The sequence below is a fragment of the Lolium perenne genome, chromosome 2 (assembly GCF_019359855.2).
Source record: "Lolium perenne isolate Kyuss_39 chromosome 2, Kyuss_2.0, whole genome shotgun sequence".
Taxonomy (NCBI): Eukaryota; Viridiplantae; Streptophyta; class Magnoliopsida; order Poales; family Poaceae; genus Lolium; species Lolium perenne.
Genome location: NC_067245.2, coordinates 3,867,283 through 3,939,371, shown reverse-complemented (window position 1 = coordinate 3,939,371; position 72,089 = coordinate 3,867,283). Strand labels below are relative to the sequence as shown.

Below are 72,089 nucleotides of genomic sequence, written 5' to 3'. Positions count from 1 at the left end.
AGTAGTAAACAACTTCCAAGACACAAAATAAAAACAAAGTGCTGTAGGTAAAAACATGGGTTGTCTCCCATAAGCGCTTTTCTTTAACGCCTTTCAGCTAGGCGCAGAAAGTGTGTATCAAGTATTATCAAGAGACGAAGTGTCAACATCATAATTTGTTCTCATAATAGAATCAAAAGGTAACTTCATTCTCTTTCTAGGGAAGTGTTCCATACCTTTCTTGAGAGGAAATTGATATTTTATATTACCTTCCTTCATATCAATGATAGCACCAACAGTTCGAAGAAAAGGTCTTCCCAATATAATGGGACAAGATGCATTGCATTCAATATCCAAGACAACAAAATCAACGGGGACAAGGTTATTGTTAACGGTAATGCGAACATTATCAACTTTCCCAAAGGTTTCTTTGTAGAATGATCAGCAAGATTAACATCCAAATAACAATTTTTCAGCGGTGGCAAGTCAAGCATATTATAAATTTTCTTAGGCATAACAGAAATACTTGCACCAAGATCACATAAAGCATTACAATCAAAATCTTTAACCTTCATCTTAATGATGGGCTCCCAACCATCCTCTAGCTTTCTAGGAATAGAGGCTTCGCGCTCTAGTTTCTCTTCTCTAGCTTTTATGAGAGCATTTGTAATATGTTGCGTGAAAGCCAAATTTATAGCACTAGCATTAGGACTTTTAGCAAGTTTTTGCAAGAACTTTATAACTTCAGAGATGTGGCAATCATCAAAATTCAAACCATTATAATCTAAAGCAATGGGATCATCATCCCCAATGTTGGAAAAAATTTCAGCAGCTTTATCACAGGCAGTTTCAGTAGTTTTAGCAGTTTCGGGCAGTTTCTCGCGCTTTGCATTAGAAGTGGAAACATTGCTAACACCAATTCTTTTATTATTAATAGTAGGAGGTGCAGCAACATGTGTAGCATTAGCATTACTAGTGGTGGTAATAGTCCAAACTTTAGCTACATTCTTTTCTTTAGCTAGTTTTTCATTTTCTTCTCTATCCCACCTAGCACGCAGTTCAGCCATTAATCTTATATTCTCATTAATTCTAACTTGGATGGCATTTGCTGTAGTAACAATTTTATTTTCAATATCCCTACTAGGCATAACTTTTGATTTCAAAAGATCAACATCAGAGGCAAGACTATCGACTTTAGAAGCAAGTATATCAATTTTCCCAAGCTTTTCTTCAACAGATTTGTTAAAAGCAGTTTGTGTACTAATAAATTCTTTAAGCATGGCTTCAAGTCCAGGGGGTGAACTCCTATTATTGTTGTAAGAATTCCCATAAGAATTACCATAGCCGTTGCCATTATTATAAGGATATGGCCTATAGTTGTTACTAGAATTGTTCCGGTAAGCATTGTTGTTGAAATTATTATTTTTAATGAAGTTTACATCAACATGTTCTTCTTGTGCAACCAATGAAGCTAACGGAACATTATTAGGATCAATATTAGTCCTATCATTCACAAGCATAGACATAATAGCATCAATCTTATCACTCAAGGAAGAGGTTTCTTCGACAGAATTTACCTTCTTACCTTGTGGAGCTCTTTCCGTGTGCCATTCAGAGTAGTTGATCATCATATTATCAAGAAGCTTTGTTGCTTCACCAAAAGTGATGGACATAAAGGTACCTCCAGCAGCTGAATCCAATAAATTCCGCGAAGAAAAATTTAGTCCTGCATAGAAGGTTTGGATGATCATCCAAGTAGTCAGTCCATGAGTTGGGAAATTTTTAACCAGAGATTTCATTCTTTCCCAAGCTTGAGTAACATGTTCAGTATCTAATTGTTTAAAATTCATTATGCTACTCCTCAAAGATATAATTTTAGCAGGGGGATAATATCTACCAATAAAAGCATCCTTGCATTTAGTCCATGAATCAATACTATTCTTAGGCAGAGATAGCAACCAATCTTTAGCTCTTCCTCTTAATGAGAAAGAGAACAATTTTAATTTTATAATGTCACCATCTACATCTTTATATTTTTGCATTTCACACAATTCAACAAAATTATTGAGATGGGCAGCAGCATCATCAGAACTAGCACCAGAAAATTGCTCTCGCATAACAAGATTTAGTAAAGCAGGTTTAATTTCAAAGAATTCTGCTGTAGTAGCAGGTGGAGCAATAGGTGTGCATAAGAAATCATTATTATTTGTGGTTGTGAAGTCACACAACTTAGTATTTTCAGGGTTGGCCATTTTAGCAACAGTAAATAAAGCAAACTAGATAAAGTAAATGCAAGTAACTAATTTTTTGTGTGTTTTTGATATAGCAAACAAGATAGCAAATAAAGTAAAACTAGCAACTAATTTTTTTGTATTTTAATTTAGTGCAGCAAACAAAGTAGTAAATAAAACTAAGCAAGACAAAAACAAAGTAAAGAGATTGAGAAGTGGAGACTCCCCTTGCAGCGTGTCTTGATCTCCCCGGCAACGGCGCCAGAAATTTGCTTGATGCGTGTGGTTAACACGTCCGTTGGGAACCCCAAGAGGAAGGTGTGATGCGCACAGCGGCAAGTTTCCTTCAGTAAGAAACCAAGGTTTAATTGAACCAGTAGGAGTCAAGAAGCACGTTGAAGGTTGATGGCGGCGGGATGTAGTGCGGCGCAACACCAGAGATTCCGGCACCAACGTGGAACCTGCACAACACAACCAAAGTACTTTGCCCCAACGAAACAGTGAGGTTGTCAATCTCACCGGCTTGCTGTAACAAAGGATTAACCATATTGTGTGGAAGATGATTGTTTGCAGAAAACAGTAGAACAGTATTGCAGTAGATTGTATTTCAGTATAGAGAATTGGACCGGGGTCCACAGTTCACTAGAGGTGTCTCTCCCATAAGATAAACAGCATGTTGGGTGAACAAATTACAGTTGAGCAAGTGACAAATAAAGAGGGCATGACCATGCACATACATATCATGATGAGTATAGTGAGATTTAATTGGGCATTACGACAAAGTACATAGACCGCCATCCAGCATGCATCTATGCCTAAAAAGTCCACCTTCAGGTTATCATCCGAACCCCCTCCAGTATTAAGTTGCTAACAACAGACAATTGCATTAAGTATTGCGCGTAATGTAACTAGTAACTACATCCTTGAACATAGCACTAATGTTTTATCCCTAGTGGCAACAGCACATCCACAACCTTAGAACTTTACATCCTTGTCCCGAGATATCAATGGAGGCATGAACCCACTATCGAGCATAAATACTCCCTCTTGGAGTTACAAGCATCTACTTGGCCAGAGCATCTACTAGTAACGGAGAGCATGCAAGATCATAAACAACACATAGACATAACTTTGATAATCAACATAACAAGTATTCTCTATTCATCGGATCCCAACAAACGCAACATATAGAATTACAGATAGATGATCTTGATCATGTTAGGCAGCTCACAAGATCCGACAATGAAGCACAATGGGGAGAAGACAACCATCTAGCTACTGCTATGGACCCATAGTCCAGGGGTAGACTACTCACACATCACTCCGGAGGCGACCATGGCGGCGTAGAGTCCTCCGGGAGATGATTCCCCTCTCCGGCAGGGTGCCGGAGGCGATCTCCTGGATCCCACGAGATGGGATCGGCGGCGGCGTCTCTGGAAGGTTTTCCGTATCGTTGCTCTCGGTACTGGGGGTTTCGCAACGGAGGCTTTAAGTAGGCGGAAGGGCAGGTCAGGAGGCGGCACGAGGGCCCCACACCACAGGGCCGCGCGGCCAAGGGGGGGGGCGGGCCGCCCTATGGTTTGGGCACCTCGTGGCCCCACTTCGTCTCCTCTTCGGACTTCTGGAAGCTTCGTGGCAAAATAGGCCCCTGGGCGTTGATTTCGTCCAATTCCGAGAATATTTCGTTACTAAGATTTTTGAAACCAAAAACAGCAGAAAACAGCAACTGGCACTTCGGCATCTTGTTAATAGGTTAGTTCCAGAAAATGCACGAATATGACATAAAGTGTGCATAAAACATGTAGATAACATCAATAATGTGGCATGGAACATAAGAAATTATCGATACGTCGGAGACGTATCAACCATAAAGTGGCATTTCTCCCAATTAAGAACAATGTTAGTTTCTTCACATCTCTGCAAAACTTTATCAAGGTTCCGCAAACAATTATCAAAAGAATTCCCATAGACAGAAAAATCATCCATGAATACCTCTACAATACTCTCGTAAAAACCATGAAAAATAGCAGACATGCATCTTTGAAAAGTAGCAGGAGCATTACATAAACCAAAAGGCATACGTCTATAAGCATAGGTTCCATAGGGACAAGTGAAAGTGGTTTTCTCTTGATCCTTAGTTTTAACAGAAATTTGTGAAAACCCAGAATAACCATCAAGAAAGCAAAAATGAGTATTTTGGATAACCTCTCTAACATTTGATCAATAAAAGGCAAAGGATAATGATCTTTCTTAGTAACTTTATTAACTTTACGAAAATCAATGCACATTCTATAACCTACAACTACTCTTTGAGGTATGAGCTCATCATTATCATTAGGCACAACAGTCATTCCTCCTTTCTTAGGAACACAATGCACGGGACTAACCCATCTACTATCAGCAATAGGATATATAATACCAGCTTCAAGAAGTCGTAATACCTCATTTCTTACCACATCCTTCATCTTAGGAATTAGACGACGCTGAGGTTCAACAACAGGCTTCGCATCATCTTCCATATTAATGGCGTGTTGGCAAATAGAGGGAGAAATCCCCTTCAAGTCATCAAGAGTGTAGCCAATAGCATCTCGGTGTTTCTTCAATATTTCCAATAACCTTTCTTCTTCAAACTCTATAAGCTTAGAACTAATAATAACAGGATATATTTTCTTATCATCAATATGAGCATATTTAAGATTATCAGGTAATGGTTTTAAATCAAAGACATGATCTTCCTTTGGTGGTGGTGTTGTACCCAGATCTTCCACCGGTAAATCATGCTTAAGAATAGGTTGGCGAAGAAAAATTTCCTCAAGCTCATCTCTTTCTTTCCTAAAAACTTCACTCTCGCTATTCTCCAAATGTTGCTGCAAAGGATTAGTAGGGACAAGAACAATAGATGCACACTGTTCCATTTTAAAATCATCATTAGGCGGATCAATTTTATAAGGAGTTTTGGTAAATTTAGAGAAGTTAAACTCATAAGATTCACCAGCAAATTTAGTCAAAATTTTCTCTTTCTTGCAATCTATAATAGCTCCACAAGTATTTAGAAAAGGTCTACCAAAAATGATAGGACAATAATCACTAGCAGCAGAACCAAGTACCAAAAAGTCAGCAGGATATTTAATCTTACCACATAGAACTTCCACATCTCGAACAATACCAATTGGAGAGATAGTTTCTCTATTAGCCAGCTGAATAACCACATCAATATCTTCAAGTTCACAAGAACCAATTTCGTGCATAATCTCCGTGTAAAGCTCATAAGGAATAGCACTAACACTTGCACCCATATCGCATAAACCATAATAGCAATGATCACCAATTCTAACAGATAGCATAGGAACACTAGCTTGCTTGGGTTTATTAGAATGTGAAACAATATTAGAAGCATCTTCACAGAAAATAATATGACCATACTCTACATTTTCAGTCACAAGATCTTTAACTATGGCAACAGCAGGTTCAACTTTTATTTGTTCTTCAGGTTCTATAGGTTTCTTTTCACTTTTATGAACCGCACTATTTATAACAGAGTACTCCTTCATTTTAGCAGGGAAAGGAGTTTTTTCAATATAAGCTTCAGGAATAACATGATCCACAGTTTCAACTACAACACATTTATTTATAGATGAATCAATTTTATCTTTATACGGTTCATGAAACTTATCAAAATTCTTCTTAGGCAATTCATAATGAGAGGCAAAAGCTTTATAAAGATTTGCAGCAACTTGAGAATCAAGACCATAAGTAGCACTCATATTACGAAATTTATCAGTATCCATAAAAGCTTCAATGCATTTGTAATCATAATTTATACCTGATTCTCTTTCTTTGTCGATTTCCCATCCTTCAGTATTTTCCTGGATCCGATTAAGAAGGTCCCTTTTAAACTCTTCCTTATTGCGCGTGAATGATCCAGAACAAGAAGTATCCAGCAAGGTCTTGTCTTCAAAAGAAAGTCTTGCATAGAAATTATCAATAATAACATTACCAGGAAGCTCATGAATGGGGCATTTGAGCATTAAAGACATCAATCTCCCCCACGCTTGGGCAATACTCTCTCCATCATGAGGCCAAAAATTATATATGCGGTTCCGATCCTTATGAATTTCACTTGGAGGATAGAACTTAGAATAAAACCGGGGCACAATGTCATTCCATTCAAGAGAATCCACATTATCCAGTAATTTATACCAATGCGCCGCTTTACCAGACAGCGATATAGAGAATAGTTTCTTCCTCACTTCATCCATAGCAATACCTGCACACTTGAATAAACCGCATAATTCATGTAAAAACAGTAAATGATCTCCAGGGTGGACAGTTCCATCCCCTGTATAACGGTTATCCACTACACGTTCAATAATTTTCATAGGTATTTTGTATGGTATCTCTTCCTCACCTGGCGCCTTATCCACTACCTTTGCAGTAGTAGTAGATTTTCCAAACAAACATTCGAGAGAAGATCTCTCCATAATGAATTATAGCAGCAGGCAGAAATAAAATCAGCACTAACAGTAAAAGTTTCCCTTACCAATTCCACTTACCAATAGCGCTTCACTCCCCGGCAACGGTGCCAGAAAATAGTCTTGATGACCCACAAGTATAGGGGGTGTATCGTAGTATCTTCGATAAGTAAGAATGTCGATCCCAACGAGGAGCAGAAGGTGTTGACAAGCAGTTTCGATGAAGGATTCACTGTAAATGCTCACAGACAAGTATTCAGGGGGTTTTGATGTAACAGATGAATAAAGTACGAGTAAGTAAAGTGCGAGAGTAACAATTGCAGCGAGTGGCCCAATCCTTTTTAGCACAAAGGACAAGCCGGTTTGTTTACTTATAATGACCAAACGTTCCTGAGGACACACGGGATTTTAGTCTAGTGCTTTCGCTACATATGGCTAATTAATCTTCATTGTTTTGATAAGTGTTGTGTGGGTGAACCTATGCTAATGTACCGCCCTTTCTAGGACTAATACATACTTGTGATTATACCCCTTGCAAGCATCCGTAACTACAATAAAGTAATTAAGAATAAATCTAACCACAGCCTTAAACTCTGAGATCCTGCTATCCCTCCTGCATCGATATACCAACGGGGGTTTAGGTTTTTGTCACTCCGGCAACCCCACAATTAGCAAACGAATACAAGATGCATTCCCCTAGGCCCATGAAGGTGAAGTGTCATGTAGTCGACGTTCACATGACACCACTAGAAGAATAACACCACAACTTAAATATCATAACATTGAATATTACTCAACCATGGTTCACTACTAACATTTAGACTTCACCCATGTCCTCAAGAACTAAACGAACTACTCACGAGACATCATATGGAACATGATCAGAGGTGATATGATGATGAATAACAATCTGAACATAAACCTTGGTTCAACGGTTTCACTCAATAGCATCAACAACAAGTAGAAATCAATACCGGGAGAGTTTCCCCTATCAAACAATCAAGATCAAACCCAAATTGCTACGGCGGTGACGATGTGCAGCGGTGGAGGCGGCGGTGATGATGGTGGAGATGGTGGTGATGATGATGGAGATGATGTCCAGCTCGATGACGGTGACGATGGCGTCGATTTCCCCCTCCGGGAGGGAATTTCCCCGGCGGATCTCAGCCGCCGGAGAGCTCTTTTCTCTCTGGTGTTCTCCGCCCTGCAGAGACGGCTGTAACTCTTCGCGAGGTATCCTCTGTGGCTTAGGTCTTCGGGACGAAGGCGTACGCGAAGAAAAGGAGGCGAAAGAGGCTGTGGGGCCCCCTCACCACCAGGTGGCGCGGCCAGGCCATGGGCCGCGCCGCCCTGTGGTGTGGGCCCACCTTGGGTCCACCTGGCTCCCCCTTCCGGCTTCCTTCGTCATCTGGGAAAATAGGATTTTTGGTATAATTTCCTTCCACAGTTGATCTTCCGAAATATTGCATTCTGACGGTGCTTTTTCCAGCAGAATCCTGGCTCCGGTGCTTGATCCTCCAATAATGATGAAACATGCAAAATAGATGAAATAACATAACTATTGTGTCCAAACATGAAATATATCAATGAATAACAGCAAATTATGATACAAAATAGTGATGCAAATTGGACGTATCATGAACCTATTCAGAGTACATAATCTAGGGGCATGCGTGGGTGCTTAGATTTTGGTGGTCCCTTTGAGCTTCGCGCCTCGGTTTCCAATGTGAAAACCCTAGGTCTCGTCTTCATTGACTTTACCTGTCGATGCAGGTTTTCTAGTTAGTTTCTTGATAGAGGCATTGTATGGAGATCGGACGCCCAAGATTTGAAGAGTGTGTATTCAAAATTTTGAAGTTTACAAAAAAAAAACGACAGTCCAAAATCTAGTTTTAGTGCATTTTTTGTTATATGAGCATCAATGATTACTATAAAGAAATGTAAAAGTTATAGCCCAGCCTGAGCATAGTATCACAGCTTCATAGAATATGCCAAAATGTTTTAACATATATAAGTGTCAATTGTTCAGCATATCAAATGGCAACATATAGAATATTCAGAGGACACAAAATAACAAAATGATAGGATACTAGAGAGCTTACAAATTAGTAGAGATTAAACTTTCCGATGCTTATTGGCTTGAATACCCTTGAATTGAAGTGGACCCGCCCCTGGATCGGACCTCTCCATGGGTGAGAACTCATGCTCTGACTTTTTTGGTTAGACCTGGTGATGACAGCGCTTATGCATTGTTACTTTCTTGAAGGTGTTGCTTTGGAGAACCCTTGCACGCAGTCTATGTGTCAGAATTTAAATGTATGTACACAAAAGAGTTTCTAGTAATGTAGGGTTAGAAGGGTTGAATTGCCGAGCCAGCGTAAAAAGGTGATCAAAGCAGTCTAATGCAATGATGTATTGCGTCGCTAGCTAATAGCACGTGACCGAGTAAAATATAGTAAATGTAGTTGAGTACTTTGTACATGGGAGGGTAAAAATTGAAACTTAATAATCTATCACACAGGTTTCGATCGAATTGCTCAGAGACATTGGCGAAACCGGGAGAGAAGATGCCACTTTGTGTAAGCATCGGATCCTTGGTATTGGACTTCCCTCACACGGTTTGTGGCGGCGGTTCACGGTACACCCCAACCGACGGCTAGAGCGTTGTGGCTCGCTGGAGTGCGGGCCATGTTCTTCACAAGGCCATGGTTCACGTGTACCCGGCCCAGGCGTGATTTGTCAGGAGCACAGGGCGGAGCGGGTATGAGTAGCCGCATTGGCGATTTTTACAAAAATAACCTTTTGACGAAACTATGCATGGAACAACTCTCCCGCCAAAATATTTCACATGCCTAACCCTTTTGTGTGGCGCTTGTGGGAGCGGCGCCACACATCAATGTGTGGCACATCCCATAAGCACCACACACCCACTTATGTGTGTCGTCCGAGCCACCCCAACCCGACCAGCCTTATTTCTTCTTCTCTATTTCTTCCTTCTCCTCTCCCCGACCAGACGCCCCACCTCTCCCCCCCACCCAAATCCCTCTCTGGTGGATTTCTTCAGATCTATGCTAGCAAGGTTACCCTTCCGGCTTGGCCTGAACTGGCGGAGGCTAGGCAAACGATTGCTTTTTTTGAGGAGTCAACGTTCGGCCATATAACACACAGAAAAGACCTTCGGTGTGCCATGGGGGGCTTAAAAGGAACAATCAATACTAATAAGAACATAAGGAGAAGTTTATGATTACAAAATGGAGAAGATAACGAAAACACGAGTCTTTAAATGCAGTCGCATTCGTCTGCTTAACTCCGGGTCCGATGGAGGGGAAATATTCGAATGCATGTACATGTAGGTGCTAGAGGTAGACTAAGATTTGAGACCATCTTGTACTACTCCAAGTCTATGTCCTACGTCCATGAACCTCTACACCAACATAAATTAGGAATTCATCTACTTTGACAAGAACAACAACTTGAGATAAGTCACAAACTCTAGAATTCTCTATGAATATACCTAAACTTAATAATCTCATTCTGTATGAGGTTGCGGAAAGTTCTTTGCTAGATTATACCCCGTAACTTAATCTGCCAAATTATCTAGACAAATAAATAGTAATGATACAATGAGCAAGCTCAGATAAATACCTAATGCATTAAGGACTATGAATTTAATTGTTTGTCAGTAGTACAATATTTATTGATCAAATATGTTGTGAAATTTCTTGCAAGAAAAGAATATTAAACATTGCAATAAATTTTCAGTGCAAAACATTTATGTGATAAACTAATTGTTCGTTTAGAATACTTATGTGATAAAAATGATATAGTAGAACTACATGAAAGTATGTTTTTTAATACACAATATAATGAATGTATATCAATAGGAAAATCATATTATTGCAATATTAGTCATGGCCAAATAAAAAAGTTCAATATAAATTGACATCGTGAAATACAAGTGGTCATTCAATAGAAATATGACCGAAAAAACAGAGACGAAGTGTTGCTAGGAAAGAACAATGACAAAATGTCGTGACCAAGACCAAGACCAAGACCCTCACCAGGGTCATTCCTTACCAGTTCAATATTCAGCGGCGATGCACCCATGACAGTTCTAAGAGAATTCCACCCGAGGTTCTGTGTGAGCTGGATAGAATTTACACATATGGTCTGAAGAGGCACAAGAAACTTCAAGGGACCATTCTTGTCGTCAAGAAGTTGGTCCTGACTTTGTCGGCAAGTACGAAGGCCAACAAAACTGAGGTAACTTGGCAAATGGGCAATGCCGCCTTTATCGTTTCGTCGGTCCTTGCGACAGCTGCCATATCAGGCTATGGTGTTCTCAAGCTGGTGAGGTTTGGAGGTCAAAAAGAGACTATAGATAATGTTGGTATTCTCATCAATGACAAAGTTGTTGGACATATGCCCAAGAGGCAATAATAAAATAGTTATTATTTATATCTTTGTGTTTATGATAAATGTTTACATCCCATGCTATAATAGTATTAACCGAAAACAATACTACTTGTGTGTTTTGTAAACTCAAAAGAGTCCCTAGTAAGCCTCTTGTTAAACCAGCTTGTTGATTAATAGATGATCATAGTTTCATGATCATGAACATCGGATGTTATTAATAACAAGATCATATCATTAAGAGAATGATGTGATGGACATACTCCCATAGTAAGCATAGCATATGATCAAGTCATTTAGTTCGTTTTGCTACAAGCTTTTAGTTGCATAGTAACCTATTCCTTCGACCATGAGATCATGTTAATCACCTACACCGGATGAAAACTTTGATGACATCAATCACTATTTCGTAAATGGGTAGTTATAAAAGTGGTATTACGTATTCAGAAAGTATAGGTTGAAACACATGGATCAATAGTGGGATTTGTTCGTCCAAATGACAGATAGATATACTATGGGCCTCTCGGTGGAATGCCATCCAATTAGCTTGCAAGCATGTGACTAGGTCACAAGGGATGTCATATCACGTTACGAGTAAAGAGTACTTATCGGAGACGAGGTTGAACTAGGTATAGAGATACCGACGATCAAAACCTCGGATAAGTAAAGTATCGCGCGACAAAGAGAATCGTTATTTTATGTGAATGGTTCTTTCAATCACGAAGTTATCGTTGAATATGTGGGAGTTATTATGGATCTCCAGGTCCCGCTATTAGTTATTGATCGGAGAAGTGTCTCAATCATGTCCACATAGTTCACGAACCGTAGGGTGACATACTTAAGGTTTTGATTTTGTTAATTAGATACGAATATGATATGGAGTTTGAATATTGTTCGGAGTCTCGAATGGGATCCAGGACATCACGAGGAGTTCCGGAATGGTTCGAAGAATAAGATTCATATATAAAAAGTCATATTCCAAGTTTGGGAATGATCCAGTGCATTTATGGAAGGTGCTAGAAGGTTCTAGAAACATCCGGAATAAATCACTATGGAAGGTGGAGTCTCGGATGGACTCCACCAACCCTAGCCGGCCACCAAGAGGGATGGACTCCACCACCTTGGCCGGCCATGTATCAAGGAAAGTGAGCAATCCCACTTGACCTAGGTTTCCCATTATGGTAAGTTTTGGAGTTGGACTTTAAAGTGCAGACTTGATGCCGGCCTTCTCACCGTCAACAGGGACATCTAATGGGTCACGGAGGGGGTCCAAGGAGAACATCATGTCTTTCGACCACCGGAGGGAGCAGGTGAGATTCAAGATTTCCAGTTCAAGTACTAGAATTTCTATCCCATCAGAAATCCCCAAGGTTATGTGATATGTACTATTGGATGGTACAAAAGACAGTTCAATCAACGACTCTCTGTCATTTGTATTCGGTGATGTACCAAGTGTGGATTCAAAAATATGAAATGTTGTCCATTTCATTTAATGCGGCACCGTAGCAACACATAGGCTCTATGGTAGTAGTAATAATTTTACTTTGAAAAAGGTAAAAGTTAGAGTGAAACCAAAACAAAAATGGTGCACATATTTCTAAAAACTCTAGCATTGCACTCGTTCCATATTTCCCAAGAAGATAGCAAGAGTAATGAAGATAGTCCCTCAGTGCCGCCTTCCATCGACTCCCACGATAGAGCAGCACCGATCTTTAACCGAGTCAAAGTTTGTCGTCTTACATCCGATCTTGTGTTTGTGCGTGAAATTAAAAGCTCATAACTACTAGTACTAGAAAAAAGCAGAAAAAAAAGGAGGAAAACGAACGAAAAACCTGAGGTAAGTAGAAACAACTGACGAGAAAAAGAAATCTCTGTATTCAGCATTGGTGTTGGTGTGTAGAGTGTGATTTCACATTTATTGGCTGCAATTATCAGTTGTTGGAGAAGGCAAGCAAACAAACATGAATCTACTTATACACACAAAAAGGTAGAAGTAAGAAATGAGTCATGTTATTGACAAAAATGGTGCTAGCATCGGTCTTATTGTGCCATCTTTTTGTTTGCCAGGTTCGGAAATGCATCCAGGATGTTGTGCGCCCTCAGGTCCTGCCTTGTCAAGATCCCCACAATTGGAGTTATCTGAAGCGGGAAAAAAACTCATGTGTCAATCAAATTTTGCATGTACATTTGGATGGAATGAAAACATTTTACTTCGCTGAGATTAACTGAGCTCACCTCAGGGCCTTGGTACTTGGGCACGATGAGCATGTGGCGGAGCGCGACGCTTCGGAAGAGCACGACGGCCTTGGCCACCGACATGGTCTCCACGACAGTGTAGGGCGTGGTGTTGGTGAATGGATGGAGGTCAACGTACATGTCCATCTCCTCCTGCGTGAGCTTGGCATCGTCGATCTTACAGCTCTTGTCAGCGAGCTCCACCGCCGAGAACCGCTCCCTGGCCTCCCACTCCTCTGTCTTCCTCTTCTCCGTGAGAAACCACCGCTTGTTTAGAACGGCGACGAGATGCGATCGGAGCACGAGCCCGTGCAACTCCGACAAGCCGGGTCTCGGCCGATCGACCACCGGGAACCCATTGTGGCCGGTGTTCCGAAGCACATGGACGATGGTGGACACCCTCTCGACGACCTGGAGGCTGATAGCGCGTGGCTTGGCGGCCGCGATCTCACCGACGGTGATGTCCTTCATCCATGGTTCCGGATTGGGCTCCAGGAAGTAGGCCTGGGCGTTCGGTTTTAACCGAAAATTCGGTTCGGTTTTTCGGTTTTTTTGATAATTCGGGTAATAAGAAATGAGAACCGAAATTATATCGGTTTTCTAATTAATTTCTAATTCGGTTATCTGAAAATTCGGTTCGGTGTTCGGTTTTTTACCGATTTAACCTAATTTTGACAAAAAATAATAAGTCAAGTACGTATGATGGCATGATGGCACGCATTAGCTTAGCAGTTGCCGTGACTATAAGCTAGGTCCACGTACGACCAGGACTATTAAGTACATATATATACTATCAGTGCTCCTCCTAACTCGAGGAACCATACGACCATGTAGTAGCAAACTACTCGTACATACCTAGATGAAGCAAAATGAAACTGGACATATGCTTATATACACGTACTATTTTATTGTGGGGAACTTGTATATATATAATACGTTCATGGGGCTGCCTTTACTTTTTTTTAGGTATCGTGGAGTTTGGGACTTTGGCCTGCTTGGAGTTCGGTTGTTGGGCAAAGAAATTATTTCAAACGATTGTGTATGAGACGATTATGCTATGTGTTAACGGTATATCGGTTTTTTAGGTTATTTCGGTTAACAGATGGTTAGAACCGAATTTGTTAATATAAATTCGGTTTTTCATATTTAAGCACCGAAATTGTTTTCGGTTAATTCGGTTTCGGTGTATTCGGTTTCGGTCCCGGTTAGTTCGGTTCGGTGTTCGGTGCTCGGTTTTTTATGCCCACCCCTACCAGGAAGGGCAGTCCCTTGAGATCCAGAATGATCTCATAGATGCTAGGGTTGAAAGCGTCGCCGACGGTCTTGGCGATGAGCAGCACGAACATGGTCATCGGGAGCAGGAGCAGGTTGTTGGTGAGCTCGAGGAAGATGACGCAGAGGGAGACGGTCATCCTCATGGAGCCCGACATGAGCGCCGCGGCGCCGAGCACGGCGTAAAGGCCGTGGTCGATACGGGCGACGTCCTGTAGCACAAGCGCGACGATGCGGCCGTAGGCAGAGCCCATGAGGATGATGGGGAGGAAGAGCCCCGACGGAACGGCAATGCCAAAGGTGAAGAGCCCCAGCACACAGTAGATGGCGAAGAAGATGAGGAGCGAGTCGAGGCGGAACTCGCCGGATGTGCCGGTGGAGAAGATGTTGCGCGTCGCGTCCATGTTGGTGGCGTGCAGGAGGCTGGCCAGGTCGTTGTAGTGGCCGGCAGGGCAGTTGAACTGCTTGAAGTTGCCGCTCATCCCGTTGGTCGGGCACGCGATGCCCAACGCCGGGTCGCACGGGGTGCACGGCACGGCGAAGGGGAGCACGTACAGCCCAGCCGACGTGAACACGCACACGGTTAGAGCCAGTGCTAGCTTCGCCATCCGGCCCTTCCCGTTGATGAGGTTGTAGAGGCGGAGCACCTTGTGGAGAAGGTAGTTGTAGAGGGCGCCGAGGAGTCCGCCGATGACGCCGACGAGAGTGACGATGATGAGGTCGTTGAGGTGGTAGTTGACGGTGACGTCGCCGACGTCGAAGATGATGAGCCCGCCCTCGCCAAACAGCGCGCACCGTCCGTTGCGGCATACCTCGATGAAGCCCCGCAAAACCACCACCACGGTGGCCGTGCTGAAGAAAGTGCGCCACAGCAGTGTGCTCCGCCACCAGGTGGCCACCTCTTCCAGCGCGAACAGGATGCCGCCGACCGGGGAGCGGAACGCCGCGCACACCCCAGACGAGGCGCCGCAGGTGATGAGGTCGCGCCTGTCACGGTCGTTGTTGAAGTAACGCAGCCACTTCCAGCGGAGGCGGAACCGGCCGGCGCCGCCCTTGCTGAGCAGGTTGGCGAGGCACGCGCCGATGTGCACAAGCGGGCCTTCCTTGCCGAGATCGAGCCCCGACGAGACCGCACAAATGCTGCCGATGATCTGAGCATGGAGCAACCTATTAGTTCAGTTGTTCATTTTCATTCACTTGAGCAGCTACGATCCAGTTGCATTTCGAGAGGTGGACGGACCTTGACAATAAGCTGTGGCGCACCAAACATGTTGGGCGTGTCGACGCCGTTGAGGTAGGCCTTGATCTCGGGGATGCCCGGGCCAGCGGCGGTGGGCGCAAAGACCACACAAAGCACGGCAGCCACGAAGGTGAGTGCCAAGTTGAAGCCGGAGAAGTAGAAGAAGCCGGTCCAGTATCTTTTATCTCGGACGAGCTGCACCATGTGGATCATCTTGATGCCGGAGATGTTCTCGATGGCGAGGTTGATGAGCGAGGCGATGACGCCGGTGAGGAGGCCGACGAGGAACGCCAAGGCCCACTTGAGGAAGATGTACTGCAGCACCTCCACGTTGGACCGGCTCCTCCAGTCGTGCTTGAACAGATCGTTCTCGATGATCCTGCCGCAATGGCAATCCACAATGAATGAAACTTGGCTGCAACAAAGAAATGGAATGCTCGCTCACTCACTCGTAGTCGAGGCTCTCAATGTGCGACACCTTGGCACCGACGATGGCGAGGTGGTTCGCTGTCAGGGTAGTGTTTCTCCTCAGCAGGGGTTGCTCCAGGGAGCTGATGCCATTGCTGGTGCTCCCTAGATCCTCCGGGTTGTCGTGGACACCATTATCGTGTTTGCCTAGACCAGACGTAGTAGCCGTAGCTCTGGCGCTCTGCTCGTCCTCCATGCCCGTTTCTTCCTTGGCACAGAGACAGTTTTTGATGCCTCTGTTTCTTCAAGTTTGGAAACAACAAGGGATGTCAAGGCTGGGATTGGCATGTCTATGCCTGTACATATAAATTGACGGGTGGCACTCGCAGGGCAGAACACTTTGGCCCCTCTTGCTCTTCTCCCATAGTTTTTTCAAGATTCATACTCCCCGCATGGATCTTATTTAGATGCAATTTTGCAGATCATTTGTCAATGCAAATAGCACAAGTATACTTTTCCTCTTTTATTTATTTATTTGATTTCATATTCCGTTGACATTACACATATAGTTGCCACTCCATATGGGCCAATTATCTTCCTTACGAACTCTTCTCTGGAAAGGGAAATAATATTAATCTGAATAACCGATTTATCGCAGCTCTGAAGAATTGATCCTGGTCTTGCCTTTTCGGCCGCTAGTACCGTTGTTTTTCTGGATGCATACAGCTCATGATGAAACAGTTCTTTTACTAAGGACAAATAGAATCATGTGGAGTGTCCCATGTACGGAATCATCTCATGTCTCATGGGTGCAAACAAAAGGCATAGCTCTTGTCCGTACATACGGAGAGATGAACTTCCTGTTGTTTTCTCGACGACACATTCAGGACAGAGGAGTCTCTCGGAATTTTATTAATTAGCTGGTTCATATATACAAGCAATTGCCCAATTAGTTGGCTATATGTTCTCTCTGTGCGCAAGAGATTTCTATAATACACGAAATATCTAAAGAAAACTGCTAGTTGTTGAATGGCAACAGTTTGTGAGGCCAAAAGACATTAGCTTTTCCCTAAGATCTGAAAGGATATGAGCTAAAAGGATAGCTCCTACTCGAATTCACTCTTCCGTGGTCGATCCCTCCACGCAGTCACTCTCATGCGAAGCGTTACCCATCAAGGAAACAAAGTCACCAGGAGTCCAAATCTAACTGTCAAGAAATTGTAATTATCGATGATCCAGAAACATCATCCACAAAAAGAGAGAAAATGAGCCATCTTCCGTAATGCAGCCTAAAATTTGTGATGCTACACTGATGAACACCAAGGAATGCAATGAGGAGCACAGTTTGATTCAAAGAGTACAACAACAGCTGTGTTTTTCCAATGAGACAAGCAGGCAATTAAACTGCAAGATTACTTACTTGCTTGCCCGACCATCCCCACATTTCTGGAAGAAAATTCAGCGGTTTGATAATAAGTAGATGTGAGATCTGCTTGATAATTAGTTGCTTGAGTTGCCCAAAAAAAGCATCATTATGTATTGTTGTTTCAGCTTAATAAAAGCCTATCAAAATGCTGCAGTTAAAGTAATGTGGTCGGAAAGGTGTCTTCGCTTTTCATGACTGTGTATAAATAGGCACAAATTGTTCATGGGTCTTGGTGCAAAGGTTTTGTGATATTCCACTACAATGTTTTCTTGCTGCGGTTCTGATAAGCACTCGAGAGAAGCCATTGACGACGCTAAACAAATGCCCAAAAGAAAGCCATAGTGTAACTCCAACATATCACCAGTGTCTGAACAGTTAGTTAGCTAAATAATAGACGGTTATTTCCGGAAGGTGTGAAGAACTAGTAATGCTTATAAGGGTAGTAATCATACTGAAAAAAGAACATCCACCTTCGTTTTTTTTTTCTGTTGAAGGGGAATACACTAAAGTGAATGGAGTGCTGGCTGTTTGTTGTTGTGTGAATATAATATACAGAATATACCGTTGAGAGCTAGTGAAATGTCCATGGTTTTAAAGGCGTCGCCTCAGCGTCCAGGCGCTCCCCCTCCGCCTTAGAAAAACGTCTGCCTTGGCGCCTTTAAAACCATGGAAATGTCCTTACCGAGAATGAGAAATTCTTAGTCCTGTACTCAGATAGTGTGTCTTGTTGCTTTGAGAAACCATTTTGTAGTGCACGGATAAAAGAAAGGCAATTAAAAAAATAATGGGAGAGTAACAATTCAATCCTGTAATTTGTATCATTTTCCAATTTTATTTGTACTGAACTCTGTAATTCGTAGTATTTTTAATTCAGGCAGTGAAGAATGCATATGTTGTTGGAACCAACATCTACAGGTCAAACATTTTATATACAGAAAATAAAACTAATGTATGGTACTTATTCACGTGTATGCATGACAGGCAAGAGAACAACAAATGTTGCTCATACAAGTATATCAGAAAGAAGTGATCTCTCGGTTAATTTAAAAACCTTCTGGTCAATAGATGAAAATAATTCCTGTACCAGCTCAAATGCATAAAATATAATGGGATCAAGAATGATATATTTTTATATGCAAACAATGTGATCAAGTGAAGCAACCGGCTAAAAGATCATCAAATTTGTCTTTGCAACGGCAACATGGTCAATATAGGCTGAGCAGTACAATATGGTTAGCCCAGGATAGGACTGATCTTCCAAACAGGTCATTTACTCAAAGCTCTAGCACAGAGCTGGCAATGATCAAAGAAGCTAAGAATGGGGTACTTATTTTTGGACATACAGAAGTTCACAGATTATTATTGCTCAAAGAAAGTTCACAGATGACTGGTTGTGATTCCTAAAAACATCCATCGTCTTGACTTATTCTACAAGTGAATAAACTAACCAGCATTGCATCCTAATACCATAGCAAACCATGAGCACATAACATACCGATTAAGTGTAGTGCAACAAAATAATATGGATTGAGTATCCTTGTTCTTGGTCGACCATCAGCTTAAATTTGAGGGTTCACCTTGTTGCACACCAAGGAAGAAGGCCACGGCATGATGTAGGGATAGGACCACTCCATTTCGTATTCATAGAGAGCAAAGATCTTCTTCATCTCTTCTTTCTCCAGGCAGAGGGAGAAGAAGTGGCAAAGAGGAACATTTCCCGGTTCCTCAACGGCCATCCAGTGTAAGTGCACAAAGCCCTGCTTAACCGCCACCAGCTTCAGCGCGGACAGATCCTCCAATTCGATCTCCTTGTCCAGCACCCATTCCTCGACACGGCCAGCGTCAGCTCTCCAGACCCAAACAGCGATCGTGTCCTCCTCATCGATCGCGCAAACCATGCAGAGCTTGTCATCCTTGGTCTCGCCAACCACAAAAGGTTTCTGCCCGTACATGTACGGCGGCAGGTTCATGGAAGAGAACTGCAGCGTCACGGTGTCGAGCACGATCACGTAGTCGTGTCTCGTCCAGTAGATGCGCCCATCCACGAGCTTGCCAGTCCTGGGCGGGAGGCAGTGCTTGTCGTCCCCGGGGTGGTTTTTGTTGATCGCCGCGGCCTGCACCCACGGCAGAACCTGCCACTCCCCGGTGTCGGACGAGAATACGACGGCGCGCACCTGCAGGCCGTCCTCCTGGACGCAGACGAGGCGGAAGGACCCGTGGGGCTGTTCCGGGGGAGACAGGATGTAGAGCTCCCGGACGGCCTCCGGCGGCGCGGTGATCCGGTGCAGCACGCCGGCGAGCGGGCTGTAGGCGGCGAAGAGCCTGTGTTCCCAGTTGTGGAGGAGGAGGTAGCCGTGGCCGCAGTGGGTGACGTTCCAGAAGCCCTGGTCGTCGGGGACCCGGGTGAGGAAGAAATCGGAGCCGCGGACGACGGCGGATTGGTCCGGGTCGGCGAGGCCGCGGAGGGGCACGAAGGAAGGGATGTCTCCGACGCGGTGGCTGACGAAGAGGCCGAGGAGCGGCGGCGGGTGGAGGTCGCGGAACCGGGGGCGGAAGGTGGGGAAGGAGCGGACGGCGTGGAGGAAGGCGCGGCAGGCGAAGGCGGCGCGCACGAGGGACGGCAGCGAGGGGAGGCGGACGAAGATCTCGAGGAGGAGGTCGTCGCCGATGGTGAATATGGTGGTGGGAGCGGGTTGGGGGAATTTTTCCGGCGGCGGCGGCGGTTGGGAGGCCATGGCAGATGAATCACAACCGATTGACTCGATGCCAATCCTTTTCTTTCCACGGTGAAGAGGTCCAAGGAGGAAAAAGAAAATTCCATAGCATTCTCTTTTGAGATAAATAAAAAATATATAATTCAGTGGCATTGAAGCCAAAGAAAAACATAAAACCATATGTGTTAAATTTGTAGAAATTTTAAAAAGTAATAAAATGTACAAAGTTAGATTACATTTGACTTCTCTTGATTGAGTGAACTAGTTTAAACAAAATTGGCCAATGTGTATAGGGTGTCAAGTGCGGTCCCACTTATATCCTACGTCTTCGAATTCACAAGTCAAAATTTTGTGCAAATATCGTGAACTATTCATGGACATTTTCATAGAAGCGAGCTTGTTGTCGACTGCTTTTGGGAAGACTTGGATAGCCAAATATGTCGAGATATTTCGCTCCTCTTACTTACGCTGACAAGGCGGTAAAGTTGCATTCCTACCATGTGCTAATTTTTTTATCGACTTACTTTATCCGTGGAAGTGTGGAACTATTTGAAAGGTGTTTTGTTAAGTTGAGTTGTAGATGAAGATAGCAGCCATTTCTTTCATTTGACCTACAAATGCAAGTTGATTGCAAGCCTGTATGCCCGCCCTCCCAAAGTAAACAACACCTCCAGTCCAATCTCAGTATCAAATGTATCATGGTAAGTTGTTCCTTTTTCCAATAAATATAAAAACCCAACTATGATTAGGAGATTTACTTTCCAAGCTATATATACATGTTCCGTATGACACTACAAAGTAAAACTTTGGAATTGGAGAAAGGTAGACCCGTACCATGGGCTACAGTCCACGCCAGAGTTCACTTGGTTTAGTTCCGGAAATGGTTTCAGGGCCGTACAAGAAAATGGCTATCGCCAAAAGATGTGGACTGTTCCATAAAATATAGTGTAGTAATATGCATCGTGGTTGACCACAAAGATAACGAAAAAAAGAACTGGTCAACTTTGATGGTTCGTAATTAATAGTCCCAATTCCCAAACTAGCACATGTAAGTTTAGAGGAGCAAACAGCCCAAGCAAAATAGAGGAGCAAAAAGCTAGTTAACTATTTGCATAAATTCCGTAGGATTTAAACAATTTTGACTACAATTTACACATAGTTCATAGAAATAAACTAAAACATGAAAGAAAAAAATTAAACTAACAAACTAAAACTAGAGCTTCCTCCTCCTCCGTCGTTGTTGCCGCCTAGTCATCGATACAAATATGATTGAAATATAAGTAATACAATGCAAAGTTCATGTATGCATTTTACATGCATCACAACGTTAAACTCGGTGGTTTTTGTACTCCGATTGTCGGTAGGTGGCTGCTTGTGGTCGGTGAGTACATCTAGTGTATTGAGCTCTTCTCTAACCCCGAATTTAGAGGCGATATTCTGGAAGTCTTTGTCGCAGTTATCGGAACGAGAGAAACTTCCATGAACAGTTATTGTGGTCCCATTATTGCTCGGCATCTTAAGTTTCAGGTACGCATAATGTTGGAGATATGCCCAAGAGGCAATAATAAAAGTGGTTATTATATATCTTTATGTTTATGATAAATGTTTATATACCATGCTATAATTGTATTAACCGAAACATTGATACATGTGTGTTATGTCAACAAACAATGTGTCCCTAGTAAGCCTCTTAACTAGCTTGTTGATTAATAGATGATTAGTTTCATAATCATGAACATTGGATGTTATTAATAACAAGGTTATATCATTATATGAATGATGTAATGGACACACCCAATTAAGCGTAGCAAAAGATCACGTCATTAAGTTATTTGCTATAAGCTTTCGATACATAGTTACCTAGTCCTTATGATCATGAGATCATGTAAATCACTTATACTGGAAAGGTACTTTGATTACATCAAACGCCACTGCGTAAATGGGTGGTTATAAAGATAGGATTAAGTATCCGGAAAGTATGAGTTGAGGCATATGGATCAACAGTGGGATTTGTCCATCCCGATGACGGATAGATATACTCTGGGCCCTCTCGGTGGAATGTCGTCTAATGTCTTGCAAGCATATGAATAAGTTCATAAGAGACCACATACCACGGTACGAGTAAAGAGTACTTGTCAGGAGACGAGGTTGAACAAGGTATAGAGTGATACCGATGATCAAACCTCGGACAAGTAAAATATCGCGTGACAAAGGGAATTGGTATCGTATGTGAATGGTTCATTCGATCACTAAGTCATCGTTGAATATGTGGGAGCCATTATGGATCTCCAGATCCCGCTATTGGTTATTGGTCGGAGAGAGATCTCAACCATGTCTACATAGTTCGCGAACCGTAGGGTGACACACTTAAGGTTTGATGTTGTAATAGTAGAACTTGAACATGGAATGGAGTTCGAAGTATTGTTCGAAGTCTCGGATGGGATCCCAGACATCACGAGGAGTTCTGGAATGGTCCGGAGAATAAGATTCATAAATAGGAAGTCATTTTATAAGTTTGAAAATGATCCGGTGCATTTATGGAAGGTTCTAGAAAAGTCCGGAAGAAATCACTAAGGAAGGAGGAGTCCCGGAGGGACTCCACCTCCCCATGGCCGGCCAACCCTAGAGAGGGGAGTCCAAGGTGGACTCCACCAAGGGGGCCGGCCACCCCCCTTCATGGAAGGGGTGGGAATCCCACTTGGGTGGGAGTCCCACCTTGGGTAGGTTTCCCTACTACATGGAAGGTTTTGGGTTCGGGTCTTATTCGAAGACTTGTAGTCCAACACTTGGGGTTCCACCTATATAATGAGGGGCATAGGGGAGGGGGCCGGCCACTACGAGCCACCAAGCTGGCCGCACCCATAGAGGCCGGCCACCCCCTCTCCCAAACCCTAGCCGCCCCCCTCTCCTCCACCTCTCCCGCACGCTTAGCGAAGCTCCGCCGGAGTTCTCCATCGCCACCGCCACCACGCCGTCGTGCTGCCGGAGTCAAGGAGGAGCTACTACTTCCGCTGCCCGCTGGAACGGGGAGAAGGACGTCGTCTTCATCAACACCGAACGTGTGACCGAGTACGGATGTGCTGCCCGATCGTGGCACCGTGATCAAGATCTTCTACGCGCTTTTGCAAGCGGCAAGTGATCGTCTACCGTAGCAACAAGAGCCTAATCTTGTAGGCTTTGGAAATCTTCAAGGGTGAGTCTCGATCATCTCCTCGTTGCTCCCGTCTTCTAGATTGCATCTTGGCTTGGATTGCGTTCTTGCGGTAGGAAATTTTTTGGTTTCTATGCTACGTTATCCTACAGTGGTATCAAAGCCGTGTCTATGCATAGATGGTTGCACGAGTAGAAGACAATGGTTTTATGGGCGTTGATGCTTATGTTGTCTTTAGTTTGAGTACTTTGCATCTTTGTGGCATAGTGGGATGAAGCGGCTCGGGCTAACTTTACATGACCGCGTTCATGAGATTTGCTCCACGCTCGACATGCAACTTGTATTGCATAAGTGGCTTTGCGGGTGTCTGTCTCTCCTACTATAGTGAAGATTCAATTTACTCTTCTATTGACAACACTAGTATCACCGTTGTGGTTCATGTTCGTAGGTAGATTGGATCTTACTCGAAAACCCTAAACCACGTAAAATATGCAAACCAAATTAGAGAACGTCTAACTTGTTTTTGCAGGGTTTGGTGATGTGATATGGCCATAATGTGATGATGACTATGTATGAGATGATCATTATTGTATTGTGGCAACGGGCAGGAGCCTTATGGTTGTCTTTAAATTTCATGTTGAGTAGTATTTCAAAGAAGTTGTAATAGTTGCTACATGGGAGAACAATCATGAAGACGGCGCCATTGACATTGACGCTACGCCGACGATGATGGAGATCATGCCCGTTGATGATGGAGATCATGTCCGTGCTTTGGAGATGAAGATCAAAGGCGCAAAGACAAAAGGGCCATATCATATCACATATGAACTGCATGTGATGTTAATCCTTTTATGCATCTTATTTTGCTTAGATCGCGATGGTAGCATTATAAGATGATCCCTCTCACAAAAATATCAAGATAATAAAGTGTTCATCCTTAGTAGCACCGTTGCCAAGACTTGTCGTTTCGAAGCATCTCGTGATGATCGGGTGTGATAGAATCAACAAGTGCATACAACGGGTGCAAGCCAGTTTTGCACATGCGGATACTAAGGTGGCCTTGACGAGACTAGCATGTACAGACATGGTCTCGGAACACGTGATACCGAAAGGTAGAGCATGAATCATATGATTGATATGATGAACACTTTGAGTGTTCGCCATTGAAGTTACATCTTGTCTCGTGATGATCGGACTTGGTGTGGTGGATTTGGTTCGTGTGATCACTAAGACAATTCGAGGGATATTGTTTTGAGTGGGATTTCACCTAGTTTTTAATTTTGTTAAATTAAAATTTGAACTCAATTTGCCATAATCTTAGTCTAAACTATTGCAAATATATGTTGTAGATATGGCGTCCCCAATCAATTTTAACCAGTTCCTAGAGAAAGAAAAGCTTAAGAGCAACGGTAGCAACTTCACCGACTGGTTCCGTCATGTGAGGATCTTCCTCAATGGCGGAAATTGATACGTCTCAAACGTATCTATAATTTCTTATGTTCCATGCTTGTTTTATGACAATACCTACATGTTTTGTTCACACTTTATATCGTTTTGATGCGTTTTCCGGAACTAACCTATTGACGAGATGCCGAAGGGCCATTTGCTGTTTTCTGCTGTTTTTGGTTTCAGAAATCCTAGTAAGGAAATATTCTCGGAATCGGACGAAATCAATGCCCAGCATCCTATTTTTCCACGAAGCTTCCAGAACACCCGAGAGCCGCCAGAGGAGGGCCCTGTGGGCCCCAGATGATAGGGCGGCGCGGCCAGGGCCTAGGCCGCGCCCCCCTACTGTGACACCGCCTCGTCAGCCTTCCGAGTCCGCCTCTTCGCCTATTTAAAGGTCCCTGACCTAAATCTTCGATACGGAAAAGCCACGGTACGAGAAACCTTCCAGAGCCGCCGCCATCGCGAAGCCAAGATCTGGGGGACAGGAGTCTCTGTTCCGGCACGCCGCCGGGACGGGGAAGTGCCCCCGGAAGGCTTCTCCATCAACACCACCGCCATCTTCATCAACGCTGCTGTCTCCCATGAGGAGGGAGTAGTTCTCCATCGAGGCTCGGGGCTGTACCGGTAGCTATGTGGTTAATCTCTCTCCTATGTGCTTCAATACAATAATCTCATGAGCTGCCTTACATGATTGAGATTCATATGATGATGCTTGTAATCTAGATGTCATTATGCTAGTCAAGTGGGTTTTACTTATGTGATCTCCGGAGACTCCTTGTCCCACGTGTGTAAAGGTGACAGTGTGTGCACCGTGTGGGTCTCTTAGGCTATATTTCACAGAATACTTATTCACTGTTATGAATGGCATAGTGAAGTGCTTATTTATATCTCTTTATGATTGCAATGTATTTTGTATCACAATTTATCTGTGTGCTACTCTAGTGATGTTATTAAAGTAGTTTATTCCTCCTGCACGGTGTAATGGTGACAGTGTGTGCGTCGTGTAGTACTTGGCGTAGGCTATGATTGTGATCTCTTGTAGATTATGAAGTTAACTATTGCTATGATAGTATTGATGTGATCTATTCCTCCTTTCGTAGTGTGAAGGTGACAGTGTGCATGCTATGTTAGTACTTGGTTTGGTTATGTTGATCTGTCATGCACTCTAAGGTTATTTAAATATGAACATTGAATATTGTGGAGCTTGTTAACTCCGGCATTGAGGGTTCGTGTAATCCTACACAGTTAGTGGTGTTCATCATCCAACAAGAGGGTGTAGAGTCTAGCATCTATCTATTTATTCTGTTATGTGATCAATGTTGAGAGTGTCCACTAGTGAAAGTATGATCCCTAGGCCTTGTTCCTAAATACTGCTATCGCCGCTTGTTTACTGTTCTACTGCATGTTTACTTCCTGCAATATTACTACCATCAACTGCACGCCAGCAAGCACTTTTCTGGCGCCGTTACTACTGCTCATATACATCCATACTACTTGTATTTCACTATCTCTTCGCCGAACTAGTGCACCTATACATCTGACAAGTGTATTAGGTGTGTTGGGGACACAAGAGACTTCTTGCTTTGTGGTTGTAGGGTTGCATGAGAGGGATATCTTTGACCTCTTCCTCCCTGAGTTCGATAAACCTTGGGTGATTCACTTAAGGGAAACTTGCTGCTGTTCTACAAACCTCTGCTCTTAGAGGCCCAACACTGTCTACAAGAATAGAAGCGTAATTGCTCCAAGTATTTGGCGGATCTGAAGAGCGGCCTTGTCAAGAAGAAGAAAGAAGGTATATCTGATATACATGTTATAGATGTTTATCTTACTGGTTCTCGTACTAGTACCTGGGTATTTGATACTGGTTCGGTTGCTCATATTTGTAACTCGAAACAGGAACTAAAGAATAAACGAAGACTATTGAAGGATGAAGTGACGATGCGCGTTGGAAATGGATCCAAAGTCGATGTGATCGCTGTCGGCACACTTCCTCTACATCTACCTTCGGGATTAGTTTTAAACCTCAATAATTGTTATTTTATACCCGCGTTGAGCATGAACATTATATCTGGATCTTGTTTAATGCAAGACGGTTATTCATTCAAGTCTGAGAATAATAGTTGTTCTATTTTTATGAATAATATCTTTTATGGTCGAGCACCTGAAAAGAATGTTTTATTTCTGTTAGATCTCGATAGTAGTGATACACATATTCATAACATTGATGCTAAGCGAATTAAATTGAATGATAATTCTACTTATATGTGGCACTGTCGTCTTGGTCATATTGGAGTGAAACGCATGAAGAAACTCCATACCGATGGATTACTTGAATCACTTGACTTTGAGTCACCTGATAGATGCGAAGCATGTCTGATGGAAAAAATGACTAAGACTCCATTCTCTGGTATTATGGAGCGAGCTACAGACTTGTTGGAAATCATACATACCGATGTGTGCGGACCAATGAGTGTAGCCTCGCGCGGTGGTTATCGTTATGTTCTAACCTTCACAGATGATTTGAGTAGATATGGGTATATCTATTTAATGAAACATAAATCCGAAACTTTCGAGAAGTTTAAGGAATTCTAAAGTGAAGTAGAAAATCAACGTAATAAGAAGATTAAATTTCTACGATCAGATCGCGGAGGTGAATATCTGAGTTATGAGTTTGGCATGCATTTAAAGAAATGCGGAATACTTTCACAATTGACACCGCCGGGAACACCACAACGAAACGGTGTGTCCGAACGTCGTAATCGAACTCTCTTAGATATGGTTCGTTCTATGATGTCTCTTACTGATTTGTCGTTATCATTTTGGAGTTATGCATTAGAGACAGCCACATTCACTTTAAATAGAGCACCGTCAAAATCCGTTGAAACGGCACCGTATGAATTATGGTTTAATAAGAAACCTAAGCTGTCGTTCCTTAAAGTTTGGGGTTGCGAAGCCTATGTAAAAAAGTTACAACCGGACAAGCTAGAACCCAAAGCGGAGAAATGCGTCTTCATAGGATACCCTAAGGAAACTATAGGGTACACTTTCTATCACAGATCCGAAGGCAAGATCTTTGTTGCTAAGAACGGAACCTAAAGAAGTGACTGGAAGAAAAGTAGAACTCGAAGAGATTGAAGAATCTCTGCTCGTTGATCAGAGTAGCGCAGTACCGGAAGATGTTCCTGTGCCGCCTACACCGGCAACAGAGGAAGCTAATGATAATGATCATGAAACTTCAAATGAGATAGCTACTGAACCTCGCAGATCGACAAGGGAACGTGCCACTCCTGATTGGTATGATCCTTGTCTAAATGTCATGATTGTGGACAACAATGATGAAGACCCTGCGACGTATGAAGAAGCGATGATGAGCCCAGATTCAAACAAATGGCAAGAAGCCATGAAATCCGAAATGGGATCCATGTATGATAACAAAGTGTGGACTTTGGTAGACTTACCTGATAGCCGCAAGGCTGTCGAGAATAAATGGATCTTCAAGAGAAAAACAGATGCTGATGGTAATATTACCGTCTATAAAGCTCGACTTGTCGCAAAGGGTTTCCGACAAATTCAAGGTGTTGACTACGATGAGACTTTCTCACCTGTAGCGAAGCTAAAATCTGTAAGGATTTTGTTAGCAATAGCTGTATTTTTCGATTATGAGATTTGGCAGATGAATGTCAAAACGGCGTTCCTTAATGGAGACATTGAGGAAGAGTTGTATATGGTACAACCCAAAGGTTTTGTCGATCCTAAAAATGCTGACAAAGTATGCAAACTTTAGCGTTCAGTTTATGGACTGAAGCAAGCATCGAGAAGTTGGAACCGATGCTTTGATAAGGTGATCAAAGACTTCGGGTTTATACAGTGTCATGGAGAGGCCTATATTTACAAGAAAGTGAGTGAGAGCTCTGTATTAGGAAAAAATTGGTGACGGTCATTATTAGAATACTATCAACATCGTGCCAGCCATGCATGCATTCCCCACATTAATTAATTCTCTGAATCATGGTTAACACATCACCGATCCGCGGCACTAGCCATCTGGACCGTCCATCCTCTCCATCATCTGAATAGAGAAGTACTAGGATTGAAGAGAGAAGCAAAAATAACTTAGGCGTTCCCGCCCTAGTTTGCACGCACCTCTTTTCTCTCCCTCGAAATCCAAATATTTCGATTTCTGTTTCCTACTGCCCAAGGGAATGCAATAAATTAGAGGATGCTTACGCGACCTATGATGCGAATGTGGAACATCTTTCCCAAGCTGTATGGCCACGTTAATTTTGTATGTGTGTTTCTAGCCAGCGACAAAGCTGTGCTACCTGGTTAATGGAATGCATTTCCAGGTAAAAAAAAAAGAAGCCTGGTTCGGTTGACGTTTGCCAGTTCATTTGGAAGGAATTGCTTCTAGTCACAAGATTGATGAAACACGTCGGCGTCCTGCAACTTGTGCTAAACGTTTCTCCAGCCGAACTATTATTGAAAAAAAGAAATTAAGTTTAGTTCACTTTTTTTTTGTTGCGAATTCCTAAATTTGGTTCAGTTGGGAAGGAAGGAAAGTCACGGATGAAGAGGGATTAGTGGTTACCATTGGAATGAATCATGCATGAGGGAGACCCAGAGATCCCTCCTTGAATTACGAAACGATTCATGGAAACAAATCACTCATTACTAGGGAACAATTGGTGGCTGTCATTATGAGAATATTACGTATCAACCACCGGGCCTGCCATGCATGCACTCTCCGCATTAATTAATTCCCTGAATCCTCCTCGCTAACACATCACCGATCCGCGGCACTAGCCGCCTGGACCGTCCATCCTCTCCATCATCTGAATCGAGAAGTATTAGGATTGAAGAGAGAAGCAAATGAAATAATTTCGAGTTCCCGCCCTGTTTTGTACGTACGCCTTTTCCCTCTCTAAAAAACGAAACACTTTCAAATCGTCCCGCTCTTAAACTTTACTCTATAAATATAGGAAGGGGTGTAGTGTACGCGTGCGTCGTGTGTGACGACTTAGACTTTTGACTCTTGCTCAGAGAGGAGAGAAGAGAAGGCACTCTACCGCCGCCGCCGACTTTGATCTCCGTCCGTCGAGACTTGATGGGCGACTGCAGCTGAGGACGGACGCGAGGATCGGAGTGATGGTGGCCGCGTTTATCGTTTCAATTCGTGGCGCACGTCGAGCTCTTGTCGAGATCGCATCAGGTAATCCATCCCATATAGTACATGTGTACCTGCAGCTCCGTACGTCCTCTGTTTTTCGACAGTATTCCTTGGGCAGAGTTAGTACTTTTTTTTTGAGCGAAGCTAGTAGTATTTCTTAGCAGGAGGAGTAGGAGGTAGAGAAAAAACGATTGGAATTTTTGGGATGGATTTAGGCAGCCCACGTACATAAGTAGGAGGAGTACATCGTATTGTATTGCTGCTACGCTCTGAAGAATCTGAAATCTTCTTTTCTCGCTGAAAGAAAAAAGAGTAAAATGCACCAATGGTCACTGTAATTGTTGGAGCTGCTCGGTACGGTCACCGTACTGCTGGAATACGCCACGGAGGTCACTCAACTTGTCATAGCTGATCTGTACGGTCACTGTTGATGTACGCGCGTGTATTTGGTGACGTGGACGTGTAGGTCACTGAACTTGTCCATGAATTGAATCAAAGGTCACTGCGTCGGCTGGCCGTCGTGCAGAAGACAAAAAGCGTAGGGGCGAAATTGCAAAACAACGCATGGGGACAGGAATGCAAAGGCTAGGTCGGTAGAGGTGTAAATAATCCCCCCGCGTTGACCCGCCCCCATTCTCCCCGCTGGCAGCAGGTTGAGCCGCACCGCGTCCACCCCGCACTCCACCCGCCGCGTCGACCCCGCACTCCCCCGAGTTCTTCCTCCACCCGCCGCCGGCGAAAATCGTCCACCTCCTCGTCGATTCGTGGGCACCGTCGGCCGATTCGGCCACGGCAGCCGCCGATTCGTCGCCACAGGTGCCCGGCGGCACATCCGGTCCGATTCGTCCCCCACAGCAGCCCGCCGGCCGATTCGACCCCACAGCAGCCGGCCGGCACAACCTCTCCGATTCGTCGCCACAGAAGCCCGGCGGCACATCCTCTCCTTCGTCGCCACAGAAGCCCGCCGGCACGTCCTCTCCTTCATCGCCACAGCAGCCCGTCGGCCCAGTGATGGAGCTTCTTCTTCACATGTACCTGCAGCCGTCGTCCTGTACCAAAGAAGGGCAAGAGGAGGAGGAAGCGGTGGCGGCTCTGATGGATATGGCAGGGCTGGAGCAGGAGGAGGTCTTTGCTCCTCGGTCCATGGTCGATATGAAGCGTCTGGGGGTGGCGTGCAGGCGCAGAGGTATGGAGCTTCTCATCCGCTGGGATTCCGACTTCAAGGTGCGCCATTTGGTGGAGATGCCGCTGCATATCATTGCTGCATACAGATCCGGTGCTGCCAAGGCCGGCGGTGAACCGGAGCACACGTTCGAGATCATTGAGGTTTGCAAGTATGCGGATGTTCCAGGGGTTGGTTTGAGGTACATTTCGAAGATCGAAATGGCTCGATTGTTGATGAAATCGATAGAGCACGCAGCTGCTCCGCTTGGGGTGCCGATTGCATGGAACCCCCTGCTAGTGGAAGCTAATTGTAGATGCAGAAGAAGAAGAAGTCCATGCTTAACACCCAGAAGATGATGGAGAAGTATGCTTTTGGAGAATATGAGCAGTACATGTGTACTGCTAGCTTTTGAAGTAGTTTGTGTTGTACATGTGTAGTGGTAGATGGAGATGCAGTAGCTATGTAATGCAGTAGCTATGTAAGTTAACCAAAGTTAGAGTTTGCAAGCAATGCTATGTAATGCAGTAACCTTTTGGAGATGCAGTAGGTTTGTAATGTTGGAAGCTATGCTATGATGAAATATAAATCAACTAGTTTCAATTTATACATGTCATCAGTTTGTACAAATGCTGGCCCTTTCCTAAAAACTGCAATATTGCTTGTGTTTGTGCATCATCTGTAATTTCTATCAGTCCATTTGTATTAACATCCAAGTGAGGCAAGCAGAAGTAAACTTTTATTCTTCCACACATCTCATAGCCCATATCCTCCACTAGTTTCTCAATGATCAGTGGTGACCATGTCACACTGTCGACATGATCAAACCAAATTGTGTGTCCACTGACATAATTTTTGTTCTACCTGAGCCAATAAAAAACCCTCCATGGTTGATTTGCACTGAGAAATAACTGCTACGATTACCTGTGACAACAATTGATGTATCAATTCATAACCGTTCAACATATTTCAGGGACAAATTTAGTATATGTCATGCTTCGAGATTCAGTTTTGCAAATTCACTAAACCCTCCCCTAAACCCACCCAAATATGCAAATTCAGATTTGAAAGCCTCCACAAACCCTCCCCTCAACCCACCCAAATATGCAAATTCAGTAAACCCTCCCCTAAACCCACCCAAATATGCAAATTCAGATATGAAAGCCTGCACAAACCCTCCCCTAAACCCACCCAAATATGCAAATTCAGTAAACCCTCCCCTAAACCCATCCAAATATGCAAATTCAGATTTGAAAGCCCGCACAAACCCTCCCCTAAACCCACCCAAATATGCAAATTCAGTAAACACTCCCCTAAACACACCCAAATATGCAAATTCAGATATGACTGCCTCCACAAACCCTCCCCTAAACCCACCCAAGTATGCAAATTCAGATATGCAAATCAATGCATGTCAAGATCTTTCCCTACATCTACCAAGATCACAACCCTAAACAAGATCAACCTTTCCCTTAATCAACTCGAGCTGGGCCTTACCGTACACAGGAGGGGGACTTCCTTCCTCACGACGCCGAGCCGCCATCGCCGCCTCTCCGTGGATGGAGACGCCGCCGAGATCACCTCTCCCGCTGAGATCTCTGTTATCACCAGAATTTAACCGAGTCAGAGGTGGGCCGCGATCAAGATGGGCTTGAAGAATATATATGGAAGAATTTACGTGAATCGGTCTTATGCGCAAAGTTTGGGCTAGTTTGCCCGTGTATCTGTAACATAGTAGGATACGTGTCGGTTAGTTAGAGTTTGTCTCGTGCACGGTGGGGATTATTCCCACGTTAGAAAGTCTACGGACTATAAATATGTATCTAGGGTTTATGAAATAAACAACAATCATCGTTCACCACAAATCAATCTAGGCGCATCGCCAACTCCTTCGTCTCGAGGGTTTCTTCCGGGTAAGCATCATGCTGCCTAGATCGCATCTTGCGATCTAGGCGACAAGTTTATTCGTCGTTCATGCGTTGCTCGTACTGAAGCCTTTTTGATGGCGAGCAACGTAGTTATCTTAGATGTGTTAGGGTTAGCATTGTTCTTCGTATCATATGCTGTCGTAGTGCAACCCGTAGACATCTAGCCGCCCTTACGCCTATCTTAGGCGTAGGGGCGGCACCCCGCTTGATCATTATTTAGTAGATCCGATCCGTTATGATTGCTCCTTGTTCTTCAAGGATTAGTTTAATATCTGCATAGTTAGGCCTTACAAAGGGTTGGAGGATCCAGCGACGTGTAGGGTGTAGTTTGCTAGCCCTAGACAGGATGTTCCGGGGATCAACCTCGTGTTGGTTTTTAGGCCCTATCTAGGATCGGCTTACGATCACCGTGCGCGGCCGCGAGGCCCAATCGTGAGTAGGACGTTCCGATTATGCGGTGAAAACCCCAAATCGTCGTAGATCGTTTTAGCTTTATCTTGATCAAGCAGGACCACCATATATTCGTGCACCTCGTACGAATCATGGGTGGATCGGCTCCTTGAGCCGATTCACAGGACAACCTGAGAGCCGATCGAGGCTCGTATTTAATGTTTACGTGTATGCCATGCAGGAAACTAAGCGAGGCATCTCCATCACCTTCCTGACCAGGTATAGGTCAGGTGGCACGCCCTTGCACCAGCATCGGACGTGCGTGCCGGAGTCTTTGCGGGCCGTCGCTCGGAGGGATGATGGCGTGTATTTCACACGTTCGTTGGGCAACCCCAAGAGGAAGGTATGATGCGCACAGCAGCAAGTTTTCCCTCAGAAAGAAACCAAGGTTTATCGAAGCAGGAGGAGCCAAGAAGCACGTTGAAGGTTGATGGCGGCGGGATGTAGTGCGGCGCAACACCAGGGATTCCGGCGCCAACGTGGAACCTGCACAACACAACCAAAGTACTTTGCCCCAACGAAACAGTGAGGTTGTCAATCTCACCGGCTTGCTGTAACAAAGGATTAACCGTATTGTGTGGAAGATGATTGTTTGCAGAAAACAGTAGAACAAGTATTGCAGTAGATTGTATTTCAGTAAAGAGAATTGGACCGGGGTCCACAGTTCACTAGAGGTGTCTCTCCCATAAGACAAACAGCATGTTGGGTGAACAAATTACAGTTGGGCAATTGACAAATAAAGAGAGCATGACCATGCACATACATATCATGATGAGTATAGTGAGATTTAATTGGGCATTACGACAAAGTACATAGACCGCCATCCAACTGCATCTATGCCTAAAAAGTCCACCTTCAGGTTATCATCCGAACCCCCTCCAGTATTAAGTTGCAAAGCAACAGACAATTGCATTAAGTATGGTGCGTAATGTAATCAACAACTACATCCTTAGACATAGCATCAATGTTTTATCCCTAGTGGCAACAGCACAACACAACCTTAGAACTTTCTCACATCCGTCCCGGTGTCAATGCAGGCATGAACCCACTATCGAGCATAAGTACTCCCTCTTGGAGTTACAAGCATCTACTTGGCCAGAGCATCTACTAGTAACGGAGAGCATGCAAGATCATAAACAACACATAAGCATAACTTTGATAATCAACATAACAAGTATTCTCTATTCATCGGATCCCAACAAACGCAACATATAGAATTACAGATAGATGATCTTGATCATGTTAGGCAGCTCACAAGATCCGACAATGATAGCACAATGGGGAGAAGACAACCATCTAGCTACTGCTATGGACCCCTCGGCCAGGGGAAGACTACTCACACATCACACCCCACGCCACCAGGGCGGCGTAGACGCCTCCGGGAGAAGATCCCCCTCCCCGGCCGGGAGCCGGATGCGTTCTCCGGCCTCCCCCGAGATGGGATCGGCGGCGGCGGCGTCTCTGGAAGGTTTTCCGTATCGTGGCTCTCGGTACTGGGGGTTTCGTCACGGAGGCTATTTGTAGGCGGAAGGGCAGGTCAAGAGGCGGCACGGGGGCCCCACACCACAGGGCCGCGTGGCCAGGGGGGGCCGCGCCGCCCTAGGGTGTGGCCCCCTCGTCGCCCCTCTTCGTCTCTCCTTCGGACTTCTGGAAGCTTCGTGGAAAAATAGGCCCCTGGGCTTTGATTTCGTCCAATTCCGAGAATATTTCCTTACTAGGATTTCTGAAACCAAAAACAGCAGAAAACAGAATCGGCACTTCGGCATCTTGTTAATAGGTTAGTTCCAGAAAATGCACGAATATGACATAAAGTGTGCATAAAACATGTAGATAACATCAATAATGTGGCATGGAACATAAGAAATTATCGATACGTCGGAGACGTATCAGCATCCCCAAGCTTAGTTCTGCTCGTCCCGAGCAGGTGAAACGATAACACAGATAATTTCTGGAGTGACATGCCATCATAATCTTGATCATACTATTTGTAAAGCATATGTAGTGAATGCAGCGATCAAAACAATATATATGACATGAGTAAACAAGTGAATCATAAAGCAAAGACTTTTCATGAATAGCACTTCAAGACAAGCATCAATTAGTCTTGCATAAGAGTTAACTCATAAAGCAATAATTCAAAGTAAAGGCATTGAAGCAACACAAAAGAAGATTAAGTTTCAGCGATTGCTTTCAACTTGTAACATGTATATCTCATGGATATTGTCAACATAGAGTAATATAATAAGTGCAATAAGCAAGTATGTAGGAATCAATGCACAGTTCACACAAGTGTTTGCTTCTTGAGGTGGAGAGAAATAGGTGAACTGACTCAACATTGAAAGTAAAAGAATGGTCCTCATAGAGGAAAAGCATCGATTGCTATATTTGTGCTAGAGCTTTGATTTTGAAAACATGAAACAATTTTGTCAACGGTAGTAATAAAGCATATGCATCATGTAAATTATATCTTATAAGTTGCAAGCCTCATGCATAGTGTACTAATAGTGCCCGCACCTTGTCCTAATTAGCTTGGACTACCGGATCATCACAATGCATTGTTTTTACCAAGTGTCACAAAGGGGTACCTCTATGCCGCCTGTACAAAGGTCTAAGGAGAAAGCTCGCATTGGATTTCTCGCTATTGATTATTCTTCAACTTAGACATCCATACCGGGACAACATAGACAACAGATAATGGACTCCTCTTTTATGCATAAGCATGTAACAACAATTAATAATTTTCTCATTTGAGATTGAGGATATATGTCCAAAACTGAAACTTCCACCATGGATCATGGCTTTAGTTAGCGGCCCAATGTTCTTCTCTAACATATGCATGCTTAACCATATGGTGGTAGATCTCTCTTACTTCAGACAAGACGGACATGCATAGCAACTCACATGAAATTCAACAATGAGTAGTTGATGGCGTCCCCAGTGAACATGGTTATCGCACAACAAGCAACTTAATAAGAGATAAAGTGCATAATTACATATTCTATACCACAATAGTTTTTAAGCTATTTGTCCCATGAGCTATATATTGCAAAGGTGAATGATGGAACTTTAAAGGTAGCACTCAAGCAATTTACTTTGGAATGGCGGAAAATACCATGTAGTAGGTAGGTATGGTGGACACAAATGGCATAGTGGTTGGCTCAAGTTTTTTGGATGCATGAGAAGTATTCCCTCTCGATACAAGGTTTAGGCTAGCAAGGCTTATTTGAAACAAACACAAGGATGAACCGGTGCAGCAAAACTCACATAAAAGACATATTGAAAACATTATAAGACTCTACACCGTCTTCCTTGTTGTTCAAACTCAATACTAGAAATTATCTAGACCTTAGAGAAACCAAATATGCAAACCAAATTTTAGCATGCTCTATGTATTTCTTCATTAATGGGTGCAAAGCATATGATGCAAGAGCTTAAACATGAGCACAACAATTGCCAAGTATCACATTACCCAAGACATTAATAGCAATTAATACATGTATCATTTTCCAATTCCAACCATATAACAATTTAACGAAGGAGAAACTTCGCCATGAATACTATGAGTAGAAACCAAGGACATACTTGTCCATATGCTACAGCGGAGCTTGTCTCTCTCCCATAAAGTGAATGCTAGGATCCATTTTATTCAAACAAAACAAAAAAACAAAAACAAACCGACGCTCCAAGAAAAAGCACATAAGATGTGATGGAATAAAAATATAGTTTCAGGGGAGGAACCTGATAATGTTGTCGATGAAGAAGGGGATGCCTTGGGCATCCCTAAGCTTAGACGCTTGAGTCTTCTTGATATATGCAGGGGTGAACCACCGGGGCATCCCCAAGCTTAGAGCTTTCACTCTCCTTGATCATGTTGCATCATACTCCTCTCTTGATCCTTGAAAATTTCCTCCACACCAAACTTGAAACAACTCATTAGAGGGTTAGTGCACAATATAAATTGACATATTCAGAGGTGACACAATCATTCTTAACACTTCTGGACATTGCATAATGCTACTGGACATTAGTGGATCAAAGAAATTCATCCAACATAGCAAAAGAGGCAATGCGAAATAAAAGGCAGAATCTGTCAAAACAGAACAGTTCGTATTGACGAATTTTAAAATGGCACCAGACTTGCTCAAATGAAAATGCTCAAATTGAATGAAAGTTGCGTACATATCTGAGGATCATGCACGTAAATTGGCTTAATTTTCTGAGCTACCTACAGGGAGGTGGACCCAGATTCGTGACAGCAAAGAAATCTGGAACTGTGCAGTAATCCAAATCTAGTACTTACTTTTCTATCAACGGCTTAACTTGGCACAACAAAACACAAAACTAAGATAAGGAGAGGTTGCTACAGTAGTAAACAACTTCCAAGACACAAAATAAAAACAAAGTACTGTAGGTAAAAACATGGGTTGTCTCCCATAAGCGCTTTTCTTTAACGCCTTTCAGCTAGGCGCAGAAAGTGTGTATCAAGTATTATCGAAGGGTGGTACTTCTACAGCGGGGTGTGGGCTTTTCTCAACCAGGCATAGTATATTAGATACATAAGTTTTAGCATCTCCCTTTTCATTAGTCTTAGGCGTGCTACTCTCATCAAACAAATTTTCAGGAACAAGCCAAGCATAGTTATTTTCTAGTGCATCATTCATAGCTAGGAGTTTACATGGTATTGGTGCTTTGATCTCCCCTCCATCATCAATATTATTAGTGTATCTTATTCTATCCATATCCATCTTTTCAAGGAGACTAACAAAATTAGTAGGAGAACCAAGCATATTAAATTTAGCAAACACCTTTCTAGCTTCTCTTGCTAGACCACCAAATTCTCTAAGAAGGGTTTCTAATACAAAATCTTTCTTTTCCCCTTCTTCCATATCACCTAGCGTGAGAAACATGTGTTGGATTATAGGATTGAGATTAACAAATTTAGTTTCTATCATGCGAACTAAAGCAGCAGCAGCAATTTCATAAGTAGGCGCAAGGTCTACCAAGTGTCTATCCTCAAAATCGTCAATGGTACTAACATGGTTGAAGAATTCTTCTATATTATTTCTCCCAACTATAGACCCACGTCCTACCGGTATGTCTTTTGTGGTAAAATTAAAAGGAAACATGATGAAATAAGTAAGGTAAATGCAAGTAACTAATTTTTTTGTGTTTTTGATATAGCAAACAAGATAACAAGTAAAGTAAAACTAGCAACTAATTTTTTTGTATTTTGATTTAGTGCAGCAAACAAAGTAGTAAATAAAACTAAGCAAGACAAAAACAAAGTAAAGAGATTGAGAAGTGGAGACTCCCCTTGCAGCGTGTCTCGATCTCCCCGGCAACGGCGCCAGAAAATGTGCTTGATGGCGTGTATTTCACACGTTCGTTGGGCAACCCCAAGAGGAAGGTATGATGCGCACAGCAGCAAGTTTTCCCTCAGAAAGAAACCAAGGTTTATCGAAGCAGGAGGAGCCAAGAAGCACGTTGAAGGTTGATGGCGGCGGGATGTAGTGCGGCGCAACACCAGGGATTCCGGCGCCAACGTGGAACCTGCACAACACAACCAAAGTACTTTGCCCCAACGAAACAGTGAGGTTGTCAATCTCACCGGCTTGCTGTAACAAAGGATTAACCGTATTGTGTGGAAGATGATTGTTTGCAGAAAACAGTAGAACAAGTATTGCAGTAGATTGTATTTCAGTAAAGAGAATTGGACCGGGGTCCACAGTTCACTAGAGGTGTCTCTCCCATAAGACAAACAGCATGTTGGGTGAACAAATTACAGTTGGGCAATTGACAAATAAAGAGAGCATGACCATGCACATACATATCATGATGAGTATAGTGAGATTTAATTGGGCATTACGACAAAGTACATAGACCGCCATCCCTAATTCATCTATGCCTAAAAAGTCCACCTTCATGTTATCATCCGAACCCCTTCCAGTATTAAGTTGCAAAGCAACAGACAATTGCATTAAGTATGGTGCGTAATGTAATCAACAACTACATCCTTAGACATAGCATCAATGTTTTATCCCTAGTGGCAACAGCACAACACAACCTTAGAACTTTCACGTCCTTGTCCCGGTGTCAATGCAGGCATGAACCCACTATCGAGCATAAGTACTCCCTCTTGGAGTTACAAGCATCTACTTGGCCAGAGCATCTACTAGTAACGGAGAGCATGCAAGATCATAAACAACACATAAGCATAACTTTGATAATCAACATAACAAGTATTCTCTATTCATCGGATCCCAACAAACGCAACATATAGAATTACAGATAGATGATCTTGATCATGTTAGGCAGCTCACAAGATCCGACAATGATAGCACAATGGGGAGAAGACAACCATCTAGCTACTGCTATGGACCCATAGTCCAGGGGTAGACTACTCACACATCACACCGGAGGCGACCATGGCGGCGTAGAGTCCTCCGGGAGATGATTCCCCTCTCCGGCAGGGTGCCGGAGGCGATCTCCTGGATCCCCCGAGATGGGATCAGCGGCGGCGGCGTCTCTGGAAGGTTTTCCGTATCGTGGCTCTCGGTACTGGGGGTTTCGTCACGGAGGCTATTTGTAGGCGGAAGGGCAGGTCAAGAGGCGGCACGGGGGCCCCACACCACAGGGCCGCGCGGCCAAGGGGGGGGCCGCGCCGCCCTAGGGTGTGGCCCCCTCGTCGCCCCTCTTCGTCTCTCCTTCGGACTTCTGGAAGCTTCGTGGAAAAATAGGCCCCTGGGCTTTGATTTCGTCCAATTCCGAGAATATTTCCTTACTAGGATTTCTGAAACCAAAAACAGCAGAAACAAAGAATCGGCACTTCGGCATCTTGTTAATAGGTTAGTTCCAGAAAATGCACGAATATGACATAAAGTGTGCATAAAACATGTAGATAACATCAATAATGTGGCATGGAACATAAGAAATTATCGATACGTCGGAGACGTATCAAGGGACCAGGGCTAGCCGCAGCCCTAAGTTGCTCCCGGCTCTCCTGTGTTGCCCGTCGCTGCTCGCCGGTGGGTTTCTGACCGCAACACATTCTGGCGCGCCCGGTGGGACAATCTTCGACATCAACCACATCGCCATCTACATCTGAGATGGCGGACGGCACTCCAGTCACGTACGAGGATCTGACCGAGGAGCTCAAGAAGAAGTATGACGAGGTCAAAGCGATCCTCGAAGCCGACCTCATCGGCTCTTTTCACAGAACCCGTTCACATGGCATCAGGTGGAAAGGGTTCTCGCCGGAAGGTGCGCTCGATGGGATAGACCTGTCCGCCCCGTCAGAAGAACGCACCAGGTCCCTGCGTCAGGAGATCAACTACCTGGTGGCTCACTCGCTGCACCGCCACTCTGAGAACCTGGTGACCACTTTGGAGCGTGTCGCTCTTCGGGTGATCCAGGAAATCATGAGACACCAGTACTCTCCGTCAGGACCAGCTCTCGGGACACACCAAGGAGAGATGCCACTCCAGTCCCGTCCACCGCTGCCATTTGCGTTGGCAGCACCAGAAGTGCCGAATTCACCGGCATTCGTCGTCTACAAGATCGGTGGTGACCCTAGTGACTGCCAGTTCTTGCATGAGGCGCCTAAGGAGATCCCTCACGGGTACATGTGCACATACGTGCCAGACTGCGGTAACTGGGCGCTCACAAACCAGGCCGCAACAGCAGGGACTTCTGGAACAACAGGAGGAACTTCGGGAACAGATCTTGAGAAGCAGACGTGGCTAGCTAAGTATGCCACTCCGACAAACCTCCAGAGCTCAGCTCCTGCAGTTGGCTCAGAGTTGGAAAAACAAGCATGGCTGGCTAAGTATGCCACTCCGGCAAATCTTCCGAGTTCGACTCCTGCAGCCAGCACCGCGGATCAAATCAGTACGATCCTGAGAGACCAGTTCGGCATGGTGCCGAAAAGGAGGACAATCGGCTATTCCAAGCCGTACCCCAACGAGTACGAGTTGGTCCCGCTACCACCTAAATATCGGCTCCCTGATTTCTCCAAATTCAATGGATCAGATGGTTCCAGCTCCATCGAGCATGTGAGCCGATATTTGGCGCAGCTAGGAACGGCCTCAGCGTCGGATCCACTACGCGTGAGGTTCTTCGCACAGTCCCTCACGGGATCGGCTTTCGGGTGGTACACTTCGTTGCCACCAGACTCGATCCGGACTTGGAAGCAGTTGGAAGAACAGTTCCACATGCAGTATCACTCAGAAGCTTCCGAGTCTGGCCTTGCCGATCTAGCTCAAATACGCCAGAAGCGTGGAGAAACCGTGGCAGAGTACGTCCAGCGCTTCAGAAATCTTAGGAACCGATGTTATTCGGCTCGTGTGACTAAAAATGAAGCAGTCGAGTTGGCAGTGGTGGGCCTTGCGTCACCAATCAAGGACATGGCCTCCCAAGCAGACTACCCTTCACTGGCGCACATGGTTCAGAAACTGTCGGCATATGAACAGCGCCACCCGGACTTGTACCAGGACAAATTCAAGCGTGCGGTAGTCCTGGTTGAGGCAGATGAAGACGAAGGCTCTGCGGGAGATCAAGAGGTAGCAGTGGCTGAATGGACTCGGGGGGCAACCCCCGTGTCCTGCAAATGGGTGAAGCCACCAGGTCCGCCTAGAGGGTTCGACTTTGACGTGACTAAAACTGAGCAAATCTTCGACCTCCTACTCAAGGAGAAGCAGTTGAAGTTACCCGAAGGCCTCAAACTCCCCACGGCACAGGAGCTGAACGGAAAGCCATACTGCAAATGGCATAACTCGTTCTCCCATGCCACCAACGACTGCAGGGTGTGGCGTCAGCAGATCCAAATGGCGATAGAACAAGGACGTCTGATTTTTAACCAGTACGCCATGAAGGTCGACACCCACCCCTTCCCCGCCGTTAACATGGTGGAGTGCACTTACCCTGAAGGTTGCCAGCCAGGATTCTCGTTCAGCATCAACATGGTAGGACCTGGGCACCACTCTGGCAAGGATGGAGACGAGGGCAGCTGCTCTCGTAGCAAGGACACGGAGGAGGCCGCTCCACGCGATCGGCTCCGTCACGATGGCAAGCGCTACATCACAGAGGGAGAAGTGAGGAATGTAAGATATCAGCGACCTCTCTCCGAGCACCTCCTCAACAAGTACGTGAGTCAATATAGCCAACGCCGACTATCCAGCGACGATGATGATAGAGATCGTCTGGCTAGGGACGCCAGGAGACATCGTCGGCATGATCGCGATGAGGAGGAGTACGAGCGCCGTGCCAAGGAAAAGTCGAGGGAGCAAGACGACGAGGATAGGCACTGGGACTGCCCCTTCTTCAGACACTGTTGGGATTCAGGAATGAACCGATTGCCTACAATCGGCAAATCGCCGTAATGTAGACAGAAGAGGAAGGATGCAGCTAACGTGTCCGTGTTCAAACGTCTAGGGCCTCTCCCGCCTCGAAGCAAACGCGCTGAGTCCCCTCGGGTGGAAGATCTCGAGGATTTGGAAGACGATGAAGAAGAAGAAGACAGGTACCACCGGCCAAGGTGGTGCCCTGATGGACTCAGCCGTTCCCAAAAGCGTAGGGTTCAGCGGCTGCGCGGCTTGGAAGAAGCCGAAAGGTTATACCTGCACACGCTAAGAAAGGCGCGGCCTGATCTGGCCGCGAGAATTCAGCGAACCATGGATGAAGATCGACCACAAAAAATGGTGTGGCGCCCCAAGCAAAGGAAAGCCGATGATGAGACATCGCATGGCACAAACATGGTGTTCATCCTTCCTACGGAGTTCAGTGCTCCAGGATTAGACGAGGCACCTGTGGCACAACTTGACTGCGGCCCACGGCCGGTTATCTTTGAGAAGCCACGAGAAAGAAGCTACAGACATCTGAAGGCCCTGTATTTGCGAGGTTATATCGATGGGAGGCCTGTCAACAAGATACTGGTAGACACCGGAGCGGCAGTCAACATTATGCCATACTCTATGCTACGTCGGTTGGGACGCTCTAGCTCGGATCTGATCAAGACCAACGTGACATTGAGCGATTTCAGCGGCCAAGCGTCTGACGCACAAGGTGTTCTGAATGTGGATCTGACCATAGGAAGGAAAACCATCCCTACGATGTTCTTCATCGTCGATAGCAAGAGCACCTATGCTGTTCTGCTAGGAAGAGATTGGATCCACGCCAACTGTTGCATTCCCTCCATGATGCACCAATGCGTAATACAGTGTGATGGAGATGAGGTAGAGGTCGTCCAGGCCGATGACTCAGCCGAAATTTCAACGGCTGACATGAATGTTTGGGAAACAGCAGGACAAGAACCACTCTCAGGCATCAATTTGGACGACTGCGAGCGCATCGTCCTGACGAAGAACGGGGTTAGGCTGGTCCTATCCACAGGCCTGACCGTGTAGCAAGAAAAAACCGATGAGCAAAGGTGGCGAGGCCGATCCAGAGATATATGGAGGGACATTGCAGAACCTTCATTAGGCGCTTCGATCAATATGGAGGCCGATTCCAGCAATCGGCCAAAATTATCCTCACCACATGTTCTGCTTGTGTTCAACATCGATCTACTGGGCAGCGGTTTTACGTCGGCTGATGAGTTAGGAAAAATCAACATTGGTCCTACCGGAGCCGACGTGCAAATACAGTGTCTTGGCTAACTACAGAGCCGATATCTGCAGTTACCTGACAGATTCGGCTCGGGGGGCACCTAATCAGATGAACATGTGCAGTTGAACATGCGTGCAGTAAAATGTTGGAGGCCGATAGAAAAATCGGCCAGTAAAAAAAAAATATATACACAGCCGATGCAAGGACATCGACTTTAGAACTAAGAAACGAAGCCGATGCACAGCCATCGACTCTAGTACAATTACACAGGATCTACCTGCGGCTTGTTCAAGACACGGATCTTCACCAAGTCCAGTTCAGCTGTGAGGCGAGCCGATGCTGGTGCCTGAACCTTCTCGTCAAGGATTTTCAACCCTTTGTGCCAGTTCAGCAGTGCTGTCAGAAGAAATATATCGGCTTTCAAGGGAAGAAAGGTGATCAGCTCTGGTGCATCTACCGTCGGCCTGGCTAAGTTGGACACTGTCTCAGCTGCGCTTGTAGGGCCTCTGCATAGTGGCTGTCTCAATTGCCTGAGTTCAAGGCCCTTGGTCTGATCTGTGCATCCTCACCGATATTCTCGCCTTGATTAAGGCTCGGGGGGCAGCTGGCCTGGTGGATACTCTGTTTAGGGGCCGATTGGTGTACCATCGGTTGATCCTTCGTCGCAACCTTCTTCACAAATGATGAGTGCTCGCAGAAGAGGATCGCTTGAGCTGGTGGGAGAAAGTTAAGGGCTCTCTTGAAAACTCTGCATTATCCACCTGATCTCGAGGACATCAGTTGAAGAATTAAAGGATGGATTGTAAAGGACCGATGCGTTGCTATCGGCTCATTAAGCATTGGCTAAGTGGACAAATCGGCAAAATCAGTATGAGGGGAAATCGGCTAAATTGGCTCAAGGGAAATCGGCAAAATCAAATTGGGGAAATTCTTCATTGATAAGCAAGATTTCTTACATAAAGAGCTGATTGCTCCCAAAAGGAAGTACTAGGGGATACATTGCCCCGTCTACTACTACTGATCCTATGCTAATGGTCCTATCTATGGGCCGTCGCTGCCCTCGTCGTCGCCGTCGTCGCCGCTGTCGGCGCTACTCCCGGCGGGCTCGTCGTCGCTGCTCCAGCGGCCGCCGGCCGGGCCCTCATTGTCCTCATCCTCCTCGTCGGCTGCTGTCGCCGCTGTCGAAGTCGCTGAGGTTCCCCGGCCAGGGGCAGAACCGTTTGGCCGGCGGCTCGTCGGAGGAGGTGTCGTCCTCCTCCTCTTCCTCCTCCTTCTCCTCCTCCTCCTCCTCGGGAGAGGTGAAGTCATCGCAGGAGAAGCGATCGTCATCGCTCTCCTCCTCCGTTTCCCCGTCTTTCCCCGTCGGTCAAGGACTTGTCGTCCTCTGACCAGACGGAGAAATCATGGCTGGATTCCTCCCCGGCCTCGATGGCACGGCGGGTGTTGGCCGCATGGACCTCCGCCGGGTTCGGCTCCGGCGTCGGCTCGCGGGAAGAGGAGGACTGGGTGGAAAGATCCGATGAAGCAGAGGAGGAAGAAGGCATGGTGGCGCAGGAGGGCTTTTGGAGTGCTAATGCGAAGGGGATGCGGAAGCAAACTGTTTGAGCGGTTAAATAAAAGGGGATATAGTGGAAATTCAATGCCACAGCAGTTTCCGAGGAAGTGGTGCCTAAAAGAAAAAAAACTGCCAGGTCACGCGGAGAAGTTGAGAAGGCAAGGCATCATGATGAAGGATACTGCGACGGTTCTGCCACGACATGACCCGACGAAGAAAAAGCAGAGTGATTTTGGAATTATCAATTCCAAAACCAGGGGGGCATGTGTTATCACCAGAATTTAACCGAGTCAGAGGTGGGCCGCGATCAAGATGGGCTTGAAGAATATATATGGAAGAATTTACGTGAATCGGCCTTATACGCAAAGTTTGGGCTAGTTTGCCCGTGTATCTGTAACATAGTAGGATACGTGTCGGTTAGTTAGAGTTTGTCTCGTGCACGGTGGGGATTATTCCCACGTTAGAAAGTCTACGGACTATAAATATGTATCTAGGGTTTATGAAATAAACAACAATCATCGTTCACCACAAATCAATCTAGGCGCATCGCCAACTCCTTCGTCTCGAGGGTTTCTTCCGGGTAAGCATCATGCTGCCTAGATCGCATCTTGCGATCTAGGCAGTACAAGTTTATTCGTCGTTCATGCGTTGCTCGTACTGAAGCCTTTTTGAGGGCGAGCAACGTAGTTATCTTAGATGTGTTAGGGTTAGCATTGTTCTTCGTATCATATGCTGTCGTAGTGCAACCCGTAGACATCTAGCCGCCCTTACGCCTATCTTAGGCGTAGGGGCGGCACCCCGCTTGATCATTATTTAGTAGATCCGATCCGTTATGATTGCTCCTTGTTCTTCAAGGATTAGTTTAATATCTGCATAGTTAGGCCTTACAAAGGGTTGGAGGATCCAGCGACGTGTAGGGTGTAGTTTGCTAGCCCTAGACAGGATGTTCCGGGGATCAACCTCGTGTTGGTTTTTAGGCCCTATCTAGGATCGGCTTACGATCACCGTGCGCGGCCGCGAGGCCCAATCGTGAGTAGGATGTTCCGATTATGCGGTGAAAACCCCAAATCGTCGTAGATCGTTTTAGCTTTATCTTGATCAAGCAGGACCACCATATATTCGTGCACCTCGTACGAATCATGGGTGGATCGGCTCCTTGAGCCGATTCACAGGACAACCTGAGAGCCGATCGAAGCTCGTATTTAATGTTTACGTGTATGCCATGCAGGAAACTAAGCGAGGCATCTCCATCACCTTCCTGACCAGGTATAGGTCAGGTGGCACGCCCTTGCACCAGCATCGGACGTGCGTGCCGGAGTCTTTGCGGGCCGTCGCTCGGAGGGACCAGGGCCAGCCGCAGCCCTAAGTTGCTCCCGGCTCTCCTGTGTTGCCCGTCGCTGCTCGCCGGTGGGTTTCTGACCGCAACAATCTCCTCCGAACTTCCTCTGTTTCCTTCCCTCGTCAGGCCGATTTTGTCTCGCCGGTAATGTCGGCCTCCAACCGAACAGCACGATCTTCTGTTTACGTCGAACGACTCTTCTGCGTGATGCGTGATCTTCGTTGCATGGGAGGCAATACATAGCTGGGGCCCACACGATGCGTTTTTTCAGTCAACACCCCTTACTGAATTTCTTCCACGGAACCATCCAGCCGACGCAGCGACCATTACTGAATTTCATCGCCAAGTTCAGTGACCTCCACCAAATATATGCGCGCGTACATCAACAGTGACCGTACAAATCAGCTATGACAAGTTGAGTGACCTCCACGGCGTATTCCATCAGTACGGTGACCGTACCGAGCAGCTCCAACAATTACAGTGACTGTTCATGCATTTTACTCAAGAAAAAACTAGCAGCGGCAAGAGCTGTGTTCCGTCCGCGCGATACTGCGCAATTAAGTTTGGAGACAGGCATCGACGACGACGTAGGAAACGCAGGGAAACGGCATCGAGTGTACAAAATGAAAGGGCCTCGCGCGTAGGGAACGGAACGTGATCGATCCGGGGCGCGCGTACGGAACGTGAATGGATCAGATTCGGGTGCCACTACACGAAGACCAACCTTTGAGAAGGGAAAAACCCATCCCGCGCGCGCTCTCGCGACTACACCTGTCACACGCGGAACGTGTCCCAGGGAAAAGACGCGAATCGTTTTCCGGGTTTGGTTTTTTCCCTTTACGCTCCGGTAGACCCGTTAACAATATGCGGACCGTTACGCTTCTTTTTCCGTTTACGCGCGCTGTACGTTTTCAAAAAATTGGGCGGGACTTCCTTTTTGGCTTTTTCCCTTTGTATTTCCATGTATGGTACTTATTATACAGAAAACATACAGAAAATAAAACTAATGTATGGTACTTATTCACGTGTATGCATGACAGGCAAGAGAACAACAAATGTTGCTCATACAAGTATATCAGAAAGAAGTGATCTCTCGCTTAATTTAAAAACCTTCTGGTCAATAGATGACAATAATTCCTGTGCCAGCTCAAATGCATACAATATAATGGGATCAAGAATGATATAGTTTTATATGCAAACAATGTGATCAAGTGAAGCAACCGGCTAAAAGATCATCAAATTTGTCTTTGCAACGGCAACATGGTCAATATAGGCTGAGCAGTACAATATGGTTAGCCCAGGATAGGACTGATCTTCCAAACAGGTCATTTACTCAAAGCTCTAGCACAGAGCTGGCAATGATCAAAGAAGCTAAGAATGGGGTACTTATTTTTGGACATCGGGCCATGTGCTCGCGTCGTGTGCGTGTGTGCGTCGCGACGACGGGCGTGTCGTTCGTCTGCCGCCATCGGGTGTGCGGCTGGTGACTACATTGTAAATTTTTATCGGGTGACGTGGCTCACTGTGGGAGCAGCAAAATGGGGTCATCTATTAAGAAAAAGAAGATTCCCGGCACACTAAATTTTTGCTGCGCCGGGGGTATTGGGCCATCACCGGCGCGGTCGAAACATGGTGCGCCGGTACGACTGGCGTGGTCAAAACAAACATGGTGCGCTGTCAGCTATAGGCCTTTTCCTAGTAGTGTCTTGTGCTACTCCAAGTCTATGTCCTACGTCCATGAACCTCTAGATCAACATAAATTAGGAATTCATCTACTTTGACAAGCACAACAACTTGAGGTACGTCACAAACTCTAGAATTCTCTATGAATATATCTAAACTTAATAATCTCATTCCATATGAGGCTATCGAAAGTTCTTTGCTAGATTAATACCCCATAACTTAATCTGCCAAATTATCTAGACAAATAAATAGGAATGATACAATGAGCAAGCTCAGATAAACACCTAATGCATTAAGGACGATGAATTTATTTGTTTTTCAGTAGTACAATATTTATTGATAATATATGTCGTGAAATGTCTTGCAAGAAAAGAATCTTAAACAATGCAAATAAATTTTCAATACACAACATTTATGTGATAAACCAATTGTTAGGTTAGAATAGATATTTATGTGATAAACAATGATATAGTAGAACTACATGAAAATATGTATCTTAATACACAATATAATGAATGTATATCAATAGGAAAATCTTATTATTGCCCAGTTCAAAAAAATCATTGGCAGTATTCTTACTGTTAAGTATGCTTAAGGTCCACAAATGTAAATGTCATATATATTTTTTCCTTTAGTTTGTTAGTTTCTTGCTTTGTCTTAGTAATGCACAAACCAACTCATGCAGCTGTCGGAAATGCGTTTATATAACTGATTCCAATAAGATATGTTTTGATATCTAGTGTACTGAACCATATACGGGAACTGCAATATGATATCTAGTGTTTCAGCATTCAGTCTTGTTGCTCCATGCTATGCCTTTGTTTGCTAGGTAATGCATTTATTTGGCTACATATGTTATCCATACTATTTAAGCAATTACACTATACCAGTATACGAGTTCAGAAGCTATTTAAGCAATTACACTACCAGTCTACTAGTTTTTGGAAGAGCAAGTGGTGACAACTTCAATTGACTTCCTATACTGCTTAAATAGTTCAACGGCGTGCTCGCATGTATGGCCACACATGACTAGTTTCTAGGTGAACAATTTTACTACTCGTCTGTGGTGTGAGTAGACTAGTTTGCGCTCTTGCCCTTTCAGTTTGTACTGTCAATCTTGCTACTCGTGGCAAGCCATTCTTGAAAGTCCAAGTTGAAGTTGTCCTTTTCACGATTCCTTGTTTGTCATTGAAGCTGGTACTGTTTGGTTGTGTTTGCTCTTTTTGTTCCCTGCAATATACTACATTTTAGTTCTCCTAGAGTTTACAACTTACAGTTTGTGTTACTGACCAGGAAGTTGTAATATGAAATAATGTTATGTTCTTAGGTACTTGAAGTGCCTGACCAAGAAGGATCTAAAGCACAATGAAAAACTAAGCTTACAGTTGGTGTGCTGCGGCAAAGCCTTACTCTTCAACTAGTGAAACTGATAGTAGTACTTTATGTGATAACAAACAGAGATGTTTTTTCCTATTTTATTCCTATGTAAAGGTTGTGTAATGTAGTTGTGATGAAGTGTTGCTGAAACTATATGGGTGGCGGCATAAGCCAACCAGTTATGTGAGACCACTGGAGTGCATGGTTCTTAACTATTTTTTTTTTCGAGAATGACGGGGGGGATTACTCCCCACCGTTTGTGATTTTATTACCCTCGAAGTGACTAGGCAGTCAGTCCATACAAAGATTTACAATGCGACAGGGATCAGCAGGGGGTGGGGAGAGAATAAAAAAGAAGCACATCTCAATTACATGTTACAGGAAAGAAAGAAGGATCGGAGGGAGTCTAGAGGTAGCCGGTCTTCCTCTTTGAAGCGCCATCTCCAAACAGCCAGGTCCTCACAGGCCCTACGAATGACCAGCTGGGCAGTGCAGTTTCTATTGTTGAAAACCAAATCGTTCCTGGCCTTCCAGAGAGACCAAAGCAGCACAGCCATTCCAACCCGCCACACATCCACAGGGAAGTCGCGAGGCTGAGCAAGGTCCCAGAAGGAGAAACGGTCAGCAGGGATATCGACCCCAAGGCGAGCCCAAACACCAGAGGCAAGCGTGCAGTCGAAGAAGATATGACGTCCGGTCTCCTCGGTAGGACAGGCGGCGCAGATCGCCGAGGGAGCACAGTTCTTGAAGAAGAGGTTGGCGCGGGTGCTGAGCCTGTCGATGTCGGCGAGGTAGGCGAAGATCTTCAGCTTTGCGGGGAGTCGAGATCCCCACGCAATACAAGCTGAAGCGTCAACCGGCAGCGCCGGGGAGAGCAGGCGGTAGGCGGCACGCGAGCTGAACGGCGGGGCCGAGGAGGTGTCGAGGGAGCGATCTTAACTATTGTTTCCAGAATCCACTAGTTTCCGATATGAAAGGCGATGTTTGTCGGACACTCGAGTACATCAAGACCACAGAGTTACTGAGTGTTTATAGGCGTTGGTGACCGACTATGAATGGATCATATCATAATTTAAAGTTGCCCTGCTAGTCTATTCTTTATCTATTCAAATTCTCTATCTTTTTTAAGACAAATTCTTCTATCCTTTTATTGTTAGTTTGTGAATGGATTGATCTTGAGTTAGTATTTCGATCAACTATTAAACATCACTGGTCCTTTTTTTTTGTCTTTGTGGTCGCCAATTACTTGCATAGACAACGAATGCTCCGAAACAATTTCAGGGAACCAAACCAAGATAACTGCTGCTTGATTATTGCCTATGTTTTCTTATAAAGGACGTTTTTATTAAACTCAATGTTTGGCGTTAAGGCGATACAAAAGAGAGCATACACCTGGCCTCTGCATGCATAGCAAAGTGCACACAACCGTTCCAGAAAGCAGAGAGAGGACAATAGAAACTAAAGCGCAAAATCAAAGCTGAACATCACTAACAAGATTTCCAGTACTATGTTGTCATCCACAATCAGAGAGAACAACCTTCATTTCGAGCTAATGTGTATCTCATGGATACTCAACCCTCTGTCACACGTCCTTGAGCCCATATAGACTTCCCGTGTGCCAACCTGTTTAGGCTCCACAACACGTGTCGTCTTGGCCGGAGCTGGCACCAGACTTACAATCTCGGCTACCACCATGTGACGGGGCAAGTACACGGTCATGCACGTCATGTGCTTATTCAAGACTAAAGAGATGCTCTAGGTGTTCATGCTGGGGAGGCGTCCTGGAGGGAGGTTCCGGCCCGTGTCGCTAGGTGCAGACTTGATGCCGGCCTTCTCACCGTCAACAGGGACATCTAATGGGCCACGGAGGGGGTCCAAGGAGAAGATCATGTCTTTCGACCACCGTAGGGAGCAAGTGAGATCCACCGGAGGGAGCAGGTGAGATTCAAGATTTCCAGTTCCAGTACTAGAATTTCTATCCCATCAGAAATCCCCAAGGTTATGTGATATGTACTATTGGATGGTACAAAAGACAGTTCAATCAACGACTTTCTGTCATTTGTATTCGGTGATGTACCAAGTGTGGATTCAAAAATATGAAATGTTGTCCATTTCATTTAATGCGGCACCGTAGCAACACATAGGCTCTATGGTAGTAGTAATAATTTTACTTTGAAAAAGGCAAAAGTTTAGAGTAAAACCAAAACCAAAATGGTGGACATATTTCTACAAACTCTAGCATTGCACTCGTTCCATATTTCCCAAGAAGATAGCAAGACTAATGAAGATAGTCCCTCAGTGCCGCCTTCCATCGACTCCCACGATAGAGCGCAGCACCGATCTTTAACCGAGTCAAAGTTTGTCGTCTTACATCCGATCTTGTGTTTGTGCGTGAAATTAAAAGCTCATAACTACTAGACAAAAGCAGGAAAAAAAGGAGGAAAACGAGCGAAAACCTGAGGTAAGTAGAAACATCTCACGAGAAAAAGAAATCTCTGTATTCAGCATTGGTGTTGGTGTGTAGAGTGCACGTGCGCATGTGTGATTTCACATTTATTGGCTGCAATTATCAGTTGTTGGAGAAGGCAAGCAAACAAACATGAATCTACTTATACACACAAAAAGGTAGAAGTAAGAAATGAGTCATGTTATTGACAAAAATGGTGCTAGCATCAGTCTTATTGTGCCATCTTTTTGTTTGCCAGGTTCGGAAATGCATCCAGGATGTTGTGCGCCCTCAGGTCCTGCCTTGTCAAGATCCCCACAATTGGAGTTATCTGAAGCGGGAAAAAAACTCATGTGTCAATCAAATTTTGCAGGTACATTTGGATGGAATGAAAACATTTTACTTCGCTGAGATTAACTGAGCTCACCTCAGGGCCTTGGTACTTGGGCACGATGAGCATGTGGCGGAGCGCGACGCTTCGGAAGAGCACGACGGCCTTGGCCACCGACATGGTCTCCACGACAGTGTAGGGCGTGGTGTTGGTGAATGGATGGAGGTCAACGTACATGTCCATCTCCTCTTGCGTGAGCTTGGCGTCGTCGAGCTTACAGCTCTTGTCAGCGAGCTCCACCGCCGAGAACCGCTCCCTGGCCTCCCACTCCTCCGTCTTCCTCTTCTCCGTGAGAAACCACCGCTTGTTGAGAACGGCGACGAGATGCGATCGGAGCATGAGCCCGTGCAACTCCGACAAGCCGGGTCTCGGCCGATCGACCACCGGGAACCCGTTGTGGCCGGTGTTCCGAAGTACATGGACGATGGTGGACACCCTCTCGACGACCTGGAGGCTGATAGCGCGTGGCTTGGCGGCCGCGAGCTCACCGACGGTGATGTCCTTCATCCATGGTTCCGGATTGGGCTCCAGGAAGGGCAGTCCCTTGAGATCCAGAATGATCTCATAGATGCTAGGGTTGAAAGCGTCGCCGACGGTCTTGGCGATGAGCAGCACGAACATGGTCATCGGGAGCAGGAGGAGGTTGTTGGTGAGCTCGAGGAAGATGACGCAGAGGGAGACAGTCATCCTCATGGAGCCCGACATGAGCGCCGCGGCGCCGAGAACGGCGTAGAGGCCGTGGTCAATGTGGGCGACGTCCTGTAGCACGAGCGCGACGATGCGGCCGTAGGCGGAGCCCATGAGGATGATGGGGAGGAAGAGCCCCGACGGAACAGCAATGCCGAAGGTGAAGAGCCCCAGCACACAATAGATGGCGAAGAAGACGAGGAGCGAGTCGAGGCGGAACTCGCCGGAGGTGCCCGTGGAGAAGATGTTGCGCGCATAGTAGCCGGAAACGGGGAACGGTAGGCCGTCCCTCGATCCGGATTCGTCGTCCCAGATTCGGATTCGGGAACAAGCGGCGGTACGGTAGGATTCAGTGGCGGAAACGCGTCCCCGGAAAGTCAGCGCAACACCCAGATTCAGAACGTTGTGTTCTTGGTTCTTGCTTTGGAAAGAGCAGTACAGATGCTTAATTTACGGGAGAGTTCTATATTAAGCTGGAGTTGAGTGCTCCCGTGGTCCACCTGCAGTCGATCTAACGTGGTTTCCCTCCAGTTCTATCGAATCCATCGTATCGTCCCGGGTTCGTCGTCCCCAAATCTTCCGAGTCGCGTCCCACCTATCGGACGGTACGTCTCAGAAATGTATACCCTCGCTGTTCCCTATTTTTTGGCAGCCACGATTCCCGTTTCCCGTTTCCGTTTCTCGTACCCACCGTCCCGGAAACTTGGCAACTATGGTTGCGCGTCGCGTCCATGTTGGTGGCTTGCAGGAGGCTGGCCAGGTCGTTGTAGTGGCCGGCAGGGCAGTTGAACTGCTTGAAGTTGCCGCTCATCCCGTTGGTCGGGCACGCGGCGCCCAACGCCGGGTCGCACGGGGTGCACGGCACAGCGAAGGGGAGCACGTACAGCCCCGCCGACGTGAACACGCACACGGTCAGAGCCAGTGCCAGCTTCGCCATCCGGCCCTTCCCGTTGATGAGGCTGTAGAGGCGGAGCACCTTGTGGAGAAGGTAGTTGTAGAGGGCGCCGAGGAGTCCGCCGATGACGCCAACGAGAGTGACGATAATGAGGTCGTTGAGGTGGTAGTTGACGGTGACGTCTCCGACGTCGAAGATGATGAGCCCGCCCTCGCCAAACAGCGCGCATCATCCGTTGCGGCGTTGCGGCATACCTCGATGAAGCCCCGCAAAACCACCACCACGGTGGCCGTGCTGAAGAAAGTGCGCCACAGCAGCGTGCTCCGCCACCAGGTGGCCACCTCTTCCAGCGCGAACAGGACGCCGCCGACGGGGGAGCGGAACGCCGCGCACACCCCAGACGAGGCGCCGCAGGTGATGAGGTCACGCCTGTCACGGTCGTTGTTGAAGTAATGCAGCCACTTCCAGCGGAGGCGGAACCGGCCGGCGCCGCCCTGGCTGAGCAGGTTGGCGAGGCACGCGCCGATGTGCACAAGCGGGCCTTCCTTGCCGAGATCGAGCCCCGACGAGACCGCACAAATGCTGCCGATGATCTGAGCATGGAGCAACCTATTAGTTCAGTTGTTCATTTTCATTCACTTGAGCAGCTACGATCCAGTTGCATTTCGAGAGGTGGACGGACCTTGACAATAAGCTGTGGCGCACCAAACATGTTGGGCGTGTCGACGCCGTTGAGGTAGGCCTTGATCTCGGGGATGCCCGGGCCAGCGGCGGTGGGCGCAAAGACCACACAAAGCACGGCAGCCACGAAGGTGAGTGCCAAGTTGAAGCCGGAGAAGTAGAAGAAGCCGGTCCAGTATCTTTTATCTCGGACGAGCTGCACCATGTGGATCATCTTGATGCCGGAGATGTTCTCGATGGCGAGGTTGATGAGCGAGGCGATGACGCCGGTGAGGAGGCCGACGAGGAACGCCAAGGCCCACTTGAGGAAGATGTACTGCAGCACCTCCACGTTGGACCGGCTCCTCCAGTCGTGCTTGAACAGATCGTTCTCGATGATCCTGCCGCAATGGCAATCCACAATGAATGAAACTTGGCTGCAACAAAGAAATGGAATGCTCGCTCACTCACTCGTAGTCGAGGCTCTCAATGTGCGACACCTTGGCACCGACGATGGCGAGGTGGTTCGCTGTCAGGGTAGTGTTTCTCCTCAGCAGGGGTTGCTCCAGGGAGCTGATGCCATTGCTGGTACTCCCTAGATCCTCCGGGTTGTCGTGGACACCATTATCGTGTTTGCCTAGACCAGACGTAGTAGCCGTAGCTCTGGCGCTCTGCTCGTCCTCCATGCCCGTTTCTTCCTTGGCACAGAGACAGTTTTTGATGCCTCTGTTTCTTCAAGTTTGGAAACAACAAGGGATGTCAAGGCTGGGATTGGCATGTCTATGCCTGTACATATAAATTGACGGGTGGCACTCGCAGGGCAGAACACTTTGGCCCCTCTTGCTCTTCTCCCATAGTTTTTTCAAGATTAATACTCCCCGCATGGATCTTATTTAGATGCAATTTTGCAGATCATTTGTCAATGCAAATAGCACAAGTATACTTTTCCTCTTTTATTTATTTATTTGATTTCATATTCCGTTGACATTACACATATAGTTGCCACTCCATATGGACCAATTATCTTCCTTACGAACTCTTCTCTGGAAAGGGAAATAATATTAATCTGAATAACCGATTTATCGCAGCTCTGAAGAATTGATCCTGGTCTTGCCTTTTCGGCCGCTAGTACCGTTGCTTTTCTGGATGCATACAGCTCATGATGAAACAGTTCTTTTACTAAGGACAAATAGAATCATGTGGAGTGTCCCATGTACGGAATCATCTCATGTCTCATGGGTGCAAACAAAAGGCATAGCTCTTGTCCGTACATACGGAGAGATGAACTTCCTGTTGTTTTCTCGACGACACATTCAGGACAGAGGAGTCTCTCGGAATTTTATTAATTAGCTGGTTCATATATACAAGCAATTGCCCAATTAGTTGGCTATATGTTCTCTCTGTGCGCAAGAGATTTCTATAATACACGAAATATCTAAAGAAAACTGCTAGTTGTTGAATGGCAACAGTTTGTGAGGCCAAAAGACATTAGCTTTTCCCTAAGATCTGAAAGGATATGAGCTAAAAGGATAGCTCCTACTCGAATTCACTCTTCCGTGGTCGATCCCTCCACGCAGTCACTCTCATGCGAAGCGTTACCCATCAAGGAAACAAAGTCACCAGGAGTCCAAATCTAACTGTCAAGAAATTGTAATTATCGATGATCCAGAAACATCATCCACAAAAAGAGAGAAAATGAGCCATCTTCCGTAATGCAGCCTAAAATTTGTGATGCTACACTGATGAACACCAAGGAATGCAATGAGGAGCACAGTTTGATTCAAAGAGTACAACAACAGCTGTGTTTTTCCAATGAGACAAGCAGGCAATTAAACTGCAAGATTCTTACTTACTTGCTTGCCCGACCATCCCCACATTTCTGGAAGAAAATTCAGCGGTTTGATAATAAGTAGATGTGAGATCTGCTTGATAATTAGTTGCTTGAGTTGCCCAAAAAAAGCATCATTATGTATTGTTGTTTCAGCTTAATAAAAGCCTATCAAAATGCTGCAGTTAAAGTAATGTGGTCGGAAAGGTGTCTTCGCTTTTCATGACTGTGTATAAATAGGCACAAATTGTTCATGGGTCTTGGTGCAAAGGTTTTGTGATATTCCACTACAATGTTTTCTTGCTGCGGTTCTGATAAGCACTCGAGAGAAGCCATTGACGACGCTAAACAAATGCCCAAAAGAAAGCCATAGTGTAACTCCAACATATCACCAGTGTCTGAACAGTTAGTTAGCTAAATAATAGACGGTTATTTCCGGAAGGTGTGAAGAACTAGTAATGCTTATAAGGGTAGTAATCATACTGAAAAAAGAACATCCACCTTCGTTTTTTTTTTCTGTTGAAGGGGAATACACTAAAGTGAATGGAGTGCTGGCTGTTTGTTGTTGTGTGAATATAATATACAGAATATACCGTTGAGAGCTAGTGAAATGTCCATGGTTTTAAAGGCGTCGCCTCAGCGTCCAGGCGCTCCCCCTCCGCCTTAGAAAAACGTCTGCCTTGGCGCCTTTAAAACCATGGAAATGTCCTTACCGAGAATGAGAAATTCTTAGTCCTGTACTCAGATAGTGTGTCTTGTTGCTTTGAGAAACCATTTTGTAGTGCACGGATAAAAGAAAGGCAATTAAAAAAATAATGGGAGAGTAACAATTCAATCCTGTAATTTGTATCATTTTCCAATTTTATTTGTACTGAACTCTGTAATTCGTAGTATTTTTAATTCAGGCAGTGAAGAATGCATATGTTGTTGGAACCAACATCTACAGGTCAAACATTTTATATACAGAAAATAAAACTAATGTATGGTACTTATTCACGTGTATGCATGACAGGCAAGAGAACAACAAATGTTGCTCATACAAGTATATCAGAAAGAAGTGATCTCTCGGTTAATTTAAAAACCTTCTGGTCAATAGATGAAAATAATTCCTGTACCAGCTCAAATGCATAAAATATAATGGGATCAAGAATGATATATTTTTATATGCAAACAATGTGATCAAGTGAAGCAACCGGCTAAAAGATCATCAAATTTGTCTTTGCAACGGCAACATGGTCAATATAGGCTGAGCAGTACAATATGGTTAGCCCAGGATAGGACTGATCTTCCAAACAGGTCATTTACTCAAAGCTCTAGCACAGAGCTGGCAATGATCAAAGAAGCTAAGAATGGGGTACTTATTTTTGGACATACAGAAGTTCACAGATTATTATTGCTCAAAGAAAGTTCACAGATGACTGGTTGTGATTCCTAAAAACATCCATCGTCTTGACTTATTCTACAAGTGAATAAACTAACCAGCATTGCATCCTAATACCATAGCAAACCATGAGCACATAACATACCGATTAAGTGTAGTGCAACAAAATAATATGGATTGAGTATCCTTGTTCTTGGTCGACCATGAGCTTAAATTTGAGGGTTCACCTTGTTGCACACCAAGGAAGAAGGCCACGGCATGATGTAGGGATAGGACCACTCCATTTCGTATTCATAGAGAGAAAAGATCTTTTTCATCTCTTCTTTTTCCAGGCAGAGAGAGAAGAAGTCGCAAAGAGGAACAATGCCCGGCTCCTCAACGGCCATCCAGTGTAAGTGCACAAAGCCCTGCTTAACGGCCACCAGCTTGAGCGCGGACAGATCCTCCAGTTCAATCACCTTCTCCAGCATCCACTTGTCGACACGGTCAGCATCGGCTCTCCAGACCCAGACAGCAACCGTGTCCTCCTCATCGATCGCGCAAACCATGCAGAGCTTGTCGTCCTTGGTCTCGCCCACCACAAAAGGTTTCTGCCTGTACATGTAGGGCGGCAGATCCATGGAAGAGAAGTGCAGCGTCACGGTGTCGAGCACGATCACGTAGTCGTGCCTCGTCCAGTAGACGCGCCCATTCACAAGCTTACCAGTCCTGGGCGGGAGGCAGTGCTTGTCGTCCTCGGGGTGGTTTTTGTAGATCGCCGCAGCCTGCGCCCACGGCAGAACCTGCCACTCCCCGGTGTCGGAGGAGAAGACGACGGCGCGCACCTGCAGGCCGTCCTCGTGGACGCAGACGAGGCGGAACGAGCCGTGGGGTTGTTCCGGGGGAGAGAGGATGTAGAGCTCCCGGACGGCCTCCGGCGGTGCGGGGATCCGGTGCAGCACGCCGGCGAGCGGGCTGTAGGCGGCGAAGAGCCTGTGTTCCCAGTTGTGGAGGAGAAGGTAGCCGTCGCGGCAGTGGGTGACGTTCCAGAAGCCCTGGTCGTCGGGGACCCGGGTGAGGAAGAAATCGGAGCCGCGGACGACGGCCGCCTGGTCCGGGTCGGCGAGGCCGCGGAGGGGCACGAAGGAAGGGATGTCTCCGACGCGGTGCCTGACAAAGAGGCCGAGGAGCGGCGGCGGGTGGAGGTCGCGGAACCGGGGGCGGAAGGTGGGGAAGGAGCGGACGGCGTGGAGGAAGGCGCGGCAGGCGAAGGCGGCGCGGACGAGGGACGGCAGCGAGGGGAGGCGGACGAAGATCTCGAGAAGTAGGTCGTCGCCGATGGTGAATATGGTGGTGGGAGCGGGTTGGGGGAATTTTTCCGGCGGCGGCGGTGGCGGCGGCGGTGGCGGCAGTTGGGAGGCCATGGCAGATCAATCACAACCGATTGACTCGATGCCAATCCTTTTCTTTCCACGGTGAAGAGGTCCAAGGAGGAAAAAGAAAATTCCATAGCATTCTCTTTTGAGATAAATAAAAAATATATAATTCAATGGCATTGAAGCCAAAGAAAAACATAAAACCATATGTGTTAAATTCGTAGAAATTTTAAAAAGTAATAAAATGTACTCCCTCCGTTCTCTTTTAATTGACTCAGATTTAGTACAACTTGTACTAAATTTGAGTCAATTAAAAAAGAACGGAGGGAGTACAAAGTTAGATTACATTTGACTTCTCTTGGTTGAGTGAACTAGTTTAAACAAAATTGGCCAATGTGTATAGGGTGTCAAGTGCGGTCCCACTTATATCCTACGTCTTCGAATTCACAAGTCAAAATTTTGTGCAAATATCGTGAACTATTCATGGGCATTGTCATAGAAGTGAGCTTGTTGTCGACTGCTTTTGGGAAGACTTGGATAGCCAAATATGTCGAGATGTTTTGCTCCTCTTATTTACGCTGACAAGGCGGTAAAGTTGCACTCCTACCATGTGCTAATTTTTTTATCGACTTACTTTATCCGTGGAAGTGTGGAACTATTTGAAAGGTGTTTTGTTAAGTTGAGTTGTAGATGAAGATAGCAGCCATTTCTTTCATTTGACCTACAAATGCAAGTTGATTGCAAGCCTGTATGCCCGCCCTCCCAAAGTAAACAACACCTCCAGTCCAATCTCAGTATCAAATGTATCATGGTAAGTTGTTCCTTTTTCCAATAAATATAAAAACCCAACTATGATTAGGAGATTTACTTTCCAAGCTATATATATATATATGTTCCGTATGACACTACAAAGTAAAACTTTGGAATTGGAGAAAGGTAGACCCGTACCATGGGCTACAGTCCACGCCAGAGTTCACTTGGTTTAGTTCCGGAAATGGTTTCAGGGCCGTACAAGAAAATGGCTATCGCCAAAAGATGTGGACTGTTCCATAAAATATAGTGTAGTAATATGCATCGTGGTTGACCACAAAGATAACGAAAAAAAGAACTGGTCAACTTTGATGGTTCGTAATTAATAGTCCCAATTCCCAAACTAGCACATGTAAGTTTAGAGGAGCAAACAGCCCAAGCAAAATAGAGGAGCAAAAAGCTAGTTAACTATTTGCATAAATTCCGTAGGATTTAAACAATTTTGACTACAATTTACACATAGTTCATAGAAATAAACTAAAACATGAAAGAAAAAAATTAAACTAACAAACTAAAACTAGAGCTTCCTCCTCCTCCGTCGTTGTTGCCGCCTAGTCATCGATACAAATATGATTGAAATATAAGTAATACAATGCAAAGTTCATGTATGCATTTTACATGCATCACAACGTTAAACTCGGTGGTTTTTGTACTCCGATTGTCGGTAGGTGGCTGCTTGTGGTCGGTGAGTACATCTAGTGTATTGAGCTCTTCTCTAACCCCGAATTTAGAGGCGATATTCTGGAAGTCTTTGTCGCAGTTATCGGAACGAGAGAAACTTCCATGAACAGTTATTGTGGTCCCATTATTGCTCGGCATCTTAAGTTTCAGGTACGCATAATGTTGGAGATATGCCCAAGAGGCAATAATAAAAGTGGTTATTATATATCTTTATGTTTATGATAAATGTTTATATACCATGCTATAATTGTATTAACCGAAACATTGATACATGTGTGTTATGTCAACAAACAATGTGTCCCTAGTAAGCCTCTTAACTAGCTTGTTGATTAATAGATGATTAGTTTCATAATCATGAACATTGGATGTTATTAATAACAAGGTTATATCATTATATGAATGATGTAATGGACACACCCAATTAAGCGTAGCAAAAGATCACGTCATTAAGTTATTTGCTATAAGCTTTCGATACATAGTTACCTAGTCCTTATGATCATGAGATCATGTAAATCACTTATCTTTGAAAGGTACTTTGATTACATCAAACGCCACCGCGTAAATGGGTGGTTATAAAGATAGGATTAAGTATCCGGAAAGTATGAGTTGAGGCATATGGATCAACAGTGGGATTTGTCCATCCCGATGACGGATAGATATACTCTGGGCCCTCTCGGTGGAATGTCGTCTAATGTCTTGCAAGCATATGAATAAGTTCATAAGAGACCACATACCACGGTACGAGTAAAGAGTACTTGTCTGGAGACGAGGTTGAACAAGGTATAGAGTGATACCGATGATCAAACCTCGGACAAGTAAAATATCGCGTGACAAAGGGAATTGGTATCGTATGTGAATGGTTCATTCGATCACTAAGTCATCGTTGAATATGTGGGAGCCATTATGGATCTCCAGATCCCGCTATTGGTTATTGGTCGGAGAGAGATCTCAACCATGTCTACATAGTTCGCGAACCGTAGGGTGACACACTTAAGGTTTGATGTTGTAATAGTAGAACTTGAACATGGAATGGAGTTCGAAGTATTGTTCGAAGTCTCGGATGGGATCCCGTACATCACGAGGAGTTCTGGAATGGTCCGGAGAATAAGATTCATAAATAGGAAGTCATTTTATAAGTTTGAAAATGATCCGGTGCATTTATGGAAGGTTCTAGAAAAGTCCGGAAGAAATCACTAAGGAAGGAGGAGTCCCGGAGGGACTCCACCTCCCCATGGCCGGCCAACCCTAGAGAGGGGAGTCCAAGGTGGACTCCACCAAGGGGGCCGGCCACCCCCCTTCATGGAAGGGGTGGGAATCCCACTTGGGTGGGAGTCCCACCTTGGGTAGGTTTCCCTACTACATGGAAGGTTTTGGGTTCGGGTCTTATTCGAAGACTTGTAGTCCAACACTTGGGGTTCCACCTATATAATGAGGGGCATAGGGGAGGGGGCCGGCCACTACGAGCCACCAAGCTGGCCGCACCCATAGAGGCCGGCCACCCCCTCTCCCAAACCCTAGCCGCCCCCCTCTCCTCCACCTCTCCCGCACGCTTAGCGAAGCTCCACCGGAGTTCTCCATCGCCACCGCCACCACGCCGTCGTGCTGCCGGAGTCAAGGAGGAGCTACTACTTCCGCTGCCCGCTGGAACGGGGAGAAGGACGTCGTCTTCATCAACACCGAACGTGTGACCGAGTACGGATGTGCTGCCCGATCGTGGCACCGTGATCAAGATCTTCTACGCGCTTTTGCAAGCGGCAAGTGATCGTCTACCGTAGCAACAAGAGCCTAATCTTGTAGGCTTTGGAAATCTTCAAGGGTGAGTCTCGATCATCTCCTCGTTGCTCCCGTCTTCTAGATTGCATCTTGGCTTGGATTGCGTTCTTGCGGTAGGAATTTTTTTGGTTTCTATGCTACGTTATCCTACAGTGGTATCAAAGCCGTGTCTATGCATAGATGGTTGCACGAGTAGAAGACAATGGTTTTGTGGGCGTTGATGCTTATGTTGTCTTTAGTTTGAGTACTTTGCATCTTTGTGGCATAGTGGGATGAAGCGGCTCGGGCTAACTTTACATGACCGCGTTCATGAGATTTGCTCCACGCTCGACATGCAACTTGTATTGCATAAGTGGCTTTGCGGGTGTCTGTCTCTCCTACTATAGTGAAGATTCAATTTACTCTTCTATTGACAACACTAGTATCACCGTTGTGGTTCATGTTCGTAGGTAGATTGGATCTTACTCGAAAACCCTAAACCACGTAAAATATGCAAACCAAATTAGAGAACGTCTAACTTGTTTTTGCAGGGTTTGGTGATGTGATATGGCCATAATGTGATGATGACTATGTATGAGATGATCATTATTGTATTGTGGCAACCGGCAGGAGCCTTATGGTTGTCTTTAAATTTCATGTTGAGTAGTATTTCAAAGAAGTTGTAATAGTTGCTACATGGGAGAACAATCATGAAGACGGCGCCATTGACATTGACGCTACGCCGACGATGATGGAGATCATGCCCGTTGATGATGGAGATCATGTCCGTGCTTTGGAGATGAAGATCAAAGGCGCAAAGACAAAAGGGCCATATCATATCACATATGAACTGCATGTGATGTTAATCCTTTTATGCATCTTATTTTGCTTAGATCGCGACGGTAGCATTATAAGATGATCCCTCTCACAAAAATATCAAGATAATAAAGTGTTCATCCTTAGTAGCACCGTTGCCAAGACTTGTCGTTTCGAAGCATCTCGTGATGATCGGGTGTGATAGAATCAACAAGTGCATACAACGGGTGCAAGCCAGTTTTGCACATGCGGATACTAAGGTGGCCTTGACGAGACTAGCATGTACAGACATGGTCTCGGAACACGTGGTACCGAAAGGTAGAGCATGAATCATATGATTGATATGATGAACACTTTGAGTGTTCGCCATTGAAGTTACATCTTGTCTCGTGATGATCGGACTTGGTGTGGTGGATTTGGTTCGTGTGATCACTAAGACAATTCGAGGGATATTGTTTTGAGTGGGATTTCACCTAGTTTTTAATTTTGTTAAATTAAAATTTGAACTCAATTTGCCATAATCTTAGTCTAAACTATTGCAAATATATGTTGTAGATATGGCGTCCCCAATCAATTTTAACCAGTTCCTAGAGAAAGAAAAGCTTAAGAGCAACGGTAGCAACTTCACCGACTGGTTCCGTCATGTGAGGATCTTCCTCAATGGCGGAAATTGATACGTCTCAAACGTATCTATAATTTCTTATGTTCCATGCTTGTTTTATGACAATACCTACATGTTTTGTTCACACTTTATATCGTTTTGATGCGTTTTCCGGAACTAACCTATTGACGAGATGCCGAAGGGCCATTTGCTGTTTTCTGCTGTTTTTGGTTTCAGAAATCCTAGTAAGGAAATATTCTCGGAATCGGACGAAATCAATGCCCAGCATCCTATTTTTCCACGAAGCTTCCAGAACACCCGAGAGCCGCCAGAGGAGGGCCCTGTGGGCCCCAGATGATAGGGCGGCGCGGCCAGGGCCTAGGCCGCGCCCCCCTACTGTGACACCGCCTCGTCAGCCTTCCGAGTCCGCCTCTTCGCCTATTTAAAGGTCCCTGACCTAAATCTTCGATACGGAAAAGCCACGGTACGAGAAACCTTCCAGAGCCGCCGCCATCGCGAAGCCAAGATCTGGGGGACAGGAGTCTCTGTTCCGGCACGCCGCCGGGACAGGGAAGTGCCCCCGGAAGGCTTCTCCATCAACACCACCGCCATCTTCATCAACGCTGCTGTCTCCCATGAGGAGGGAGTAGTTCTCCATCGAGGCTCGGGGCTGTACCGGTAGCTATGTGGTTAATCTCTCTCCTATGTGCTTCAATACAATAATCTCATGAGCTGCCTTACATGATTGAGATTCATATGATGATGCTTGTAATCTAGATGTCATTATGCTAGTCAAGTGGGTTTTACTTATGTGATCTCCGGAGACTCCTTGTCCCACGTGTGTAAAGGTGACAAGCAGTGTGCACCGTGTGGGTCTCTTAGGCTATATTTCACAGAATACTTATTCACCGTTATGACTGGCATAGTGAAGTGCTTATTTATATCTCTTTATGATTGCAATGTATTTTGTATCACAATTTATCTGTGTGCTACTCTAGTGATGTTATTAAAGTAGTTTATTCCTCCTGCACGGTGTAATGGTGACAGTGTGTGCGTCGTGTAGTACTTGGCGTAGGCTATGATTGTGATCTCTTGTAGATTATGAAGTTAACTATTGCTATGATAGTATTGATGTGATCTATTCCTCCTTTCGTAGTGTGAAGGTGACAGTGTGCATGCTATGTTAGTACTTGGTTTGGTTATGTTGATCTGTCATGCACTCTAAGGTTATTTAAATATGAACATTGAATATTGTGGAGCTTGTTAACTCCGGCATTGAGGGTTCGTGTAATCCTACACAGTTAGTGGTGTTCATCATCCAACAAGAGGGTGTAGAGTCTAGCATCTATCTATTTATTCTGTTATGTGATCAATGTTGAGAGTGTCCACTAGTGAAAGTATGATCCCTAGGCCTTGTTCCTAAATACTGCTATCGCCGCTTGTTTACTGTTCTACTGCATGTTTACTTCCTGCAATATTACTACCATCAACTGCACGCCACAAGCACTTTTCTCGCGCCGTTACTACTGCTCATATACATCCATACTACTTGTATTTCACTATCTCTTCGCCGAACTAGTGCACCTATACATCTGACAAGTGTATTAGGTGTGTTGGGGACACAAGAGACTTCTTGCTTTGTGGTTGTAGGGTTGCATGAGAGGGATATCTTTGACCTCTTCCTCCCTGAGTTCGATAAACCTTGGGTGATCCACTTAAGGGAAACTTGCTGCTGTTCTACAAACCTCTGCTCTTAGAGGCCCAACACTGTCTACAAGAATAGAAGCGTAATTGCTCCAAGTATTTGGCGGATCTGAAGAGCGGCCTTGTCAAGAAGAAGAAAGAAGGTATATCTGATATACATGTTATAGATGTTTATCTTACTGGTTCTCGTACTAGTACCTGGGTATTTGATACTGGTTCGGTTGCTCATATTTGTAACTCGAAACAGGAACTAAAGAATAAACGAAGACTATTGAAGGATGAAGTGACGATGCGCGTTGGAAATGGATCCAAAGTCGATGTGATCGCTGTCGGCACACTTCCTCTACATCTACCTTCGGGATTAGTTTTAAACCTCAATAATTGTTATTTTATACCCGCGTTGAGCATGAACATTATATCTGGATCTTGTTTAATGCAAGACGGTTATTCATTCAAGTCTGAGAATAATAGTTGTTCTATTTTTATGAATAATATCTTTTATGGTCGAGCACCTGAAAAGAATATTTTATTTCTGTTAGATCTCGATAGTAGTGATACACATATTCATAACATTGATGCTAAGCGAATTAAATTGAATGATAATTCTACTTATATGTGGCAATCGCTGCCTTGGTCATATTGGAGTGAAACGCATGAAGAAACTCCATACCGATGGATTACTTGAATCACTTGACTTTGAGTCACCTGATAGATGCGAAGCATGTCTGATGGAAAAAATGACTAAGACTCCATTCTCTGGTATTATGGAGCGAGCTACAGACTTGTTGGAAATCATACATACCGATGTGTGCGGACCAATGAGTGTAGCCTCGCGCGGTGGTTATCGTTATGTTCTAACCTTCACAGATGATTTGAGTAGATATGGGTATATCTATTTAATGAAACATAAATCCGAAACTTTCGAGAAGTTTAAGGAATTCTAAAGTGAAGTAGAAAATCAACGTAATAAGAAGATTAAATTTCTACGATCAGATCGCGGAGGTGAATATCTGAGTTATGAGTTTGGCATGCATTTAAAGAAATGCGGAATACTTTCACAATTGACACCGCCGGGAACACCACAACGAAACGGTGTGTCCGAACGTCGTAATCGAACTCTCTTAGATATGGTTCGTTCTATGATGTCTCTTACTGATTTGTCATTATCATTTTGGAGTTATGCATTAGAGACAGCCACATTCACTTTAAATAGAGCACCATCAAAATCCGTTGAAACGGCACCGTATGAATTATGGTTTAATAAGAAACCTAAGCTGTCGTTCCTTAAAGTTTGGGGTTGCGAAGCCTATGTAAAAAAGTTACAACCGGACAAGCTAGAACCCAAAGCGGAGAAATGCGTCTTCATAGGATACCCTAAGGAAACTATAGGGTACACTTTCTATCACAGATCCGAAGGCAAGATCTTTGTTGCTAAGAACGGAACCTAAAGAAGTGACTGGAAGAAAAGTAGAACTCGAAGAGATTGAAGAATCTCTGCTCGTTGATCAGAGTAGCGCAGTACCGGAAGATGTTCCTGTGCCGCCTACACCGGCAACAGAGGAAGCTAATGATAATTGTAGGATAACGTTGCATAGAAAACAAAAATTTTCCTACCGCGAACACGCAATCCAAGCCAAGATGCAATCTAGAAGACGGTAGCAACGAGGGGGTATCGAGTCTCACCCTTGAAGAGATTCCAAAGCCTACAAGATGAGGCTCTTGTTGCTGCGGTAGACGATCACTTGCCGCTTGCAAAAGCGCGTAGAAGATCTTGATCACGATCGGTTCCGGCGCCACGAACGGGCAGCACCTCCGTACTCGGTCACACGTTCGGTTGTTGATGAAGACGACGTCCACCTCCCCGTTCCAGCGGGCAGCGGAAGTAGTAGCTCCTCTTGAATCCGACAGCACGATGGCGTGGTGTCGGTGGCGGTGTAGAAGTCCGGCGGAGCTTCGCTAAGCTACGCGGTAAATATGAAGTGGAGGAGCAAAGCTAGGGTTTGGGAGGGGGTGGCCGGCCACTCAAGGGGGGGCGGCCAAGCTATGGTCTTGGGGTGGCCGGCCCCCTCCCTTGGCCCCTCATTATATAGGTGGATCCCAAGTGTTGGTGTCCAAGTCTTCGAATAAGACCCGAAACCAAAACCTTCCATAGGAGGGGGCAAACCTAGCCCAACTAGGACTCCCACCCAAAGGTGGGATTCCCACCTCCCATGTGGGGGGGTGGCCGGCCCCCTATGGTGGAGTCCACTTGGGACTCCACCCCCACTAGGGCTGGCCGGCCATGGAGGTGGAGTCCCTTGTGGACTCCACCTTCCTTGGTGGTTTCTTCCGGACTTTTCTAGAACCTTCTAGAACCTTCCATAGAACCTTCCGCGACATTTTATTTCACATAAAATGACATCCTATATATGAATCTTATTCTCCGGACCATTCCGGAACTCCTCGTGATGTCCGGGATCTCATCCGGGACTCCGAACAAATATTCGAACTCCATTCCATAATTCAAGTGCTACCATTTCAACATCCAACTTTAAGTGTGTCACCCTACGGTTCGAGAACTATGCGGACATGGTTGAGTACTCACTCCGACCAATAACCAATAGTGGGATCTGGAGATCCATAATGGCTCCCACATATTCAACGATGACTTTAGTGATCGAATGAACCATACACATATATTACCAATTCCCTTTGTCTCGCGATATTTTACTTGTCCGAGGTTTGATCTTCGGTATCACTCTATACCTTTGTTCAACCTCGTCTCCTGACAAGTACTCTTTACTCGTACCGTGGTATGTGGTCTCTTATGAACTCATTCATATGCTTGCAAGACATTAGACGACATTCCACCGAGAGGGCCCAGAGTATATCTATCCGTCATCGGGATGGACAAATCCCACTGTTGATTCATATGCCTCAACTCATACTTTCCGGATACTTAATCCCACCTTTATAGCCACCCATTTACGCAGTGGTGTTTGGTGTAATCAAAGTACCTTTCCGGTATAAGTGATTTACATGATCTCATGGTCATAAGGACTAGGTAACTATGTATCGAAAGCTTATAGCAAATAACTTAATGACGAGATCTTATGCTACGCTTAATTGGGTGTGTCCATTATATCATTCACACAATGACATAACCTTGTTATTAATAACATCCAATGTTCATGATTATGAAACTAATCATCCATTAATCAACAAGCTAGTTTAAGAGGCATACTAGGGACTTCTTGTTTGTCTACATATCACACATGTACTAATGTTTCGGTTAATACAATTCTAGCATGATATATAAACATTTATCATAAACATAAAGATATAAATAATAACCACTTTATTATTGCCTCTAGGGCATATCTCCTTCGCCTCCCACTTGCACTAGAGTCAATAATCTAGATTACATTGTAATATACCTAACACCCATGGCATTCTCTGTTGGTCATGCTTTGCCCTAGGGAGAGCTTTAGTCAACGGATCTGCTACATTCAGATCAGTGTGTACTTTGCAAATCTTTACTTCTCCATCTTCGATGTACTCGCGAATCGAGTGGTAACGCAGCTTGATATGCTTCAGCCTCTTGTGTGACCTTGGCTCTTGAGCATTGGCGATGGCACCCATGTTATCACAAGAAATGATTAATGGGTCCAATGCACTAGGAACCACACCGAGCTCTACAATGAACCTCTTCATCCATACCGCTTCCGATGAAGCCTCACAGCCGCTATGTACTCTGATTCTGTTGAAGACTTCGCCACCGTGCACCGCTTCGAGCTTGCCCAGCTTATCGCAGCACCATTCAATATAAACACGTACCTGCAGTTGTGACTTAGAGTCATCGGGATCGGTGTTCCAACTTGCATCGGTGTAACCGTTTACAACGAGCTCTTGGTCACCTCCATAACAAAGAAACATATCCTTAGTTCTTTTCAAGTACTTCAGGATATTCTTGACCGCTGTCCAGTGTTCCATTCCTGGATCACTTTGATATCTGCTAGTCAAACTAACAGCATGTGCTATATCCGGTCTAGTACATAGCATGGCATACATGATAGATCCTACTGCCGAGGCATAGGGGATGTTACACATCCTTTCTCTTTCTTCTGCCGTAGCCGGTCCTTGAGTTTTACTCAATACCTTGCACAGTAACATAGGTAAGAACCCTTTCTTACTTTCGTCCATTCTAAACTTCTTTAGAATCTTGTCCAGATATGTACTCTCTGTGATAGCCCTATTAGGCGTCTTGATCTATCTCTATAAATCTTGATGCCTAATATATACGATGCTTCACCAAGGTCTTTCATTGAAAAACTATTATTCAAATAACCCTTAACACTGCTTAATAGTTCTATATCATTCCCGATCAATAATATGTCATCTACATATAATATCGGGAATGCTACAGAGCTCCCACTCACTTTCTTGTAAATACAGGCCTCTCCATGACACTTTATAAACCCGAAGTCTTTGATCACCTTATCAAAGCGTCGGTTCCAACTTCTTGATGCTTGCTTCAGTCCATAGATTGAACGCTGAAGTTTGCATACTTTGTCAGCATTTTTAGGATCGACAAAACCTTTGGGTTGTACCATATACAACTCTTCCTCAATATCTCCATTAAGGAACGCCGTTTTGACATCCATCTGCCAAATCTCATAATCGAAAAATGCAGCTATTGCTAACAAAATCCTCACAGATTTTAGCTTCGCTACAGTGAGAAAGTCTCATCGTAGTCAACTCCTTGAATTTGTCGGAAACCCTTTGCGACAAGTCGAGGTTTATCGACCCTTATATTACCATCATCAACTGTTTTTCACTTGAAGATCCCATTATTCTCGACAGCCTTTCGGCTATCGTGTAAGTCTACCAAAGTCCATACTTTGTTATCATACATGGATCCCATTTCGGATTTCATGGCTTCTTGCCATTTGTTGGAATCTGAGCTCATCATCGCTTCTTCATACGTCGCAGGGTCCTCATCATTGTTATCTACAATCATGACATTTAGACAAGGATCATACCAATCAGGAGTGGCACGTTCCCTTGTCGATCTGCGAGGTTCGCAGTTTCCTCGTTCGAAGTTTCATGATCATTATCATTAGCTTCCTCTGTTGCCGGTGTAGGCGGCACAGTACAACTTCCGGTACTGCGCTACTCGATCAACGAGTATAGATTCATCAATCTCATCGAAGTTCTACTTTTCTTCCAAGTCACTTCTTTAGTGAGAAATTCTTTCTCAAGAAAGGTTCCGTTCTTAGCAACAAAGATTTTGCCTTCGGATTTGTGATAGAAAGTGTACCCTATAGTTTCCTTAGGGTATCCTATGAAGACGCATTTCTCCGCTTTGGGTTCTAGCTTGTCCGGTTGTAACTTCTTTACATAGGCTTTGCAACCCCAAACTTTCAGAACGACAGCTTAGGTTTCTTATTAAACCATAATTCATACGGTGTCGTTTCTACGGATTTTGATGGTGCTCTATTTAAAGTGAATGCGGCTGTCTCTAATGCATAACTCCAAAATGATAACGGCAAATCAGTAAGAGACATCATACTACGAACCATATCTAAGAGAGTTCGATTACGACGTTCGGACACACCGTTTCGTTGAGGTGTTCCCGGCGGTGTCAATTGTGAAAGTATTCCGCATTTCTTTAAATGCATGCCAAACTCATAACTCAGATATTCACCTCCACGATCAGATCGTAGAAATTTGATCTTCTTGTTACGTTGATTTTCTACTTCACTTTGAAATTCCTTAAACTTCTCGAAAGTTTCGGATTTATGTTTCATGAAATAGATATACCCATATCTACTCAGATCATCTCGTGAA

General features: G+C 45.1%; 4 protein-coding genes and 1 pseudogene across 4 annotated transcripts; all 5 read right to left on the bottom strand.

The window, feature by feature from the left end:
- Nucleotides 1-13,101: 13,101 nt before the first annotated feature.
- Nucleotides 13,102-16,506, bottom strand: LOC127330948 (chloride channel protein CLC-b). Its single transcript, XM_051357029.2, has 5 exons — nt 16,292-16,506; nt 15,843-16,221; nt 14,584-15,753; nt 13,331-13,834; nt 13,102-13,234 (listed from the first exon to the last, which is right to left on the bottom strand). The coding sequence occupies exons 1-5, from the start codon at nt 16,504-16,506 to the stop codon at nt 13,136-13,138; spliced, it is 2,367 nt and encodes a 788-aa protein (XP_051212989.1). The 3' UTR covers nt 13,102-13,135.
- Nucleotides 16,507-18,829: 2,323 nt separating this feature from the next.
- Nucleotides 18,830-20,436, bottom strand: LOC127330947 (uncharacterized). Its single transcript, XM_051357028.1, has one exon. It carries the CDS (start codon nt 20,409-20,411, stop codon nt 19,236-19,238), a length of 1,176 nt encoding a protein of 391 aa, XP_051212988.1. The 5' UTR covers nt 20,412-20,436; the 3' UTR covers nt 18,830-19,235.
- Nucleotides 20,437-50,621: 30,185 nt separating this feature from the next.
- Nucleotides 50,622-52,143, bottom strand: LOC139835106 (uncharacterized). The gene is made up of 2 exons (XM_071825085.1): nt 52,092-52,143; nt 50,622-51,187 (listed from the first exon to the last, which is right to left on the bottom strand). The coding sequence occupies exons 1-2, from the start codon at nt 52,141-52,143 to the stop codon at nt 50,622-50,624; spliced, it is 618 nt and encodes a 205-aa protein (XP_071681186.1).
- Nucleotides 52,144-52,931: 788 nt separating this feature from the next.
- LOC127328167 (chloride channel protein CLC-b-like) lies at nt 52,932-56,061 on the bottom strand (annotated as a pseudogene).
- A 2,689-nt stretch (nt 56,062-58,750) lies between these two features.
- Nucleotides 58,751-59,944, bottom strand: LOC139835105 (uncharacterized). Its single transcript, XM_071825084.1, has one exon. It carries the CDS (start codon nt 59,942-59,944, stop codon nt 58,751-58,753), a length of 1,194 nt encoding a protein of 397 aa, XP_071681185.1.
- Nucleotides 59,945-72,089: the final 12,145 nt, after the last annotated feature.

Excerpts from the sequence above, each read along its gene's own strand:
- LOC127330948 (XM_051357029.2), bottom strand. The coding sequence starts at position 16,506 with ATGGAGGACGAGCAGAGCGCCAGAGCTACGGCTACTACGTCTGGTCTA. Across the intron at positions 15,754-15,842 it reads CGCCACAGCTTATTGTCAAG|ATCATCGGCAGCATTTGTGC; the intron begins GTCCGTCCACCT and ends CTCCATGCTCAG. Across the intron at positions 13,835-14,583 it reads TCAAGGGACTGCCCTTCCTG|GCCTACTTCCTGGAGCCCAA; the intron begins GTAGGGGTGGGC and ends CCGAACGCCCAG.
- LOC127330947 (XM_051357028.1), bottom strand. The coding sequence starts at position 20,411 with ATGGCCTCCCAACCGCCGCCGCCGCCGGAAAAATTCCCCCAACCCGCT.
- LOC139835106 (XM_071825085.1), bottom strand. The coding sequence starts at position 52,143 with ATGATCTTCTCCTTGGACCCCCTCCGTGGCCCATTAGATGTCCCTGTT. Across the intron at positions 51,188-52,091 it reads ATTAGATGTCCCTGTTGACG|ATCGCTCCCTCGACACCTCC; the intron begins GTGAGAAGGCCG and ends ACAATAGTTAAG.
- LOC139835105 (XM_071825084.1), bottom strand. The coding sequence starts at position 59,944 with ATGGCCTCCCAACTGCCGCCACCGCCGCCGCCACCGCCGCCGCCGGAA.